This window comes from Bufo bufo, chromosome 2 (assembly GCF_905171765.1).
Source record: "Bufo bufo chromosome 2, aBufBuf1.1, whole genome shotgun sequence".
Classification (NCBI taxonomy): Eukaryota; Metazoa; Chordata; class Amphibia; order Anura; family Bufonidae; genus Bufo; species Bufo bufo.
Window position 1 is genome coordinate 416,127,629 of NC_053390.1, and position 72,089 is coordinate 416,199,717.

Consider the following 72,089-nt stretch of genomic DNA (forward strand, 5'->3'; position numbering starts at 1 on the left):
AAACGAGTTAGACTACAAAGAACAGTCCTCTTATTTGGAAGAAAGGAATAGTTTATGCTGAATGATTGTCAGACTTCACACTGTGAATGTGTATGAAGACAGAACATACCATATTATGCTACGTAGGGCATATAGCTTGATCTATCTTTTTTATTCAATCTGGATTGTTCTATGCCACATTCAGACCTTGCAGACTCTATGGTATAAGAAAAGAATAATAAATAAAATAACCGCAGAATTGTTTATACTAGAAAAAGAAAAATGAAGAAAAATAAACGGAGAAAAATAAACAAGAATCATAGAATAGACATGAAGTAAGTACAGAGGTGGATAATATTCTGACAGTTCATGTCTATTCTATCATTCTTGTTTATTTTTCTCTGTTTATTTTTCTTCATTTTTCTTTTTCTAGTATAAACAATTCTCTGGTTATTTTATTTATTATTCTTTTCTTATACCATAGAGTCCGCAAGGTCTGAATGTGGCATAGAACAATCTAGATTGAATAAATAAGATAGATCAAGCTATATTCCCTACGTAGCATAATATGGTATATAAATCGGCAATAGGACATATTTTATTATATGAAGAGGTCTCTTATATTTATTGCCCATATTAAGGTTGAAGCCACAAAAAAGTTTAAAAAAAAGTAGATAATTATACAACAAAATTAATATGGGAGAAATCTCTATATAAATCACAAGGTCTGAATAAGATATAGACCACTGCAATTAAGCGGACTAAAATTCCAGAGTGTAAAATAATATAATATTATATACCCTAATTTTTTAAATAAGATATAGTTTACTTTGAATTAGTCAACATAACATATGTGATACGATAACTCGATAGCACGTGGATCTACGATATGTGAGACTGTGAAACAAAGTATGTGTATAGGAGTCGCAATGTTTGAATATTGCTTAAAAAGTAACAAATATTCTATAGTCCGGTCCAGAATTTGATAATAACATCGGCCTGATTCAGTTCGGCTCAGGTGTTAGAGATCATATTATCCCCATATAAGTTACAATTTTGTTCCCTGTTCGTACTAACCTTTTGACCACTGAGGAAGAAACCTATGAGGGTTTCGTAACGCGTCTGTGAAAAAGAAAACGCAGCAAAAACTAAAGAATGCAAGGTCTTATATTAAGAAGTAATTCTGTGGCTACGGAGCACGAATAGCTTCTCAAACCCGCATGTGCCAGGTATTAGGTGCCGGCACCAACGCGCATACAGAGTGCGGACACAAGCGGCCTGAGCAGCAGAACGATCCATATAAACAAAGTCACGTATGTATTAACTGTTACTGAAACCCTAACAACTTCGGAATCCTGGTAAGCGGGTAACATCATTATTTACCAGACTACTACGTATAATTGCTTGAACTGAGCCACTAAGTAACAATCCCAGGAACTTACAACAATAACTGCGTGGTCTATATGGAAACTAGCTAGTAAGCAGTAACTCCAGGATTAGACAAATCGTGACTATACAAGATACGAAACGGCCACAATAGGAACATGGTCAATTAACTGTGAATGCTACTTTGAACAGGCAAATACAAATAAGATACCTTGCTAACAATTTTGGTACTGCTGCGAAACATAAACATTTTCTGTGAGTGCGTGAGCTTCGCACTGACAATAAATGGGGGGACCAGTCTATATTATTATTTTAAGATTTTTTAGTTGATTGTGTTCTATAGGGATTTTTTTCTTGAGGTATATGTATGGTATATGATTGTATGTATATTGTTTTTAAAGGGATTAAATTATATATTGTTGGCAAAGAAAATCTCAATACAGAACTGCCCTACAATTTATGAATGGTACAGTGACAAACCCATATTCCTTGAATAACATAATTAATCCAGTCATTGTGCCTCTGCATGAACAACACAGGCCTAATTTCATCTTCATGGAAGACAATGCGCCAGCTCATCGAGGTCGCATCATTAGAGGACGGCTGCTGGAGACTGGAGAGTTTTTACTCTTGGCCTTCTCATCAATAACTCACTAAGCAGGGGGTGGGGCCAGCCCATCTCCAGGCAACTGTCTGCCAAGTTAACTATTTCCTGTCTATGCCCAACGATTATTTTGTTACTTAGAGCATGACAAAATACATTAACCGTTTTATAGCTTTAGCAGTAAACCAATGGGTCACTGCAATTGTCACTTTGAGGCTGGGTTCACACGGGCGAGATTTCCGCGCGGGTGCAATGCGTGAGGTGAACGCATTGCACCCGCACTGAATCCTGACCCATTTATTTCTATGGGGCTGTGCACATGAGCGGTGATTTTCACGCATCACTTGTGCGTTGCGTGAAAATCGCAGCATTCTCTATATTGTGCGTTTTTCACGCAACGCAGGCCCCATAAAAGTAAATGGGGCTGCGGGAAAATTGTAAGCATCCGCAAGCAAGTGCGGATGCGGTGCGATTTTTACGCATGGTTGCTAAGATGAAAGTCTATTCACTGTATTGGTTATAAGGGAAAATAATAGCATTCTTTAATACAGAATGCTTAGTAGAAGTTCAATTGAGGGTGAAAAAAAAAAATTATTAACTCACCTCCTCCTCTTGATCGCGTAGTTGCCAATCTCTTCTTACTTCTTTAATCATGAGCTGCCGGCTAAAGGACCTGTAGTGACGTCATATCACATGGTCCAATCACATGATCCATCACCGTGGTGATGGACCATGTGATTGGACCATGTGATGAGCTCAGTGACGTCACCACAGATCCTTTGACAGGTCCCGAGGAAAGAACAGGAGACCGGCAGCTACGTGATCAATTGGAGGTGGTGAGTTAATAATTTTTTTTAACCCTCAATTGAACTTCTACTAAGCATTCTGTATTAAAGAATGCTATTATTTTCCCTTATAACCATGTTATAAGGGAAAATAATAAAATCTACACTACAACTAACCCAAACCCAAACTTCATTGAAGAAGTTCGGGTCTGGGTACCACATTCAGTTTTTTCTCACGCGCGTGCAAAACGCTTTGCACTTGCGCGGAAAAAACTGAACAACGGAACGCAATCGCAGTCAAAACTGACTGAAATTGCGTACCTACTCGCGCGGGTTTGCCGCAATGCACCCGGGACGCATCCTGAGCCAAAACGTGACGCCCGTGTGAACCCAGCCTGAATTGTAGGTGGTGTCTACTTCCCTATTTCTTAGAACCCTTTCACACGAGCGTGATAGATTGGCTCCGGATGCGTTCAGGGTGCGTTCAGTGAAACTCGCACCATTTTGCAAGCAAGTTTAGTAAGTTTTGTCTGCGATTGCGTTCAGTTGTTCAGTTTTTTCCGCGCGGGTGCAATGCGCTTTGATGCGTTTTTCACGCGCGTGATAAAAAACTGAAGGTTTACAAACAACATCTCTTAGCAACCATCAGTGAAAAACGCATTGCATCCGCACCTCATTGTAGATGCAATGTGTTTTTCACTGTAGCCCCATTCATTTTTATGGAGCCAGGGCTGCGTGAAAGCGCATAATATAGAACATGCAACGCAGAACTGATGCGTGTACACAGACCCATTGAAATAAATGGGTCAGGATTCAGTGCGTGTGCTATGCGTTTACGCCATTTTTTTTTTTTTTTTTTTTTTACAATGGAACTCTGTGATGAACAGATGCCACTGTATGTTTAACATATATGTTTTTTGTGTACATTAAATAGATGGTAAAAACTCTTACTGTATTCATTTGCACATACATATAAAGTGACAAGAACAGCACAAACTGTGCCACTTGGAGATGGGTTCCAGCAGCTCTGACACGTAAGGAGGCTTGCCTGAAGGAGGAGGTGAGAAGACGAGGAGAAAATCTAATGGTTGGCAGGGTTGTATCAGGTGACAATGGTGGGCTTTTTCAAATGTGGGTTTATTTATCTTTTAAAAGGGGGCCTGGTGTATGTCCCTAAAATGTTGGCCCATCCTTGATTTTTAGTACACTTTAAAGAGCACTTTCAGCATAATCAACCCTATTAAAGCAGGTATACTCCCTAGGAGGATTATTTATGCTGATTAAAATGATATGTCTTGTAAAATGTGGTGTTGCTGAGGAAAACGACTTTTATTCCTTATGCAAATGAGGGCTTCAGTACACTGAGGAACATGGCAAACACTCCCAAGCTGAGGAGCCGATGTGCACCACCCCTCCAAGTGGAGGTTGGCAACCCTGGTACCTATATGTCTCTTTTGGATGTGGCACTATTGTACAGTTTCTACTTTCTAGATATCCTATTTTGTTTATCTTCTGTATCTTTCTATCTTTGTACTTTTCCCTTGCGATACCTTTTTTGTATATCCCATGTATTCAAGATGTTCTTTTATATGTACAGTCTACAAAAAATGTGTATGCCGCGCCCCTGGAAAATCTAATTTTGCTTGTTACCAGTGTTGGAATGGGGCTCATGGGGCCCACCAGAGGAAATTAATCTTGAGGCCAAACCCCTATACCATCTATAAAGTTTAATAGGTTTTGGGTCAAAGTCGTGGACCCTAATGATAAATGACTGGCTCCAAAGGGAGCCACAATTTTTTTTATCTACTGGATCTTTTAGGTTGATTATGGTATCAGAGCCAGGGCCCACCGGAGGATTCTCTGGTACTCTGGTGGAGCAGTCCGACCCTGCTTGTTACTCAGCATGCATTATTGGCATTTGAATGATTAGTCAATGGTGGCAGTAGAAAACTGGAATGACTACATAGGGAAATTTCAATTAGAACAAAGTACATGGTACGAATAATGGTACAGTCATGTCAGATGTTAACAGTAACTACAAACCGGATTCCAAAAAAGTTGGGACACTATACAAATCGTGAATAAAAACTGAATTCAATGATGTGGAGGTGCCAACTTCTAATATTTTATTCAGAATAGAACATAAATCATGGAACAAAAGTTTAAACTGAGAAAATGTACCATTTTAAGGGAAAAATATGTTGAATCAGAATTTCATGGTGTCAACAAATCCCCAAAAAGTTGGGACAAGGCCATTTTCACCACTGTGTGGCATCTCCCCTTCTTCTTACAACACTCAACAGACGTTGGGGACCGAGGAGACCAGTTTCTCAAGTTTAGAAATAGGAATGCTCTCCCATTCTTGTCTAATACAGGCCTCTAACTGTTCAATCGTCTTGGGCCTTCTTTGTTGCACCTTCCTCTTTATGATGCGCCAAATGTTCTCTATAGGTGAAAGATCTGGACTGCAGACTGGCCATTTCAGTACCCGGATCCTTCTCCTACGCAGCCATGATGTTGTGATTGATGCAGAATGTGGTCTGGCATTATTTTGTTGAAAAATGCAGGGTCTTCCCTGAAAGAGATGACGTCTGGATGGGAGCATATGTTGTTCTAGAACCTGAATATATTTTTCTGCATTGATGGTGCCTTTCCAGACATGCAAGCTGCCCATGCCACACGCACTCATGCAACCCCATACCATCAGAGATGCAGGCTTCTGAACTGAGCGTTGATAACAACTTGGGTTGTCCTTGTCCTCTTTGGTCCGGATGACATGGCGTCCCAGATTTCCAAAAAGAACTTCGAATCGTGACTCGTCTGACTACAGAACAGTCTTCCATTTTGCCACACTCCATTTTAAATGATCCCTGGCCCAGTGAAAACGCCTGAGCTTGTGGATCTTGCTTAGAAATGGCTTCTTCTTTGCACTGTAGAGTTTCAGCTGGCAACGGCGGATGGCACGGTGGATTGTGTTCACTGACAATGGTTTCTGGAAGTATTCCTGAGCCCATTCTGTGATTTCCTTTACAGTAGCATTCCTGTTTGTGGTGCAGTGTCGTTTAAGGGCCCGGAGATCACGGGCATCCAGTATGGTTTTACGGCCTTGACCCTTAGGCACAGAGATTGTTCCAGATTCTCTGAATCTTCGGATGATGTTATGCACAGTTGATGATGATAGATGCAAAATCCTCTACCCATCTTGGCTTCTGAGAGACACTGCCACTCTGAGAAGCTCTTTTTATACCCAATCATGTTGCCAATTGACCTAATTAGTGTTAATTGGTCTTCCAGCTCTTCGTTATGCTCAAATTTACTTTTTCCAGCCTCTTATTGCTACTTGTTCCCAGGGGCGGGCTGGGCCGGGGAGCAGGGAGGCAATTGCCCCCCAGGCCGCCCTAAATAAACGGCCGCAGGGCCGCCCGTCTTTAAAAAAAATTATTTTTATTTTTTATTCTTCAGGGACGCACCGCCGATCACCACAGGCGTGCTGTGTGCTGTGGGGCAGGGGAGGGAGAGGCGTGTCCCTCCCCTGTTCTTCTGATAGGCCGCAGGCACTAATGCCTGCAGCCTATCAGAGGCCGGCTCAGGCAGCGCGATGACGTCATTATCATCGCGACGCTTGAGCCGGGCAGCACACAGCAGGGACACAGGCCGGAAGAGGCTTGCATCGCTGCTGATGGAGGTAAGTATTAGCGTTTTGTTTTTTTTCTTCTTTGCGGGGGGCTGGCACTATGGGGGGGGATCTGGCACTATGGGGGGGTTCTGGCACTATGGGGGGCTGGCACTATGGGGGGGATCTGGCACTATGGGGGAGCTAGCACTATGGGGGCACTATAGGGGGGGCTGGCACTATGGGGGAGCTGGCACTATGGGGGGGCTGGCACTATGGGGGAGCTGGCACTATAGAGGGGGCTGGCACTATAGGGGGGGCTGGCACTATAGGGGGGGCTGGCACTATAAGGGGCACTATGGGGGGGCTTGCACTATAGGGGAGCTGGCACTATGGGGGGACTGGCACTAGGAAAGCTGGCACTGAGGGGGAGGCTGGCACTATAGGGGGGCTGGCACTATGGGGGAGCTGGCACTATAGGGGGGGCTGGCACTATGGGGGAGCTGGCACTATAGGTGGAGCTGGCACTATGGGGGGCACTATAGGGGGGCTGGCACTATAGGGGGCTGGCACTATGGGGGAGCTGGCACTATGGGGGGGCTGGCACTATGGGGGGAGCTGGCACTATAGGGGGGGCTGGCACTATAGGGGGGGCTTGCACTATAGGGGGAGCTGGCACTATGGTGGAGCTGGCACTATGGGGGGGCTGGCACTATGGGGGGAGCTGGCACTATGGGGGGGAGCTGGCACTATGGGGGGGCTGACACTATTGGAGGAGATGGCACTATGGAGGTATTTCTTACTGGCACATTATGGGGGGGCACCATGGGGAGAGGAGCACTATGGGGGTATCTGGGGGCTCTAAAGGGGCTTTTTTAAATTATTGGCACATTCTGGGGGGCACTATAGGGGAGAGCAGCACTATGGGGCATCTGGTGTTACTATAGGGGCATTATTTGGGGGCACTATGGGGAAGTGGGGGCTCTAAAGGGGCCTTTTGTATTGGAACATTATGGGGGGCACTATCGCATTTGGTGGCACTAAGGGGGCATTTTTTACTGGCACATTATGGGAGGCACTATAGGGGAGAGCGGCACTATGGGGCATTATTTGGGGGCACTGTGGAGGAGTGGAGCACTATTGGGGCATATGGTGACACTAAGAAGGGGCATTTACTGCCACATTGTGGGGGAGAGGAGCACTATAGGGGCATCTGCTGGGGGCACTAAGGGGCAATTTTTTACTGGCATATTATGGGGGACACTATGGGGAAGGGGGAGAGGAGCAGTATGAGGGCATTTACTGGGGCACTATATAGGGGTATTTTATACTGACATACATTATGGGGACATTAGCTCAACTGCGGGCACTACGCGGGGGTATTTCATGTACTGTCATATTATAGGGAAAATTAGTACTACTAGGGGGTATTATGGGGAGCTTTACTACTACTGGGGGGCTATGAGGAATATGATTACTAGGGCACTATAGGGGCATTATTACTACTAAGTGTGCTCTGGCAGAGAATTATTTCTATTGGTGGGATTTTGGGGAGCACTGTTACTTTGGGGGCACCCTGGCATAGTATCAGCTTAGCACAATTATTTTTGGGGGACATTATCCCTATACTATTAGTGTCTGGGCGCAGTTATTTTTTAGAGCACTGTGTGCCAATAATTGTTTAAGGGGGCACTATCTGTGTGGTAGTAGTATTCCCAGGGGTACTGTTTCTGCAGTATAGTATTGGGGCATAGCGGGTACAGTATTGGGGGCACTATCTGTGTGGTAGTAGTATTTCCAGGGGGACTGTTTCTGCAGTATAGTATTGGGGGTGGCAGGAAACTAATGTCTGTTTCTCAATCTCTGCAGAGACGGGAGATGGCATCATGGCGGTCTGGTCAGAATGGAGAAGATGAGGAAAGAGAACGTCTACAACAAAGGTGACATCACTGGATGTAAGAGGTAGGGGGCGCTATGTAGGAGAGGAGATGCTCCGGCTCCTCCCCCTGCCGTTTGCAGAAGGAGGATTCAGAGCTGGGTGAGGACGGCCAATGGGGGCAGCAGGCCACGGGCGGGTGGCAGATGGTGGGGGGAACCACAGGCCTTGAGCAGGATCTGGGGAGGGAGGAGAGCGGAGGAGCTTCCTGGCTGTAGCTTGTTATATAAGCAGGCAGTGCAGCCAGGACAGACCTCCCCCTCTCTCCGTATGATGTGTAGACAGGCCTCAACTATAGAATGTCAGCTGTACAGTGTGTGTTGGGAGTGGCCTATTATATGTAGGAGGGGCTTTTAATAATGGGCGGGGCTAAAAATGGGCCACTTGACTGGATTTTCCCCCCAGGACTAAGGCTGCCAGCCCTCCCCTGTGGTCCCAACTTTTTGGGAATTTGTTGACACCGTGAAAATTGGAATCAACGTATTTTTCCTTTAAAATGATACATTTACTCGGATTAAACGTTTGATCTGTCATCTACGTTCTATTACAAATAAAATATTGACATTTGCCATCTCCACATCATTGCATTCAGTTTTTATTCACAATTTGTTTAGTGTCCCAACTTTTTTGGAATCCGGTTTGTATATTACATTGGCAGTTACCATATTTACTAATAAATGATATAGTAAACTGCTGTCATTAGATCAGTTTTATGTTGTTAGGTGAGGATCAAGTCATTTAGTATAGGGCTTGTTTGTATTGCCTGATCATAGTTTTGAGTAGTTTAAGGCCTAGTTCACACGAACGTATGGCTTTTATAGTTTTTTGCGGTCCGTTTTTCACGGATCCGTTGTTCCATTTTTGAGTTCCGTTGTGTTTCCGTTTCCTTTCCGTTTTTCCGTTCCGTTTTTTCGTATGGCATATACAGTATACAGTAATTACATAGAAAAAATTGGGCTGGGCATAACATTTTCAATAGATGGTTCAGAAAAAACGGAACGGATACGGAAGACATACGGATGAATTTCCGTATGTGTTCCGTTTTTTTTGCGGACCCATTGACTTTAATGGAGCCACGGAACGTGATTTGCGGCCAAATATAGGACATGTTCTATCTTTCAACGGAACGGAAAAACGGAAATACGGAAACGGAATGCATACGGAACACATTCAGTTTTTTTTGCGCAACCATTGAAATGAATAGTTTCGTATACGGACCGTATACGGAACACAAAAAAACGGCCCGTACACCCGCAAAAAAAACGTTTGTGTGAACTAGGCCTAACAGTTACAAATGTTAATAAAAACCTTTTCCATATACTTATATGGATAAATACCTACTGTATATAGGGAAAAACTGCTGAATAGGATATTCAATACTATATTAATTTCTATTTACATCCATTGATAACTTCAAAGCAATTGCTGCATTATTTGCATGTGAATTGCATCTTTTTTATAACCTTATTTCTTGCTATTTTATGAGAATTGGATGCGTATGTAATTTGTATGTGTAGCCCTGCTCCTAAAGGCTCATTGTCATACATTGCAACATCATTTTTCTCAGCAATGCAGGCACTTATGAACAGATACACAGATGCCTTCAGCTGCCAAGTGCAAATGCAACAGGTCAGTAGAGATGGCCTTGCGGTTCGCCCGGCGGTCGGTTTGCGGCGAACTTTGCTTGATCGCGATTCGCCGAACATGCGAACATATGGCGATATTCGCGCCCGCCATATTCTTTTACATTGTGAAGAACTTTTACCCACGACACATCCATCAGGTGGTACAGGCCAATTAAAAAGTTTCAGCACACGGACATACTGTACCCCGTACCTTATAAATAGACCTGATCTGGCCACCATTTAACATTCTGTCTTTTGCCAGTGTAGGGAGAGGTTGCTGTGTGGAGCAGGGACAGACTGTTAGGGACACAAATCGCTAGCTAATAGGTCCACAAAAGTCCTTTTAAGGACTGGTATAGGTGTACTATTGATAGGTGTGCAGTACAGAGGGGTGTAATACGCTTATAATATACTTTCTGCAGAGAAGTGAAGAAAAAGTCGGACCATTCTCGGTGGCGCTGGTGCAGTAAGGACTCGGTGCTCAGAAGGTACCAATGAAGGTAATCTTTTTATTAATAATAAAGTAAGTCTACGTGTTTCGGGGGCAAAACATCCCCCTTCCTCAGGACAATAAAACTTATTACATTAAAAACACAATGTTTCCAGTTGTTTTTATCTACTTAGTTTGGGCGTAATGTGTGAAAATCACATGGGTGGAGAGAGGGGGCTGGGGGCGTGAGTGTTTTTCCTGTTGCTAGGATACCAGACACTCCCCCAGTGTTCAGTGGCCAATCATATTGTTTTTCAGGTTGGCTTGTGACGTCCTGTGGGCGTGGTATGGGCGGTGATTATGCTAGTTTGTGCAGTGTCTGTATGGCCTTATTCTGGGGGCGGCATCTGGGTGACGCGGCAAGGAACGCCCCTCTATGATGTCAGTGGGCCGGTATTGCAGTGCGGCATATATATCACATGCGGGGAGGAGTGATGCTCGGCTGACGTGTTTGTCTCCAGCCTATCGCTGGTGTAAGTGGGCCGGTCGTTGGATGATGTCGTGGCTCCTAGGTTGATCTTTATTGGATCATGCTACAGCAGGCCAAGCCCATTTGATGACCTCAGTGGGCTGGTCTTTCAATGTGGTATCTGGATGCTATCGGGGGCGGTGTTTGCGTGCGGTCATGTGATTCTTTGTCCGCCCACATAGTCAGGTGACTGCTGTGTGCTCCTACATCCACTGTCATCAGATCTTTATTGGATCGTGCTGTAGCAGGCCAAGCCCATTTGTGACCTCAGTGGGCTGGTCTTTTCAATGTGGTATCTGGATGCTATCGGGGGCGGTGTTTGCGTGCGGTCATGTGATTTTTTGTGTCCGCCCACATAGTCAGGTGACTGCTGTGTGCTCCTGCATCCACTGTCATCGGAGGTAAACAGAGAATTTTGTATACACATGAATATATATATATATATATAGATAAATAGATAAATCAATAATTAAATACATAGAAAAGGGTAAAAAGGATTAAATTACTAGACAATTAGCTAAAAAAGGCTGATATAAAAAGACTTAAAAGGCTGATATATGCATACTTATACCCACAGAAAACAACCTGAGTGTATGTGGGAAAGCGCAAACATTTACACTCAGCAGCTTTGTAAAAAGGTTTTTTCTAAAAGCATACATATGGATCGGTTAGGGTCCGTATGTGTATAGATACATACACACCCATACGCATGGTATACATATATATCTATACACATACACACACATACACACACATATAAGGATGGGAGCCTAGTGTGATGGTGTTTCCTCCCTGTATAGTCATCTCCATCTCCTTAATATGATAATGTTACTGTTAATGTTACCGCCACAACACCAGAAAAAAGCAAACATACATTTAAAATCACACCCATAGACTTCATCCCAGATAACCCTTACAATAGGTTCAGCAGCCTTCAGAGGAGAGAGATCTACTGGATCTACCAGTTAGATACACTGACCCTATACGGTCTTAATGAGATAAGCGAGACTATTCTATAATCCCCAAAACATTTTGTGACTAAAAAGAAAGTACCAAGTATTTACACGCTGTTAAAAAACCACAATAACAGTAACATTATCATATTAAGGAGATGACTATACAGGGAGGAAACACCATCACACTAGGCTCCCATCCTTATATGTGTGTGTGTGTGTGTGTGTGTATAGATATATATGTATACCATGCGTATGGGTGTGTATGTATCTATACACATACGGACCCTAACCGATCCATATGTATGCTTTTAGAAAAAACCTTTTTACAAAGCTGCTGAGTGTAAATGTTTGCGCTTTCCCACATACACTCAGGTTGTTTTCTGTGGGTATAAGTATGCATATATCAGCCTTTTAAGTCTTTTTATATCAGCCTTTTTTAGCTAATTGTCTAGTAATTTAATCCTTTTTACTCTTTTCTATGTATTTAATTATTGATTTATCTATTTATCTATATATATATATATATATATATATATATATTCATGTGTATACAAAATTCTCTGTTTACCTCCGATGACAGTGGATGCAGGAGCACACAGCAGTCACCGACTATGTGGGCGGACACAAAAAATCACATGACCACACGCAAACACCGCCCCCGATAGCATCCAGATACCACATTGAAAGACCAGCCCACTGAGGTCATCAAATGGGCTTGGCCTGCTATAGCATGATCCAATAAAGATCAACCTAGGAGCCACGACATCATCCAACGACCGGCCCACTTACACCAGCGATAGGCTGGAGACAAACACGTCAGCCGAGCATCACTCCTCCCCGCATGTGATATATATGCCGCACTGCAATACTGGCCTACTGACATCATAGAGGGGCGTTCCTTGCCGCGTCACCCAGATGCCGCCCCCAGAATAAGGCCATACAGACACTGCACAAACTAGCATAATCACCGCCCATACCACGCCCACAGGACGTCACAAGCCAACCTGAAAAACAATATGATTGGCCACTGAACACTGGGGGAGTGTCTGGTATCCTAGCAACAGGAAAAACACTCACGCCCCCAGCCCTCTCTCTCCACCCATGTGATTTTCACACATTGCGCCCAAACTAAGTAGATAAAAACAACTGGAAACATTGTGTTTTTAATGTAATAAGTTTTATTGTCCTGAGGAAGGGGGATGTTTTGCCCCCGAAACGCGTAGACTTACTTTATTATTAATAAAAAGATTACCTTCATTGGTACCTTCTGAGCACCAAGTCCTTACTGCACCAGCGCCACCGAGAATGGTCCGACTTTTTCTTCACTTCTCTGCATACAACTTATCCTGACAACCGCAACCACGGCAAGGGATACAGACCAGGGGCAGCAGACGCAGTCTTCTCTTCTCCGTAAACTGGACGGATAAATCCAGACAAGCATTTCAGAGGCGTTGTGACCTTTCACAACCCCTTCTGGTCAGCATAATCAGTTGCTTTTTTGTGCCTATATACTGTGCTGTAAGGTTCCACACACGAGGCGCTGCCTCCTCTCTTTCTTTTTTCCTTCTATAATATACTTTCTAACATAGAAACCATATTATAGTGGATTTGTATTGTGCAGCAGTGGTGGTGACTGGTGAGCGGTTCTGCAGCGATACTGCAGCTACACAGAGTGACAAACGCAATTACAAAAAATAATCATAACTGGTGTGTTATACCAGTCGCCCCCCAAAACGACAGATTGAAGCGGGGTGTTATATACCAATATACTTTCTTTATAGTGTATCTGGGTACTGCAGCATTTGTTTGCTGTTTTGCTGCGTTCCCTCTGCTACACACAGTGACAAACGGTACTGGAAAAAATAATTATAACTGGTGTGATATACCAGTCGCCCCCCAAAACAGCTGATAGAAGAGGGGTTCTATATACCAATATACTTTCTTCATAGTGTATTTGGGTACTGAAGCATTTGTTTGCTGTTTTGCTGCGTTCCCTCTGCTACACACAGTGACAAACGGTACTGGCAAAAGGCAGGCTTCCGTGGCCCAAATGTTCGAGCGTAAAAAGATGATGACACCAGATAACCCTTTTGGCCAATGGTTGACCGCTGGCTTGTCGGAACTGCTAGCCCACCAACTACTGCCATATAAATTGGTGGACTCGGAGGCCTTTAGAAAATTTGTGGCCATTGGAACACCACAATGGAAGGTCCCAGGAAGGAAATATTTATCCCAGAAGGGCATCCCAGAGCTATATAGCCACGTTCAGCGGCAAGTGAATGTATCTCTGGCACACAATGTCGGTGCCAAGATACATCTGACCACAGACACGTGGTCTAGCAAACACGGGCAGGGAAGTTACATAACTTTTACTGCCCACTAGGTGAACCTTCTGATGTGTAGATTTGGTGTTACTGCCACGGATTGCATGCAGGCCTGCCTCTTATTCTCCTCCTCCTACTCCATCATCCCTCTCCTCCTCGTCTGACTCCTCCTTTTCCGCTACTACCATCTCTTCCGTTGCACCCCCAAGATCCCAGAACCTATTCGACGTGCCAGATGAGACGTTGCCATGCTGTGCTGCGTCTCATTCACAGCATGTTTGTATGTAAGTCCGTCTAATGCCATACTATATATGTACCCAGCTTTTGAATCAAGCTATATGTGTACTCAGCTATATACAGTACAGACCAAAAGTTTGGACACACCTTCTCATTCAAAGAGTTTTCTTTATTTTCATGACTATGAAAATTGTAGATTCACACTGAAGGCATCAAAACTATGAATTAACACATGTGGAATTATATACATAACAAACAAGTGTGAAACAACTGAAAATATGTTATATTCTAGGTTCTTCAAAGTATCCACCTTTTGCTTTGATTATTGCTTTGCACACTCTTGGCATTCTCTTGATGAGCTTCAAGAGGTAGTCCCCTGAAATGGTTTTCACTTCACAGGTGTGCCCTGTCAGGTTTAATAAGTGGGATTTCTTGCCTTATAAATGGGGTTGGGACCATCAGTTGCGTTGAGGAGAAGTCAGGTGGATACTCAGCTGATAGTCCTACTGAATAGACTGTTAGAATTTGTATTATGGCAAGAAAAAAGCAGCTAAGTAAAGAAAAACGAGTGGCCATCATTACTTTAAGAAATGAAGGTCAGTCAGTCAGCCGAAAAATTGGGAAAACTTTGAAAGTAAGGGCTATTTGACCATGAAGGAGAGTGATGGGGTGCTACACCAGATGACCTGGCCTCCACAGTCACCGGACCTGAACCCAATCGAGATGGTTTGGGGTGAGCTGGACCGCAGAGTGAAGGCAAAAGGGCCAACAAGTGCTAAGCATCTCTGGGAACTCCTTCAAGACTATTGGAAGACCATTTCAGGGGACTACCTCTTGAAGCTCATCAAGAGAATGCCAAGAGTGTGCAAAGCAGTAATCAAAGCAAAAGGTGGCTACTTTGAAGAACCCAGAATATGACATATTTTCAGTTGTTTCACACTTGTTTGTTATGTATATAATTCCACATGTGTTAATTCATAGTTTTGATGCCTTCATAGTCATGAAAATAAAGAAAACTCTTTGAATGAGAAGGTGTGTCCAAACTTTTGGTCTGTACTGTACATGTACCCAACGTTCTGATGTATTCAGCTATTGATGTATTCAGCTTCTGATGTATTCAGCTACAACCTCTCATGTATTCAGCTTTTGATGTACCCAGCGATCCACCTGAGGATTAAAAAGACCTGTTGCACTGATTGGTGAGTGCTGCCTGAACATTTTCTTTTCATTTTCTGCTTCTGTTGTGCCTGGAAGCCAAGAGCCACACGGGTCCTGCACTCCTTTCAGCTTTGCGTTCACAGGCCAATCAGTGGCTAACACTGCTCAATTTGACAGTTGGTAAAGTGGTGTGCGACAACGGTGCCAATCTGCTGAGCGCATTGAAACAGGGCAAAATGACACACGTGCATGGCACATGTCCTGAACTTAGTCGTGCAGCGATTTGTTGCCAAATACCCCGGGGTCCAGGATGTCTTGCGGCAGGGCAGGCCAGGACAATCTCTGGCCATTTCAGAAGATCTTACACGGCCATGACTCACCTTGCTGACATTCAGCGGTGACACAACCTGCCCGTCAGACATCTGATTTGTGACTGCCCGACGTGATGGAACTCCACCTTGTATATGCTTGATAGGCTGCTCCAGCAGAAACATGCAGTTAATGACTACCTGTACGAACTCTGCAGCAGGACAGGTTCTGGGGAGCTTGTTTTTTTCACAGCGCCAGTGACTGCTTATGCGCGACGCATGCAGACTTCTGCGGCCTTTTGATGAAATCACCAAACTGGTCAGTCGCAGCCAGGGCGCCATCAGTGACATCGTACCTTACGCCTTCTTTCTGGAGAATGCATTGCATCGTGTCATTGATCAAGCCGTCGAGGAGCAGGAGCAGGAAGATGAGGAAGTCGCAATGCTGGATGAATTCCCAGGGGGAGCTACTCCATCTGAGACAAGTCAACAACAGGAGTCTGAAGAGGAGTCAGAGGAGAATGGTGCCGGGCGGAGGAGGAGCAAAAAGAGCATACTTTAAACGTTTCTGGGATCCCTGGTGTTGTCCATGGATGGGGGGAGGAGAACGAGGACGACATTATCCTGCATGATGAGCAGGAGCCAGGCCACTACACCACTTCCAGTTTAGTACAGATAAGGGCCTTCATGCTCCAGTGTTTTAAGAGGGACCCCCCTATAAAAAGCATAAAGGGCAAGGACCAGTACTGGGTCGCAACGTACTTAGACCTCCGGTACAAACAAAAAATGGCGGAAATGTTACCACCATCACAGAGGGCTGTCAGAATGCAGCACTTCCAGGCCTTGCTTCGAGAAATGCTGCATTCTGCTTTTGCGGGGGCGCTGGCAGAGAAATTTCCACTCACAGAGAAACAGTTGCAAGTACCAATCCAAAAGCGCCTGCAAGAAGAGGGCAGTTTGAAAATGTGTTGGTCACTTCGGATATAAGATCATTCTTGCAGCCAACCCATCGACAGCTGTCCTCTGGATCCAGCCTCAGGGAACGCCTAGACCGACAGGTGTCCGACTACATCGGGTTAACGGCCGATGTGGACGCTCTGAGAAGCGATGAACCCCTGGACTACTCAGTGGGCAGGCTTGACCTGTGGCCAGAGCTGGCACAATTTGCCATGGAACTGTTGGCTTGCCCCTCCTCCAGTGTCCTGTCCGAAAGGACGTTCAGCGCAGCAGGGGGGATCGTCACCGATAAACCCACTCGCCTAGCTGACGACAGTGTGGACTACCTCACATTTCTAAAAATGAATGAGGCATGGATCTCGGAGGAATTCAACACATGTTTCGAGTAGACCATGTTTAATTGAAATTCCTCATGACAGCCCACAAATATCCACCACCACCCAGAACAAATCATGGTCCCTGTCTTAGGTAAATACAGCGGCATAAAAGGCCTTTTATGTCCGTTGAATGCCTAATTTTTGGGGCCGGTACTGGCCGACACTTACATATTTATCCTGTGAACGTCTAATGTACCTCCAGCAACAAAATACAAAGTTCTTTGTTGTCAGGTGAACGCCTATTGGCTAATTTTTGGGGCCTGTGCTAGCCAACACTTACATATTTATCCTGTGAACGCCTAATTTTGCTGACTGGAATTGAAAATCAATGGGTCTGCAACCGTTCCGCTAAATAGCAAAATGGATGGACTTAGGGTCCATTCACACGTCCGTAAAAGTAGTCCGCATCCATTCAGCAATTTTAAAGTGAATGGGTCTGCACCGTGAATCCAGTAAAAAATAGAACATTTACTAACCATACGCATTTATATTATGGTTGTGGCCATGTCCGGTCCTCAAAATGCAGAACGCACATGGCCGTTGTCTGTGTTTTTCGGATCAAAAATTTGCGGATCCGAAAAACCATAACGGATGTGTGAAAGGACCATTAAACATATGTATTTGACATGTATTTACCGGCTGCTCTCAGTTCTGGCTGATTTAGGCCAAGCTATGTGTAGGACTTATACTACCCCGTTACACTAAAACAGAGCAATATTGCAAAAACCAAAATATATATTATTATATTATACATTATAACTCTATAAACTATTTATATAACATATTAGAAAAAAAAAATTTAAGGCAACTTTTCCAATAGCAGGAGCATCTCCTGCACCCCCTTCAAGGCCTGGCGGTGCCTCTCCTCCATGGCTTTCATCCGCTCCTGAATGGCCCGCATATCCTGAAGGTGCTTCTTCAGCATTTTTGCCACAGTGGCCTTCAATGTCTTCATTACTGTTGTTAAAAAAAATATAAATGAACATTATTTGCAATTCTACTTTATTACACAGGTGCTTCTACCTCTCAACAACTGACGCTGCGGTACCGCTGCTATACAAATAAATGACACGTATATTATATACTATGGTACCCCGAGATGCACTCCCTACCTACCTTCACTGTTGTCAGTGCCTAGAAAACACAATATACAATGGCGTTAAACTCCCAGATTAGTATTTACCTGTTTCTGAGTTCTGCTTTTCCAACTGTATGTTCGCATTTTTTCTTCTTATAGAAACATAGAAACATAGAATGTGTCGGCAGATAAGAACCATTTGGCCCATCTAGTCTGCCCAATATACTAAATACTATGGATAGCCCCTGGCCCTATCTTATATGAAGGATGGCCTTATGCCTATCCCATGCATGCTCTCGCATCGACATGAGGGGGATTTGGGAGGCTATGCCCTATTAGTGTTGCTGTTGTTATTGTTTTCACTGAGCTGGCCCCGGCCGGTGGCACAGCTCACGTTCACACAGAGTTCTGTGTGACGTCACAGTTTGAGCTACGGATAGTCGGGAGGACCAAAAATACTCCAACGCGTTTCGAATAAAATGTTATTCTTCGTCAGGGATACCGATTCCGTCATCTAATCCTGCTTATATAGGTTTTTTTCTCCTCCCTCATTTAACCCCCTCATATCTTGTGCTTACTTTCCTTCATTCATTCAAATGCAAAAAATTATATTTCTGAGTTCAGTCCTAGTGGTATTAATGTATTCAGATTGAAGATCTAACTGGTCTCTGCTCGGGACATTTTTTTATGAAATCCCCCCTCTTTTGTCTTTTTTAACCATCTCTATTCCACTGAATGTGGTTCCGTTACTACTTCCCCCATGTTTTTCTTTATAGTGTCTCGAAAGGGGATGACTTTCATATTTTCTACGGATGTTGTAAATATGTTCCCCTATCCTCTTACTCAATGTTCTTTTTGTGCATCCTATGTATACTTTTTTGCATGGACATGTTGTTGCATATATGACCCCCTGGCTTTTGCAGGTGATATAGTCTCGTATGTTATATGTAACCAGATTTCCTGTCTTTTCATTTTTTATTTGCATAATTGTATGTTGTTTCCTAGTGATTTTTAATTTTTTACACACCCCGCATGTTCCACACGGAAAAAAGCCTGCTTGCAATGTCACTTTTTTTCCTCTTTCAATCTGACTCTCGCTTTTTTTACTGACACATTTGTTTGTCGGTGCCACTAAACTACCCACATTTCTTGCCTTCCTGTATATGAATTTTGGATTATTTGGAATGTATTCCCCTATTATTTTATCTTCTTTCAAAGTCTACCAGTGTTTTTTGACGATCTTCCTCAATATTCCGGTCTGACAGTTGTATTGTGTAATGATCGGCGGCATCTCAAAAAGTTATTTTTCCTTATTGTCATTCTCCTGTTTTTTAATGTGTTTCCTCATTAAATCTTGTCTGTTTACTTTCCCTACTGATTCTTTTTGTTGTATTAATTTTTCCCTATTATAACCTCTCTGTTCAATTCTTTGTTGTAGTTTATCTGCCTCTATTTGATATTCCTCCTTTTTGGTGCAATTCCTTGTAATCCTCATAAATTGGCTTTTTGGAATATTTTCCAGCCATTGAGGAAGATGGCAGCTATCCCATGAGATGAAGCTATTTACGTCTGTAGGCTTATTGTATGTTTTTGTAATTTTCCTTCTTCAATGTAGATTGTAAAATCTAAAAAATTGATTTCCTTGTTATTAAATGTTGGTGTGAATTCTAAATAAAATTCATTTTTATTTATTTCCTAAAAAAATATTTTTAATTCATCTTCCCCTCCCTCATCCCCAGATAAATATCACGTAATCTATAAATCTCTTCCACAGGACGATATTCGCCCGGAGCTCGCCATTGTGGTGGATGACCTCATGTTCCCACTGACCCACATATATATATTAGTGAACCCCAGTGCGAATCTCGTCCCCATCGCGGTACCCCATTGCTGTAGATAAAATTTATCCTCAAATAAAAAGTATTTTTTCTTTAAAATGAACATTATACAATCTCCAATAAAATCAATCTGATTTTGTATTAACTCTCCCTGATTCTGCAAACACAATTTTACCGCTTCACATCCTTTTTTGTTCTCTCATCTAGTGTCCTCAATATGTAATGCGGTTCCCATTTTGTTTGATTTAGGATGTTCAAAATATGTTGGGTATCTTTCAGGTATGTTGGTAGTGTTTTCACACAGGGTTGCAGAAAGCAATCTACGTATCTAGACAGATTACTATTCAAGCATTCAACTCCCGATACTATCGTCTTCCTGGTGGTTCTGTTGCATGCTTGTGTACTTTCGATTATGATAAAATGCAGCAATTCTTGGTTGTTTTATTTCCACGAATTCCGCCTTTTTTTTGTTTAGAATTGCTTGTTCGTTACCCTTCTTTACTAGTTCACTGAGTTCTTTCTTATATAGTTCTGTAGGGTCATTTCTCATTATTTTATACGTTTTTTTTTGTATGTTACCCATATATTGTATTCTAGGTTTTTTAGGGCTCCTAATCTTTCGTATGTCTTTTGTTACTGAATTCATGAAGCTATTAAAGGCCTGGGAGTATTCCTTAACTGGGTGATATCTCGATTTTATTTTTAGATCAGTGTGTTTGTTTGTATTCACCATTTTTACACTCATCATTTTTACATTTTTCTATTTCTAAGTTCCCTTTGTTCTCTTTTACCATTTTTTTTTTTTGCCATTATTATCCTTTATTTCTTCTCTCTTATTCCCGGTCTTTTGTTATTTTTTCATAAAATATTTTTTTAGGGCCAGTTTTCTCATAAATTTTCGAACCCCTATGAACGCTTCAAATTTATTGAACAGTGTGCTTGGTGCGAATTTGTTGTTCCCCTTTCGTCAATGTGTATTTACTCAGATTAAAGATCTTCTGTCCTGTCCTGTTTTTGTCTTGGCTTCCTTTTGTTTCAATTTTTTCTTTTGGGCGAGTTTCCCTCCCCTACTTCCCCTCAGGCATTTCCTGTTCTTAGGAAAAAATCCTGTTTCACAGTTTTCTTTATCACTGTCTTTTTCTTGTTTCTCTGTTCATTCTTTCTTCCCTCCCGTTCTTTATATTTATCTCTCTCTACATTGTCTCTTCCTTTCCTTTCATTTGATGTTCTTGGTGTGTCTTTATCAATGTTGCTACTATTATTGCTATTTGTATCCTTTCCTCTCTCTCTCTCTCTCTCTCTCTCTCTCTCTCTCTCTCTCTCTCTCTCTCTCTCTCTCTCTCTCTCTCTCTCTCTCTCTCTCTCTCTCTCTCTCTCTCTCTCTCTCTCTCTATATATATATATATATATATATATATATATATATATATAATATCTCTCTCATCCTCTTCTCCATCTTTTTGTGGACTTTTTCCTTGTTCCTCTTTATTTTGTGTTCTTTTTTGTTGTTGTAATTCAGGAGGTCTCTCTTCCTTAATTTATATCTCATATTCTGTTAGTACCTCAAAACGATTATTTGTTTGTATATTATTTTTGTTGACAACAGTGAAGGTGGGTAGGGAGTGCATCGTGCGGTACCATAGTATATAATATACGTGTCATTTTTTTGGATAGCAGCGGCAGCGACAATGCTGCGGTACCGCAGCGTCAGTTGTTGAGAGGTAGAAGTGCCTGTGTAATAAAGTAGAATATGGAGTGTTTCAAGAAGTAATAATATTGTGGTACACAAAGGCATCTATACACTGGTTAATATAAACTATATAGAAAGGAACTGTACAAAAAAGATGGTTTGCATCTTTCTCTCAAAGGAACAAATGTACTTAGTGAACAACTCCAAGAATTTGCGGAAGAGTATTTAAACTAGGAAGGGGGGGCAAAAGAGTGAAAATAAAAGAGTCCAATTGCCCCCCAATGCCAGAACAGGTCAGAAGCACAGAGGTTAAGAAATGATAAGCTCAGAGTCCTGTCTACAAATGCTCGCAGTTTAGGTAAAAAAATCAATGAACTTGGGTCAATAATGGCATCTGAGAATGTAGATTTAGTGGCTGTTACGGAGACATGGTTTAATGAAAGAAATGACTGGGACATACTGTAACCATACCAGGGTACTCTTTATACAGAAGAGACAGAGAAGACAAGAAAGGAGGAGGAGTGGCCCTGTATGTGAAAGATAGCATTAAATCTAACCTAATACAAGTTGGTGAGGCCAACATAGAGTCAGTTTGGGTTACGTTGCAGTTTGCTAACCATGCAGTAACTTGTGTAGGTGTGATATATAGACCACCTGGTCAAGTTAAAGAACTAGATGATCTACTAGTTGAAGAAATAGCTAAAATGACAAAAGTTTTAGATTTTAGAAAAACAGACTTTTCAAAAATGAAATTAGTCATAAATGAGTCCTTATCAGACTGGAACGGATTACATGGAGTCCAGGAGAAATGGGACTACCTAAAAGGTGTATTATTGAAGGCAACAGAAAATTGCATTAGACTTGTCAGTAAAAGCAAAAAAGGGAAGAGACCACTGTGGTACTCAGCAGAAGTGGCCCAAATCATTAAAAATAAAAAGCTAGCATTTTGTAATTATAAAAAAAACCAGAGCAATGAAGATAAGGAAATCTACAAGATTAGGCAGAGAGAGGCCAAGCAAGTTATAAGAACTTCTAAAGCGCAGGCAGAAGAAAAACTAGCTCAGTCTATGAAAAAAGGGGATAAGACATTCTTCAGATATATAGATGAAAAAAGGAAATTAAAACAAGGAATAACTAAATTAAAAACAAAGGACGGAAGGTATGTAGAAGAGAATAAAGGGCTAGCCGACTGCCTTAATGAATACTTCTGTTCAGTTTTTACAAAAGAAAAAGGAGAAGGACCTCCACTAGAAAGGATGACTAATAAATCCTTTGATGCATGTATCTTTACAGAGGAAGATGTTCTAAGTTTGCTGTCTAAGGTGAAGACAAATAAGTCACAGGGGCCTGATGAGATACACCCAAAATTATTAAAAGAGCTTAGTGGTGAGCTGGCAAAACCGCTAACAGATTTATTTAACCAATCATTAGTAACAGGAGTCGTCCCGGAAGATTGGAAATTGGCAAATGTTGTGCCCATTCACAAGAAAGGTAGTAGGGAGGAATCGAGCAACTATAGACCAGTGAGTCTGACATCAATAGTAGGCAAATTAATGGAAACCCTATTAAAGGATAGGATTGTGGAACATCTAAAATCCCATGGATTGCAAGATGAAAAACAACATGGGTTTACTTCAGGGAGATCATGTTAAACAAATCTTATAGATTTTTTTGACTGGGTGACTAAAATAATAGACGGTGGAGGTGCAGTAGACATCGCATATCTAGATTTTAGTAAGGCTTTTGACACTGTCCCACATAGAAGACTTATCAATAAACTGCAGTCATTGAGCATGGACTCCCATATTGTTGAGTGGATTAGGCAGTGGCTGAGTGACAGACAACAGAGGGTTGTAGTCAATGGAGAACATTCAAAACAAGGTCATGTTACCAGTGGGGTTCCACAGGGATCTGTACTGGGACCAATTTTGTTTAATATCTTCATAAGTGATATTGCAAAAGGCCTCGATGGGAAGGTTTGTCTTTTTGCTGATGACACAAAGATATGTAACAGGGTTGATGTTCCTGGAGGGAAACGCCAAATGGAAAAGGATTTAGGAAAACTAGAAGAATGGTCAGAACTCTGGCAACTGAAATTTAATGTGGATAAGTGCAAGATAATGCACCTGGGGTGTAAAAACCCAAGGGCAGAATATAGAATATTTGACACAGTCCTGACCTCAGTATCTGAGGAAAGGGATTTAGGAGTAATTATTTCAGAAGACTTAAAGGTGGGAAGACAATGTAATAGGGCAGCACGAAATGCCAGCAGAATGCTTGGATGTATAGGGAGAGGTATAAGCAGTAGAAAGAGTGAAGTGCTTATGCCGCTGTACAGAACACTGGTGAGACCTCACTTGGAGTATTGTGCGCAGTACTGGAGGCCATATCTCTAGAAGGATATAGATACTCTAGAGAGAGTTCAGAGAAGAGCTACTAAACTAGTACATGGATTGCAGGATAAAACTTACCAGGAAAGGTTAAAGGACCTTAACATGTATAGCTTGGAAGAAAGAAGAGACAGAGGGGATATGATAGAAACTTTTAAATACATAAAGGGAATCAACTCGGTAAAGGAGGAGAGCATATTTAAAAGAAGAAAAACTACCACAAGAGGACACAGTTTTAAATTAGAGGGGCAAAGGTTTAAAAGTAATATAAGGAAGTATTACTTTACTGAGAGAGTAGTGGATGCATGGAATAGCCTTCCTGCAGAAGTGGTAGCTGCAAATACAGTGAAGGGGTTTAAGCATGCATGGGATAGGCATAAGGCCATCCTTCATATAAGATAGGGCCAGGGGCTATCCATAGTATTCAGATATATTGGGCAGACTAGATGGGCCAAATGGTTCTTATCTGCCGACACATTCTATGTTTCTATGTTTCTATATCAGGGTATAACTACTGTGAGGAGGGCACATATCAGGGCATAACTACTGTGAAGAGGGCACATATCTGGGCATAACTACTGTGAGGGGGAATGTGTGAGCATTACGTCTGTGAAGAGGGCACATATCTTGGCATTATTACTGTGAGGGGGCACATATCTGGGCATAACTACTGTGAGGGGGCATGTGTGAGCATTACGTCTGTGAAGAGGGCACATATCTTGGCATTATTACTGTGAAGGGGCACATATCTGGGCATAACTACTGTGAGGGGGCATGTGTGAGCATTACGTCTGTCATCCACAGATATCCCCCCACAGTGTCGTCCACAGATATCCCCCTCAGTGTCCTCCACAGATATCCCCCCTCAGTGTCGTCCACAGATATCCCCTCAGTATCCTCCACAGATATCCCCCCTCAGTGTCCTCCACAGATATCCCCCCTCAGTGTCCTCCACAGATATCCCCCTCAGTGTCCTCCACAGATTTCCCCCCTCAGTGTCCTCCACAGATATCCCCCCTCAGTGTCGTCCACATATATCCCCCTCAGTGTCCTCCACAGATATCCCCCCTCAGTGTCCTCCACAGATATCCCCCCTCAGTGTCCTCCACAGATATCCCCCTCGGTGTCATCCACAGATCTCCCCCCCCACCCAGAGCCACTTCCTAGCTAATTTATTCACTGCACTTGCCTCTGTGAAATTGAAGAGATGCCCAACCTAGGCCAGTGCGCCTGTGCGAGATTACGGCGCTTCTCTTCAATTTCATAGAGGCAAGTGCAGTGAATAAATTAGCTAGGAGGCGGCGCTGGGCGGGGAGATTGCAGGCACAGGCAGCATCGCTTAGGTGCCTGTGCCGTTCACAGCGCGCCCTGCGCTAGTGCGCTGATAAAGTCCTGTCACTGCGCGGGCCGCATGACACGGCTTCGTGGGCCGCATTTGGCCCGCGGGCCGTAGGTTGGGCATCACTGGCCTAAACATTTTATAATAATAGTATTCATTGAAGTTCCGATCCCCAGCCCCATCTGTACACTTACTAAATGTCCTGTAGCAGGCAGAGCAGGGCGGGAGGCCGGCCTTAACTCACTGACGTCACGTGCCTGCGCCGCCTACTTTATGACTGAAGCTGATACATCGCAGTCTGCGAAGTAAAATGGCAGCATTCGCCCCATAAGACTTCTGGGGGGAAAAAAGTGTGTCTTATGGGGCGAACAATACGGTAGTAACGGAACCACATTCAGTGGAATAGAGATAGTTAAAAAAGACAAAAGAGGGGGGGATTTCATTAAAAAAAATGTCCTGAGCAGAGACCCGCTGGATCTTCAATCTGAACACAATAATACCACTAGGACTGAACTCAGAAATTGAACTGTTTGCGTTTGAATGAAGGAAAGTGAGCATAAGATATGGGGGGGTTAAATGAAGGAGGAGAAACTAACCTAAATAAGCAGGATTAGGAGACTGAATCGGTATCCCTGGCGAAGAATAACGTTTTATTCGAAACGCGTTGGGTTATTTTTGGTCCTCCCGAATATCCGTAGCTCAAACTGTGACGTCACACAGGAAAGTGTTTGAACGAGAGCTCTGCCACCGGCCGGGGCCAGCTCAGTGAAAACAATAACAACAGCAACACTAATAGGGCATAGCCTCCCGAATCCCCCTCATGTCGATGTGAGTGCAAGAAGAAAAAACGCAAACATACAGTTGGAAAAGCAGAACTCAGAAACAGGTAAATATTAATCTGGGAGTTTAAAGCCATTGTATATTGTGTTTTCTAGGCACTGATAACAGTGAAGGTGGGTAGGAAGTGCATCGCGCGGTACCATAGTATATAATATACGTGTCATTATTTGCAATTCCTATTAAACCTTTAAAGATCGGGCAATTTTTCTCCTTTGTGCCAAGGCCATTCTTTGCTAATCAGAGATGTGTCACTTTATGTGGTAATAACTTTAAAACACTTATACTTATCCAGGCCATTCTGACATTGTTTTCTCGTCACATATTGTGCTTCATGACAATGGTAAAATTGAGTCAAAATCTTTCATTTATATTTATAAAAAAAATACCAAATGTACCAAAAATTTTGAAAAATGTGCAAATTTCAATGTCTCTACTTTTATAATAGATATTAATACCTCCTACATGTATGGAGCTGGGCGTTTAGTCACGTCCAGTTGCGCTGGGAATGTACGGCGCTGAGCGATAAGGGGTTAAGGGTGATAACATACACTATTGCACTGCTTGATAAAGACTTCCTTAAGTCGAAACGTCGCTAAGGTTAGATGATGGGCTATTTTTATAGAGCAGGTTGTTACGGAGGTGACAATAAAAAATATGTCTACTTTTTAGGTTGTTTGGTTCAGTTTTACATAAACAAGCATTTTCAAACAAAAGGTTTTTTGTGTATCTATACTCTGAAAGCCTTTTTTTATTTTTTTTGGGCCACTGTCTTATGTAGGGGCTCATTTTCGGTCTGGATGAGATGACATTTTGATTTGCGGTATTTTGTGGTGCATATGAACTTTTGATCGCTTGCTATTACACCTTTTTGTGATAGAAGTTGTCAAAAAAATGCCTTTTTTGAGAGTTTTTATTTTTTGTTCTAAAAGGTGTCCACCTGAGGGGTTACTTCGTGTGATATTTTTATACAGCTGGTTGTTACAGATGCTGCAAGATCTAATATGTTTCCTTATTTTTTTGTTATTTCCGTTTTAAACAATAAAAGCATTGTTGAAACAAAAACAATTCATGTTTTAGTGTCTCCATAGTTTGAGAGACATATTATTTTTTTTTATTCAGCGATTGTCTAATGATAGGGGCTCATTTTTGGCCGAATGAAATGACAGATTGGTACTATTTTGGGGGTATATGCCTTTTTTGATAGCTTGGTGTTGCACTTTTAGTGTTGTAAGGTGACAAAATTATATATATATTTTTTTAAATATTTTTTAAGTGTTCACCTGAGGGGTAAGGTCATATGATATTTTTAAAGAGACGGTCGTTATGGACACGGTGGTACCAAATATGTCTGTTTTTCTATTTTTTACCTTTTTTTTTATTTTAAGTGTTTATACACATTGACGTTTTAAATCTCAATATGTTAGTTAATGATATTTATGATGATTATATACACTGCTCAAAAAAATAAAGGGAACACAAAAATAACACATCCTAGATCTGAATTAATTAAATATTCTGCTGAAATACTTTGTTCTTTACATAGTTGATTGTGCTGACAACAAAATCACACAAAAATTTAAAAATGGAAATCAAATTTTTCAACCCATGGAGGTCTGGATTTGGAGTCACACTCAAAATTAAAGTGGAAAAACACACTACAGGCTGATCCAACTTTGATGTAATGTCCTTAAAACAAGTCAAAATGAGGCTCAGTAGTGTGTGTGGCCTCCATGTGCCTGTATGACCTCCCTACAACGCCTGTGCATGCTCCTGATGAGGTGGCGGACGGTCTCCTGAGGGATCTCCTCCCAGACCTGGACTAAAGCATCTGCCAACTCCTGGACAGTCTGTGGTGCAACGTGACGTTGGTGGATAGAGCGAGACATGATGTCCCAGATGTGCTCAATTGGATTCAGGTCTGGGGAACGGGCGGGCCAGTCCATAGCATCAATGCCTTCGTCTTGCAGGAACTGCTGACACACTCCAGCCACATGAGGTCTAGCATTGTCTTGCATTAGGAGGAACCCAGGGCCAACTGCACCAGCATATGGTCTCACAAGGGGTCTGAGGATATCATCTCGGTACCTAATGGCAGTCAGGCTACCTCTGGCGAGCACATGGAGGGCTGTGCGGCCCTCCAAAGAAATGCCACCCCACACCATTACTGACCCAATGCCAAACCGGTCATGCTGGAGGATGTTGCAGGCAGCAGAACGTTCTCCACGGCGTCTCCAGACTCTGTCACGTCTGTCACATGAGACTCTGTCACGTCTGTCACATGTGCTCAGTGTGAACCTGCTTTCATCTGTGAAGAGCACAGGGCGCAAGTGGCAAATTTGCCAATCTTGGTGTTCTCTGGCAAATGCCAAACGTCCTGCACGGTGTTGGGCTGTAATCACAACCCCCACCTGTGGACGTCGGGCCCTCATATCACCCTCATGGAGTCTGTTTCTGACTGTTTGAGCAGACACATGCACATTTGTGGCCTGCTGGAGGTCATTTTGCAGGGCTCTGGCAGTGTTCCTCCTGTTCCTCCTTGCACAAAGGCGGAGGTAGCGGTCCTGCTGCTGGGTTGTTGCCCTCCTACGGCCTCCTCCACATCTCCTGATGTACTTGCCTGTCTCCTGGTAGCGCCTCCATGCTCTGGACACTACGCTGACAGACACAGCAAACCTTCTTGCCACAGCTCGCATTGATGTGCCATCCTGGATAAGCTGCACTACCTGAGCCACTTGTGTGGGTTGTAGACTCCGTCTCTTGCTACCACTAGAGTGAAAGCACCGCCAGCATTCAAAAGTGACCAAAACATCAGCCAGGAAGCATAGGATTTGAGAAGTGATCTGTGGTCACCACCTGCAGAACCACTCCTTTATTGGGGGTGTCTTGCTAATTGCCTATAATTTCCACCTGCTGTCTATCCCATTTGCACAACAGCATGTGAAATTGATTGTCACTCAGTGTTCCTTCCTAAGTGGACAGTTTGATTTCACAGAAGTGTGATTGACTTGGAGTTACATTGTGTTGTTTAAGTGTTCCCTTTATTCTTTTGAGCAGTGTAGTTTATTAGTTTGTGATATTTCACTAGAGTATAATTTTATTTTGTTTGTTAGTGATAGTTCAATAGAATTTTTAATATTATTTATTTGTTAAGTTAATGGTTTTTATGTAGATTAAAGAGTTATTTTCCAGTGTTCTTTTTTTGTATTACTGTAGTGTATGTTGTCCCCTCATTGTTGGCCCTTTTAATGTTTATGTACATGTTATGGATACATAATCATATTGCTATGTGCACATATTTACCCTTCTGGCGGGGGCTGGTGATCTCGTCCTCTTCCTCCTCCTGAGATGGGGCGGTGCTGGAGGGTCCAGCACTTTCCACCTCCACCTCTTTAACTTCTCCCACATCTGGTGGGGGTGGCTCAATAGGCTGGGAGGGTCCGGCCTCCTCCTTCTCTTCCTCCTCTTCCTCCTCAACCTCCACCACCTCCACGCCCTCCGCCGATGGCCTTTTCCGAATGGAGGGAATAGGAACTTCTGTAATCACAGAATGTTCAGATTTTAGAGAAACAACTCTGAAATCCTAACAACTTTAAATATCAAGAAATTCCAATATGGAGGGATCTATATATAATTGCAGTGGCTGCCAGCGTTATGCTGCATAACTCAATCAAAAATGAACAGCATGCAAACAGACATGCCCTCCACAGTGTCTTGATGAAACAATGGGGAGAGAGGAGACCCATGTGATGGGATTATCTCCTGAGTGCATCATAGGATGATCTACTTCTCTACACCAGAGTCAGCTACTTCTTAATCCCATCACTAACACAATAGAACAAAGGGACAAATAAACTAACACATTCATTGGGAGTCTTAGTGCAGAGTTAACCCTTATTGCGTTTATGGATTCACACCATGCAACTTTAATGGGGAATAGGAAAGATGTGGCCTATAAACGCAACAAAAAAATCATGGTTTATAGTTCCCTCTAACCCAAATAGGTCAGAGTGGGGGTCTCCATAGTCTTGGGTCTATAGTCCGTAGGAAGGAGGCTAACCCTCAGGCTTCTACTGCAGACCCAGTGATGGTTCAGTCCGTCACTTATATGAAATCAGCTGGTTACATCCGAAATCTCTATCGCGCTGTGTGTTTAAATACACTGCTCAAAAAAATAAAGGGAACACTTAAACAACACAATGTAACTCCAAGTCAATCACACTTCTGTGAAATCAAACTGTCCACTTAGGAAGCAACACTGAGTGACAATCAATTTCACATGCTGTTGTGCAAATGGGATAGACAACAGGTGGAAATTATAGGCAATTAGCAAGACACCCCCAATAAAGGAGTAGTTCTGCAGGTGGTGACCACAGACCACTTCTCAGTTCCTATGCTTCCTGGCTGATGTTTTGGTCACTTTTGAATGCTGGCGGTGCTTTCACTCTAGTGGTAGCAAGAGACGGAGTCTACAACCCACACAAGTGGCTCAGGTAGTGCAGCTTATCCAGGATGGCACATCAATGCGAGCTGTGGCAAGAAGGTTTGCTGTGTCTGTCAGCGTAGTGTCCAGAGCATGGAGGCGCTACCAGGAGACAGGCCAGTACATCAGGAGACGTGGAGGAGGCCATAGGAGGGCAACAACCCAGCAGCAGGACCGCTACCTCCGCCTTTGTGCAAGGAGGAACAGGAGGAGCACTGCCAGAGCCCTGCAAAATGACCTCCAGCAGGCCACAAATGTGCATGTGTCTGCTCAAACAGTCAGAAACAGACTCCATGAGGGTGCTTACAGCCCAACACCTTGCAGGACGTTTGGCATTTGCCAGAGAACATCAAGATTGGCAAATTCGCCACTGGCGCCCTGTGCTCTTCACAGATGAAAGCAGGTTCACACTGAGCACATGTGACAGACGTGACAGAGTCTGGAGACGCAGTGGAGAACGTTCTGCTGCCTGCAACATCCTCCAGCATGACCAGTTTGGCATTAGGTCAGTAATGGTGTGGGGTGGCATTTCTTTGGAGGGTCGCACAGCCCTCCATGTGCTCGCCAGAGGTAGCTTGACTGCCATTAGGTACCGAGATGAGATCCTCAGACCCCTTGTGAGACCATATGCTGGTGCAGTTGGCCCTGGGTTCCTCCTAATGCAAGACAATGCTAGACCTCATGTGGCTGGAGTGTGTCAGCAGTTCCTGCAAGACGAAGGCATTGATGCTATGGACTGGCCCGCCCGTTCCCCAGACCTGAATCCAATTGAGCACATCTGGGACATCATGTCTCGCTCTATCCACCAACGTCACATTGCACCACAGACTGTCCAGGAGTTGGCAGATGCTTTAGTCCAGGTCTGGGAGGAGATCCCTCAGGAGAGCGTCCGTCACCTCATCAGGAGCATGCACAGGCGTTGTAGGGAGGTCATACAGGCACGTGGAGGCCACACACACTACTGAGCTTCATTTTGACTTGTTTTAAGGGCATTACATCAAAGTTGGATCAGCCTGTAGTGTGTTTTTCCACTTTAATTTTGAGTGTGACTCCAAATCCAGACCTCCATGGTTTTTTTTTGTGTGATTTTGTTGTCAGCACATTCAACTATGTAAAGAACAAAGTATTTCAGAAGAATATTTAATTAACTCAGATCTAGGATGTGTTATTTTTGTGTTCCCTTTACTTTTTTTGAGCAGTGTATATTTATACAATACAACCACAGCTAGGTTGTGATGTTTGATGTAATTTGGTTAATTTGGGGCGTGTCCCACCAGGTACTAATTATTCAGTTGTAAAGGGATGAAATACTTATTTGCATTACTGTATATACAGTACCTTCCAAAAGTACCCCCCCCCCCCTTGACTTTTTGCTTATTTTGGTACATTACAGCCTCCTGGTCAATGTTTTGTTAATCTGAATTTTATGTGATGGATCAGAACACAATAGTCTAAGTTGGTGAAGTGAAATGAGAAAAATATATAAATAAAATTATTATTTAGAAATAGAAAACCGAAAATTGGCATGTGCGTATTAGTGATGAGCGGCAGGGGTCATATTCGAATTCGCGATATTTCGCAAATATTTTGTAGAATATTCAGCGAATATTCTCAAATTCGCGATTTTTTTTTTTTTACTCAAAAAATCGGCAAGGTAATGATTGTGTAATATGCGAATTTTCGTAGTTCGAATTTTCGGATTCAAGATTATAGCACTATATTAGCTAAATTTCTCTATATTAGATTTTTTTCGAATATTTTCTATATTGCTATAACTTCGTTTTTTCGAATATTCGTAATATTCTAAAACAAATATATATAGTAATATAGCTGTAAAGGGGGAATATTAATCACCAATATTTATGCAAATATCGATAATTAATATTCATAAATGGGAGGAGCCATCTAGTGATAACTCCGCCTATTTATGCCTTTATATAATAACACAATACCTTTGCTATACTTTACACTAATCACTATGCTAGCTGCATGCGCCTTACTAACTAACTATAGCTAATAACTACACGTTACACAGATAGTTACAAATATAACGGTATTTATTAACAATACACTACGCAATACACTAACAATACAGCACTAAATATACAATCCTAAACTACACTACACATTCCCAATTCCACCCATCAACTAACTATACAGTTCACACATACAATATTAACAGCCCACCCATCTAGTTCTATACTATCCCTATGGGGTACGCCGAGGGTTAATGGTGGCCTTACAGGGGTGTAAGCCGACCACAAACACAAAGGGTTAACAATGGGGATAATATCCGAACTGTACAGCAATGCAGGGGCTAAATACCCTGCAAGTGTACAGTGAGGGGGGGGGGGGGGTGTGGCAGGGTTTAAGCAGGGGTTACCACCAGGGGTTAATCAGGGTAGGGAAAGGGTATATCAGGGGTTTCAGGGGCAAGGGTGGCCAGGGTGCACAGTAGGCAGGGACCAGGGTCCATCAGGGGTTACCAGCACACAGGGACCAGGGTAACTACCAGGGGTAATGCCTGGCAGGGAAAGGGTTAATCGTTGGTTGGCTAGGGCTTCAATCAGGGCCCAAGGTGCACATCAGGGAAATATATGGCGGTTACAGGGCCAGGGGTGATATGTGAGGGGTAGGTAGGGGCTACACAGGTATACTTAGGCCTTTTCCAGGTGGTCATCATGGAGCTGCTATCTCCCATGCGTCTCTGATACTAGTCTGGTTGCAAGAGGCCGCACCTCTGCTCTGTTTCGGGCTTTATAGCCCAAAACCAGCCCCCCTCCTCCTTCCTCAGGGATGTGACATCATAGTGTCACTGTGACGTATGCCTGCCTACAATCCCCAGAGTCCTCCCCCCCCCTCCTAGTCCCAAAAATGCTGGGAGTAGGGGCATGGAGTTTTAGCCATGGGCAGAGGTGTGGAAAAACAGGTTCTTGATGTCTCTGGTTAGAAAGTCCCCTCACAAACGGTGCCAAAGAGTCTGATTGCTTTGGGCCTGAACAAAAGGGGACTAGATGCTAATCAGCTGTTATCCTACAGGCTATCAGCACAAGTTTTTCTCTAAACAACTCTGTTGATAAGAGTTGGAATTGCATATATCACATCTATAAACACATACACATACAAAACCGGGGGTATGAATGGGCAGCAATAAGCCCACATACATACTGTCATGCTGACATAAGTGTATATACATAGACACGTGTGCAAATACATACACACATATCTATATATACACACACCCTCGCATATATCTGGGGCATCACATACAGGGGACATGCATATGTCCCCACTTGCCATACAGGGCCAATATATACACGGTCATACAGGAAATATATACTAACTATAAGGGGACACATATAAGGGGGCACATATATATACTAATATAAGGGGGATTATAAGGGGGCACAGCTTCCAGGGACCACATATTTCCCACAGGGGCTACCATGAGCCCCTGGGGATCACCATGGACAGACGTGCGCAGATGCTGGGCACATCTGCGCACATCACCCCATGATGCGGTGGTTAATGTATGCATATAATATATACCATACATGCCCGCACGTGTTTGCAGGCATGCATGGATATATATGCATACGTCTTAACCCTTCCTGAACAATCCCCCTGTTGTTGGACTATAATACGACAATATATTGGGGGAACGGGTTGAGATATATTTGCCCCCCCCTCAACCCCATCCTGGTGGAAGTTCAGGAAGAACTGTAGTGCACACTGATCTTTAGGTACTTAGACATCCCTAATCCAGCTTCCTCCGACCTGCCCTTCACCGTAACCTACTCCTCCGTCCACAGGATACACCGTCTTCTTAGGATACCACACACCCACAGTCTCTCGGTTAACTGGTAGTGTCGGCCACCCCCACTTTGGAGTGACCACACCCCCACAGTCTCTCGGTAGTTCTGCCGATCTTCAGGTATGGCCTGCCTCCAAGGCATCTGGAGCGGGTTCACCCTCACAACCTCAGTCCCAACTTTCTTCTATCCAACGTCTGTTTCCATCTTGATGGGTGCGGTTCTCCCGTGGACAGATTAATAGATCTTTACAAGGCAGGTCAAACTCTTAAGCGGTGATGTCATAGTACCTAAATTCTACTGCGGAGAACACCTCCGCCACACTACACCTCCAGCCCTTCCCTTAAGAACCTCACCGTTCCAGGGTTCAAGGTGGCAAATGGCAAACAAAGGATGCCTGTCCCTATTGTGACCTAACCTTATCCCCATTCACACAAAATACATGTCACATCCCTCCCAACAACACCAAATTCCATTTAATGTGTGTATCCATAGAGACTCCTGCAACCTGGCATATCTCTACACCTCCAAAGACACAGGTAGGTCGCAGACCCCTGTGTCAATGGGAAACGACTATAGGATGCAAATGTGTACAGCCAAATATAGGCTGTCACACATTTGCACCTAGAGTGTCTATGGGTACGCAATCAACCGACAAACACAATCAATAAATGTACAATACAATTTGCTATGGGGTTTCAGGGTAGTACAAGTTATACGTCCCGAACCCTCATAGGAAACAAAGTGTGTCCATACAATATTTGGCTACAGGAACAATGTTTGAGTTATGTCCTGAGCCTCCCCCTCCGGATAGTTCTGTAAAGTTCTGTCTGGTTCTGGTGTATTTGGTCAATAAGTCCCTTGACCCTCCGATGACGATGACCAGAACCAGAAGAAGTTTCACTGGGTGAAACAAGTGATAGTAGGTTCTTCCACCCGAACGTCTCCCAAGTCTTCCTCCAGAGCCTTAAATAATGCTCCCGCTGGATTGTGGCAGTCTTCCATCTCTAGAACACCTCTAGACAGAGGTCGCTTAGTTGCCAAAATCCAGTGGGATCCTCTGGAGCTTCACAACAGTGTCAGGGGGAATAGCTGGCCTCTTCTGTGGCATCTCCTGGGTTTTTCTTCCGCTTCATATAAAATCACACCTATGGCAGAAGAAAACACCAGGCGCTCCCGGGGGAATTTCTCCCCTAACAGTGCAATTAAATGTGAAAATTTCCAGCACCAATACCTTTGACCCATGGGTAGAGAAAGGTATTGGGCTGCCCTTTGTCTCACAGGGCTCCTCATTATCCCAACACTGGTGTCTGAACACCCTACCTTCAGAGGATTGCGTCCTCTGCTGCACATCCCTCTGCACCAACAGATAAGGATGGCCACCCTACTAGGTTAGGATAACTAGAGTACTGTGGACAAAGCACCATCTTGTCATTGATGGCACCGCATCCCTGTCCACTCATGTGTATCCAGGCTGATTTCCCTCTGTGATCCCATCTTGTGGAGGCCCGCAGAACCAATGGCATAGTCATGCCCTGGCTCCCCAGGACCCCACAACACAAGAACACAGTCCACACTCTGCTGCCAAACACTCTGCGTCCAATCCCTATCAGAGCTGTGCTGCCTGCTCGGACTACAATCAAGTGCGCAGCACAACATTACACCAATGTTGTCTGTCCGCCCCAGTCCCCAGCGCAACACAGCCCTACCGGAAACCTTGAGCAAAACAGTGTTACCCGTATCGATCTGAGACCCTGGTTGCCCAGAATAATATCACATCATCCTTTGTGTGCTGCATGGAGAAGGTCCTTATGCCTTCTCCCGACCAGCAGGATTTCCTGTGTGATATTATCTGCTCGCGAACCTATACGTTCTCGATCCACAGTATAACACTGTTCCACTCCAAGGGGACACAGAATGAAACAAAAACAGCAGACGGGACTTACAACACTACATAAATCAGCGTGGTAGAACACATCCGTAGACAAGGACTACCACCATCAACATCAAGAAAAACTTACAAACAGATAACAAAAACACACAACATGGACATACATAGGGAACAAACGGTGTAACAAATAGTACAGGGGTGTCAAATGTTGCCTAGCCTAGCTTGGCCACTCTGACCCCTCAGCAGCTGGTGATGCTGCCGAGAGGTAACCCCGTTATGGCCAGGCTGACTAGACCCCACTGCACAATTTGTTACCTGGCTGATACTGTTGGACACATTGCAATTCCTTGCACAAGGGCAATTCCTTGCAATGTGTCCTTTGTTCCCACACCTGAAACACGTGACTTGGTTTCCTGTCCTGTGTGTTATGTTCCTATCTGTTTTGCAGTGTCTCGCTATGTGACCTAGGCCACCACATGCAAAACATCTGATGTTTGCTCTGCATGGCCCAGGTCCATCTACACTGCAGCCGTGCTCCCTTCTCCTGAATTGTCCCATCCTCAGGGACGCACTCTTCACCACAGTTCTTTTTCCCAAAGTCAGGGAAAAATCTCTGTTAGTCTGGACCGGCTTGACCTGATGATTAGACCGGTCACAGACTACTCTCCCCCCTTGTGGCCCTGCACAGGGCAACATTTTGGGAGATTCCGACCCTGGCTTTACGGAAAAAGAAAGGGCCGGCACCAACTTGGTGATAACCTGTTGCATGCCAGACATTAGCTGGGACCTTACAGCAACCTCAGCCTTCAATTTGGCTACCGTCACGTCAGTAGAGGCAGTTCGCTCCTTGAAGGCCTTGACCTCAGTATAAGACTGAGTCAACTTAGCCTCAATTTCCTCCTTCTGCCTCTGCAGCTCTACTAACTGTGACTCTATATTAGCCACCTGCGCATCTCGGTCAACAGTAGACTGCACATTCTCTGCCAGCTGCGCCTGCAATGCCGAAACCTGGTCCGAATTACTGGTACAGCATTGGCAGTGAATGTTCGGAGGAATTGTCTCCGTTGACTGAGACACCAGCGCCACTTCCTTTGGCTTACAGATGTTAGCCTCAAACGTATGAACGAGTTTGGCCAGGATCTGAAGCCGTTTGTGGCCTTGTTCAACACCATCCGTTTGTTCACACAAATCTTGTCATAACTGCAAGCCTGTGCCAACAAATCGGACCACAGCATTTCTGCTGACTTGTATGTGGTTGGGAGGATGGGGTTAAATGTGCTGTGTCTGCTCAAGTGTTGCAGTGTGGGGAAGTCCATACTCACCGTTTGCTGAGCGTCCATCTTCTCCCTCGCAATCACTTGAGCGATGCAGTGACCGTGCAAAGCAAATAGCAAAATATTAATTCACAGAACTGATTATAGATTCTCTGCTAAAGATTTCGATCTGCGCTTGGTGCCGTAAGGAAGAGTCGCGTTACCTGTCCGAATTATCAGGTCCTAGACGCTCAGACCGCTGACCACGTCTCTCTTGCCTGACAATTCACAGGATGACCGACCTCTAACCCCAAAACCAAACACAGATTTCAAAATCTAAGCAGTGGGCCTGACTCGCCAATGTAAAGGGGGAATATTAATCACCAATATTTATGCAAATATCGATAATTAATATTCATAAATGGGAGGAGCCGTCTATTGATGACTCCGCCTATTTATGCCTTTATATAATAACACAATACCTTTGCTATACTTTACACTAATGACTATGCTAGCTGCATGCGCCTTACTAACTAACTATCGCCAATAACTACACGTTACACAGATAGTTACAAATATAACGGTATTTATTAACAATACACTACGCAATACACTAACAATACAGCACTAAATATACAATCTTAAACTACACTACACATTCCCAATTCCACCCATCAACTAACTATACAGTTCACACATACAATATTCATAAATGGGAGGAGCCGTCTATTGATAACTCCGCCTATTTATGCCTTTATATAACAACAATACTTTCGCTATGCTTTACACTGATCGCTACACTAGCTGCATCCGCCTTACTAGACTAACTATCGCCAATAACTACACGCCACACAGATAGTTATAAACCAAACACAGTATTTATTAATACTGAACAATACACTACGCACTAACAATACAGCACTAAATATACAATCCTAAACTACACTACACATTCCCAATTCCACCCATCAACTAACTATACAGTTCACACATACAATATTAACAGCCCACCCATCTAGTTCTATACTATCCCTATGGGGTACGCCGAGGGTTAACGGTGGCCTTACAGGGGTGTAAGCCGACCACAAACACAAAGGGTTAACAATGGGGATAATATCAGAACTGTACAGCAATGCAGGGGCTAAATACCCTGCAAGTGTACAGTGAGGGGGGGGGGGGGGGGTGTGGCAGGGTTTAAGCAGGGGTTACCACCAGGGGTTAATCAGGGTAGGGAAAGGGTATATCAGGGGTTTCAGGGGCAAGGGTAGCCAGGGTGCACAGTAGGCAGGGACCAGGGTCCATCAGGGGTTACCAGCACACAGGGACCAGGGTAACTACCAGGGATAATGCCTGGCAGGGAAAGGGTTAATCTTTGGTGGGATAGGGGTTGAATCAGGGCCCAAGGTGCACATCAGGGACACAAATATAGGGGTTACAGGACCAGGGGTGATATGTGAGGGGTAGGTAGGGGCTACACAGGTATACTTAGGCCTTTCAGCGTTCCCGGTGGTCATCATGGATCAGGGAACCAGTGGCACAGGATCAGGGGTGCAAACAAGGATACAATAAGGCAACGGTTTGGGGGATCAGGGTGTCCAGTAACACGGCAAGGGTAGGGGTTACAGGACCAGGGGTGTGGGTTAACCAGGGGAGAGATATAGCGGTCGGGGGTCAGGGGATATACTTAATCCTTCCAGCGTTAGTAGGCCTTTTCCAGGCGGTCATTCTCTGATTCTAGTCTGGTTGCAAGAGAGGGCACCTCTGTCCAGTTTGGGTTATTATAGCCCCAAAACAGCCCCCTCCTACTTCCTCAGGCATGTGACATCATAGTGTGCCTTCGTTTAGCCATGGGGCAGAAAACTGGTTTTTGATGTCTCTGGTTAGAAGGTCCCCTCACAAACGGTGCCAAAGAGTCTGATTGCTTTGGGCCTGAACAAAAGGGGACTAGATGCTAATCAGCTGTTATCCTACAGGCTATCAGCACAAGTTTTTCTCTAAACAACTCTGTTGATAACAGTTGGAATTGCATATATACATATATATATCCACAGATGCTTGGCACATCTATAAACACATACACATTCAAAACCGGGGGTATGAATGGGCAGCAATAAGCAATAAGCCCACATACATACTGTCATGCTGACATAAGTGTATATACATAGACACGTGTGCAAATACATACACACAAATATTCGAAAAAATCTAATATAGAGCAAAATTAGCAAACACTATTACTCCTAAAGTCAAGTATATTGCAGCCTTCTTATTGGCCCACAAGCTAGAAGCAGGGAGGGATCATGTGTACTGATTAAATAAAAAAGGGAAATTATTTTTTTGGAATATTCGAAATTACGAATATATATAACTATATTCGAAATATTCGCGAATTTTCGAAGTATCTATATTCACGATAAAAATTCGAAATTCTAATATTCGTGATCAACACTAGTGCGTATGTATTCAACCCCTTTGTTCGGAAGCCCATACAAAGCTCTGTGCTACCTATACCTATTACTTTCAGAAGTCACATAATTAGTGAAATGATGTCCACCTGTGTGCAATCTAAGTGTCACATGATCTGTCATTATATATACACACCTATTTTGAAAGGCCCCAGAGGGACAATGTTGTTGAGAAGTACAACTCAGGGTTAGGTTATAAAAAAATATCCAAATCTTTGATGATCCCCAGGAGCACCATCAAATCTATCATAACCAAATGGAAAGAACATGGCACAACAGCAAACCTGCCAAGAGACGGCCGCCCACCGAAACAGGGCAAGGAGGGCATTAATCAGAGAGGCAGCACAGAGATCTAAGGTAACCCTGGAGGAGCAGCAGAGTTCCAGAGCAGAGACTTGAGTATCTGTACATAGGACGACAATAAGCCGTACGCTCCATAGAGTTGGGTTTTATGGCAGAGTGGCCAGAAGAAAGCCATTACTTTCAGCTAAAAACAAAAAGGCACATTGTGAGTTTGCGAAAACACCAAAATGTATGGAGGAAGGTGCTCTGGTCTGATGAGACTAAAATTGAACTTTCGACAATCAATGATAACCCTATGTCTGGCGCAAACCCAACACATCACATCACCCAAAGAACACCATCCCCACAATGAAACATGGTGGTGGCAGCATCATGCTGTGGGGATGTTTTTCAGCAGCCGGGACTGGGAAACTGGTCAGAGTTGAGGGAAAGATGGATGGTGCTAAATACAGGGATTCTTTGCCAAAACCTGTACCATTCTGTGCGTGATTTGAGGCTAGGACGGAGGTTCACCTTCCAGTAGGACAATGACCTCAAACACACTGCTAAAGCAACACCTTGACTGGTTTAAGGGGAAACATGTAAATGTGTTGGAATGGCCTAGTCAAAGCCCAGATCTCAATCCAATAAAAAAAAAATCTGTGGTCAGACTTAAAGATTGCTGTTCACAAGCTCAAAACATCCAACTTGTAGGAGCTGGAGCAGTTTTGCAAGGAGGAATGGGCAAGAATCCCAGTGGTAAGATGTGGCAAACTCATAGAGACTTATCCAAAGCAACTTGGAGCTGTGATTACTGCAAAAGGTGGCTTTACAAAGTATTGACTTTAGGGGGGTGAATAGTTATGCACATTGACCTTTTCTGTTATTTTATCCTATTTGTGGTATGATTTACAATTAACAAATTTAAAAAAAAGTTGTAAGTTGTGGGCATGTTCTACAAATTAAATAATGCAAATCCTCAAACAATCCATGTTAATTCCAGGTGGTGAGGCCAAAAAAAGGGTACAAAATAAGAACGAAGTCAAGGGGGGTGTTTTTTCACAACTACGGAGCTTAAAAACCCATCCTGCTGTCCTGCAGAGTGGACGAGCGCACGGCGTCATTGGTTGCTCTGACGCCATGCGCTTCCGGCCACCGCCGCTGGACTGTGATACACTTGTATGATCTATACAAATGTATTACTGTACAGCGGTGGCGGCAAGAAATGCACGGCGTCATAGAAACCAATGACACCGTGCGCTCGTCCACTCTGCAGGAAAGCAGCCCGGGTTTTTACGGTCCGTAGTTGTGAAAAAACACGCGCGTGTGCATGCGGCCTTACTGTTACGGTTAGAAGATGGGATTGTATTACGACTGTATGCGGGTGGGGTCTAAGCTCACAGATATTGTCCAGCCAAGCAGAGATGTACCTGTCTAGTGAAGTGACGGTATGGTATGGGGTGTACAGCTGGTTCGCCTCCCCGTGGTGCACCCTGGGTAACTCTAAATGAACCAGCAAATACTGGCGGTCTGACAAAGAAAGCTTCTCCTGAGTCCTGACTAATAGGACACAAATTATAATCTATAAACTGTATGTGTGTGCGGTATATAGTGTGTGTCTGTGTGTGTGCGGTATATAGTGTGTGTGTGTGTGGTATATAGTGTGCGACATGACAATGGATGTGCAATGTGCATGTGAAAGATATTTCTCTGCTTTCCATACACATATGTTACTAACATAGTGGGTGTGATGTCACAGGAATACTTACTTCAACAATCACTAATATCTAGTGAAACCTTATAAAATGTGAAGTTGTGTGCACTAGCGAAAATAAAATCGCAGAAGGTCGCACTGGCGATTTTTTTATAACACTCTTTATGCATATAAAGCGATTGTGCAGACATGCAGGTGAAATGTAATCAAATACACTACTTTAATGTAAGATTACTTACAGTCACCAGGAGTTCTTCCTCTTCGTCGCTGAACTTGTTTCCAACCATCGCATCCATGTAAAATCTTGTTGGTGCAAATCAGTTGCTGTAGGCCACGCCTTCCTAGCGCATGTGCTCTTGCGATTAATACTTTGCCGAAATTTTGCATATAAAAAATAATGCTTGTAGATCGCAGATTCGCTTAATACTTCTGGTATGTTAGTGTCCATGTTTTGGGACTATGTGTGCACATCTAGTAAGTATTTTGTGGCTGCAAATATGACCTGGAGGTTTTTCGCGAACATTTGCTTGCGAACGTGAATTCATGCGCGTGAACGGTCCCGCCTGATGTTCGTCCATCACTACAGGTCAGCCAGTTTCCTAGGTACAAATGCACACGTCCTTTGTTGCTTTGCGGTCCGTTTTTCACTGATCCGTTGTTCCGTATCTGAGTTTTATTTTTCCCTGTTTTGTCTCCGCATCCATTCCGATATGCAACAAAACATATCTGTATGGATTCCGTGTTTGATCCGTTATTTGCGGATCGTACACGGACAAAAGAATTAGGCAATAAAGAGTTAAAAATGTTAGCCACTGACAGTTTTTCACACCCCCTATATAAGATGGTCATGTGATTGCCTTCACAGCTTTTTATTCAGCTTGGTTTAGCATTGAGACCTTTGTTGGAATACTGTGCTTGGCTGGCATTGTTTCCTGGCTACTGCTATCTTCTGGATCCTGTGTGACGATGAGGAGGAAGGGGTTCTCCTGCGCTGGCTTATTTCTTGGAATTTCGGATGGCAGCCAACCATGAGGACTGAGGAACTGAGGAGGAGGCATTGGGTTCACCCAATTGTCTCTCAGCGGCACAGGAAGGGCCACTTCCACACGCTGTACATGGATCTGCGACAGCATCCAGAGAAATTTCATGGGTTTTTCGTGTCTGTGAGCAGCTTTGACATTTTGTTAGCGGCTCTGCGTCCTTGCATCACTTACCAGGACACAAATATGAGGCGCTTCATTTCCCCAGAGGAACGGCTCATCGTGACGTTGAGGTAGGTTTCCTACAAGAGTTTGTGTATAAAATTTCTGTTACCTTTTATAGTGTTAAATTCAATATATTTCCTGATGTCTATGATATAGTGAAAAGTAATTGAGAATTTATATATTTTTCTTTTACACTTTAGATTCCTGCCAACCAGCGATTAATTTGCTTCACTGCATTTTGAGTTCGTGCTGGGCGTCTCAACCATTTCCCAGATTGTTCGTCAAACGTGTCAAGTCATTTGGCAGCAACTCCAGGACACATTGATGCCAGAACCCAAGGTAGATGATTGGCTGAGAATCGCTGAGGGCTTTGAACGTGATGCGCAGATCCCAAACTGCATTGGGGCAATGGATGGCAAACACATCCGTGTGAAGAAGCCACCTCACTATAAACAATATTTTTCCGTAGTGCTTTTAGCTGTGGCTGACAGTACCTACAGGTTTATTCTTGTTGATATCGGGGCCTATGGGAGCACCGCAGATGCCCGCATTTTCGGGCCTTCTAGAATGGGTGATCGGCTTCAAGCCAACCAACTTGCCCTCCCAGAGCCCAGATCTGCCAGGATCTGCAGGACCACCGGCTCCATTTGTAATAGTGGCTGATGAAGGCTTTGCTTTGACACCCCATGTCATGCGACCCTTCCCCAGATGCGACATGGATGACAGCAGACGTATATACAACTATCAGCTGACAAGAGCCCATCGGTATGTTGAGTGTGCGTTCGGAATACTTACCAAAAAATGGAGAGTATTCCTGTCATCCTTACAGATGTCACCGGACAATGCCACCCTGGTTATTCAAGCATGTGTGATCCTGCACAACTTCGTCAGGATTCATGATGCTCCTTGAGATCCTGGAGAGGGCCAAAATCTGACAGCTACATCTGTTGGATATGATTTTAGCCGACATAGACGACCTGGAAAAGCTGGAATGGCTGTTCGGGAAATGTATGCCGACGATTTCTCCAGCCCTGAGGGGGCATTGCCATGGCAAATGTATGCAGTTCGTAGCAGATTTTAAAACCTAAATCTGCCCCCTGACATTTTTCGCCAGTGACCTGGCTTCCTCAGGTGGGAAATGTATGCCGACGATTTCTCCAGCCCTGAGGGGGCATTGCCATGGCAAATGTATGCAGTTCGTAGCAGATTTTAAAACCTAAATCTGCCCCCTGACATGTTTCGCCAGTGACCTGGCTTCCTCAGGGGTAACAGGCAGAGTAACTGAGGAAGCCAGGTCACTGGTGAAACATGTCGGGGGGCAGATTTAGGTTTTAAAATCTGTTCAACTTTTGCAGCTGCAGTAGACAGTTAGCCGGATTGCAATTATAGCAAGCATTAGTGAGTCAGTTTTCCTGCTGCTATCTCATGGTTCAGTCAGATAGCCTAATAACAGTGAGCAATTCTTAGTGTGTGTCAATCACCCAATCTCATCAGACAGCTAGCTTACAGTACAGTCAGTATTCTGAGGTGATAGTTTATCATCTAGGTAGCTAACCTGTATGTTAGACAGAACCAGCGGGCAAAGCTTTAGCTCTATGTGTGTCAGTGCAGTAACTGACCGAGAGGGCAGGATTGTGACCACTGCTGCTGTGTATAGGAGAGGGTGCACATCTCCACCACAAACAAGCAGCACATGTTCATCAGATGCTGTTCGCAGTGAACAGGACGTTTTAAACACTTTTCTAGGCTCCGAGCCTTTTTTTTTAAAATCTATCAATAAAAATTACATTTTAGTGTTTCACATTGATCTGGGTCAAGTGTGGTAATGAGCCCTTGAGGCTTATAGTAGTTCCTTCCTTTTCTACCAAACAATATATAACAATATACAACACTAATGAAAATAAATTATAAATCAAACAGCTCCCTTGTAAAAAGGCCTTGTCCATGCCTTGGAGGCGCAACCATTTGCCCTGGTGGGCCAAAAGAAGGAGGGTGGGCCGAAACAACAGGACGACCATAATAAGGCCTTTCTTCACTGAACAAACAAAGGCTGGGAAAAAGCAGCCTGACTTGGCCCTCAAGTAGCTGAACTGGGACCTGGTTGAGGGTGCATCTCTTCAGCCAGTGCCCGATGTTTAAGTTGGTCCACAAATTTCACCAATTCTCGAGGATCCATCTTGGTGTCCATGATACTGATGACCGAAGTCATCACATTCGCAAATATATTCTGCTTATCAGGGAAATAATTTGTTATATATGGAGCAAAGGCTTTTAAAAGTCGTTCCTCCTTGGATTCATCTTTTCTTTTCTGGAGATAGTCGAGCACATGTGCCCGAGTATCTCCAGACTCTGTGGCCCATTGCCTCCCACACCTTCTCGCCCGTTGCCTCGGCTGGAGTGGGGCCCTGGCTCATCTGGGTTGGAGGAGGACTTGCCAGCAGCCTCTGGATGAAGGTTGTCCACAGTGCTGAAAGGAGAATGACAAAGGTTAAAAATAGCGTAAAAAAACACACAAATAGGGAATTACATTATGTGCATATACAAATATGTTCCAAATTACATTGCATAATACAATAATAAAAACGCAAGGTAACTTACCTCCTTAGCTCCAGAACTGGAGCAAGAAACTGAAACTGGGCAGTGTATATGTATGTTTTTTTTTAAGCCCACTGTCCCCAATGTGGCCCTGTAAGAGCATTTGCTCCCTGCGGTACTGGTCCCGGTAGGATTGCCAACGAGTTTTCACTTTGTTGACTGTAAAATAAAAAACACATACAGTACATTATTAACTTAATGGTCGCTTATTCAAGTACACAAATTGCACACTTAGCACTGTTACTTTAATCCACATTATGGCACATAACTAGTTATTAATAGTGTTTACTTATAATGACAAGAACAGTTTCAAAATTTTTATATGCTTACAGAGGGACAAGAGGCACGTCATAACCAGAAACATGCATCCAGAAATAATGCAGCCATCACTTAGTACATGAGAGAACATGCAATGAATACAAAGCACATGGCTGCTATTAGACTGTAAATGCTGCAATACCTGCAAACACAGTGTACAGATGGGTCACTCTATGGTGGCACATAAAAAAATAATTTAGGACATTATATGACAGTTGCTGGCTGAAACATACTCATAAATACATGCTGATATTAACACTATGTTAGTGGCCATGATATAGATATAGAATGCCGCTGATTGCTAAATAATTATAAAACATCACTTATACATTCTGCTTTATATGCAAACATTAAAGATCTGCAAGGGTTGGCTTACCAAGGCCTGCGTGCTTGCTTTTTGGGCATCCTTCCCACTCGGAGCCGAAGATGGTGCGCGTCACCTCCACCCATGACCGGTCTTTCTATACCCGTTCATGGTACTGATCCGACTGGGTATCCCAAAGCTTAGCCCATTCTTGTATCAAAGAAATCAGCTCCTCTACATCTAATCTAGGCATCTTGGAATCTCTGCTGTGGCCTACTAACCACTCCACCTGTCTTCAAAACTTTATTTACAAACTGAAAACACATGGCTATTGTGGGCCTGGCCTAAGAATCCACAGCACAGATCCGGATGAAATACGGTGGCATTCTATATTTTTTGCGGACCCATTGACTTGAAAAGAGCTACGGACCGTGCTTTGCGGACAATAATTGGACATGCACTACTTGTTTGTGGAATGGCCAAGTGGACATACAGAAACGAAATGCACACGGAGTGATTTCCGTTTTTTTTAACGGACCCATTGAAGTGAATGGTTCTGCATACGGTCCACAAAAAAAAAAGGAACGGATACGGAAAGAAAATACGTTTCTGTGCATGAGCCCTTAATAACACAAGAGTGCAGGCATGTTGCTTGATAAAATATCAACTCTGACATATTTCACTTATGTCATTATCTTGAACTGTGTCAATATGTACAGTTTATATTGTGAATATTGTTAATATGTCTCAACAGGAAAGGTTATGAGATTTATGGGAAATGTGAAATAAGGCTACTTCACATCTGCGTTTTTGCTGGATCCGTCATGGGCTCAGCAAAAATGCATCCGGTATATAATATAACCGTATGCATTTGTTCAGAATGGATATCCAGTTGTATTATATCCCAAATGAACAATACAGATCCGTCACTAAATACATTGTAAGTCAGTGGTCGCCGGATCTGTTTTTTTTTTTGTGTCTGAAAAAATGGATCCATCACCATTGTGGTTCATGGCGGATCTGTCTTGATCAGTATCTCATGACGCACTCAAAAACACTGCTTGCAGCGCTTTTGTGTGCGTAATCGGAACGCAACTAAATGGAACAGAATGCATCCTGGGGCACTCTTTTCAGTTTAGTTTTGTCCCCATTGACAATGAATGGGGACAAAACTAAAGCAGAAAGGAAAACGCTGATACGAAAGTAGCCTTAATCAATCAAAGATAATAAACTTCAGTTTCTATAAGTTTGTCCCTCAAAATACTCCCATCCTGTTAGACATCAGCTGATGTCTGGTTTGTCACATTTCTTTAAAAGTAAATTATTGTATTTCCAAAGAGAAATTTTGGTAATCTTGCTTAGAAATTACAGTTTGATTCCAGGTTCGAGGAGGACATCCTGTTGAGTGACTTAAATCACTGCAGTAGCTATTCAGATGAAATGTACTGTCATTATTATTTCCTAAGATTGGATCAAAGCAGGAAGAAATAGGACATTTCCTCTGAAAGCAAAATCGACTTTTTCTCATGTGGAATTCAAAATAATTTTTGTTGAAAATATACGAATGTGTTTAGATGTTATTAACAAGATGTCCGGGATGGATACAAAGCAGAGGTCGCTAGTGCAGAAAGGGCATATGGGTCCTCAATCTCTAAAAGAATATCATGAGGCACCCCTCCAACAATCTGTAAAAAATGTGATAAAATATAAAACTTTTGGTTATCCTCTCTAAATATAGTGTATGCGTTATTTGGAGTAAGGAACATCAGGAGGACTCATTCACCAGGATTCAACAAGATTTGTATAAAACAATTATAATGTGATTTGTGGTCGGATCGGCTATCAGAAAGGTGAACCTAACCTATCTAACCCTATCTACAACGAGCAGTAGAATTATGCCATAACTGCTGTGGAAGGGCAGCCTAAAGTGGGCCACCCTAATGTGAAGTGACTGTAAGATGGTGTGGGTGGGTGGGTGAAATCAGCTGAATCGGCGTCAGCCTGGACCCACAGGTGCCTATAAATAGCCTAGTAATCAGCCAGCTTGGCCCACAGGTACGTATGAATAGCCTTGTAATCAGCCTCCCCTCCCACAAATGCAGCAATATCCTGCTTATACTTGTGGTCGGATCGGCTATCAGAAAGGTGAACCTAACCTATCTAACCCTATCTACAACGAGCAGTAGAATTATGGCATAACTGCTGTGGAAGGGCAGCCTAAAGTGGCCAAAAAGAGCAGACCTTAGTTTAGAGTAAATATATACATACCGTTATGACACCCACTTTGAACGAAAAGACCTTTCACGATGAAGGTGCGGAATAGACCGTATAAAACAGTGACTACCATCTACCTTACCTCTTTGTCTTGTGCATCGGCACATCGTTCTTGGAGATGGTTAATGCTGATGTGATTGAACGTGTGGTCGGTAACCAGAAATGATTTACTCCTACGTACACTAACACGTGACCATACAACGAGAAGGACTGAATCCTGAAAGCTGCAGACTGAAACAAACAATGGTGAATCTGTTGGAAGGGCCTAAATTAACTCCAACATTCGCCAAGGGCCCTGATAGGACACCAACTGTTCCTGGTGGCAAAATACTTCACCGCTACTTATTCCCCAGGCCACACTTTTATTCTTATTTTATTATTTTTTATAAACTCACTTTTAAACTCACCAGGCCTGGGGAACCACAAACAGGAATACATGCCTATTTCGATTAACGAGCTAATGTTGCCTGTAATAAGGACAGACGTACACCATACCTGCGGTTGTAACAGAAAATAAGCTTAAGGTCGTGATAAACTATGTATACTGTGCCTGTAGTCGTGATATGCTTTGTCGTGTCTGTAGACGTGGTAGACTTCGTAATTTGCGCCTTATTACTGTACCTCCTACTGGAACACAGACCGATACCCAGGACTTAGGCCGGACACCAACACCCTCAGCCCGAGTTTGTAGATGAAGTAAGTCTGCCTAGGAGAAGGTGATGTCCGCAAAGGCAAGCTCGGGATGACGGCTTATAAAGAAAACAACGATTTCCTTTTATACCCAACAACCTAGAAATTAAAAGTTAGAGAAAACAATAATGTGAGTGAGGCTCTAATGACACGAGCCACCACAAGAAATTGTATTGCGAGCCACAGATGACAGAGCCATGCGAGCGGGTCTGAAGGCAGAAAAGACATGGAACCTACTTGTGGTGGGACCACGCAGCCGGCCTCGAATGGAGGAGTTTGTGTGTGTAAAATCTAAACGGAGAAGCCATGCGCGGCAGACTCTAATGGCTGAGCCATGCGTGAGGGACTCTAATGGCGGAGACATAGGTGTTACCTAAAACGGAGAAGCCATGCGTGAGAGACTCTAATGGCGGAGCCATGCGTGAGAGAGTCTAATGGCGGAGTCGTATGCGTAAACCTAGACGGAGAAGCCATGCGTGAGAGACTCTAATGGCGGAGCCATGCGTGAGAGACTAATGGCGGAGCCATATGCGTAACCTAAACAGAGAATCCATGCGCGAGAGGCTCTAATGGCGAAGCCACATGTGTAAACTAAAACTGAGAAGCCATCCGTGAGAGACTAATGGCGGAGTCGTCCGTGAGAGACTAATGGTGGAGTCATGCGTGTAACTAAAACGGAGAAGCCATGCGCGAGAGACTAATGGCGGAGTCATCCATGAGAGACTAATGGCGGAGTCATCCGTGAGAGACTAATGGCGGAGTCATCCGTGAGAGACTAATGGCGGAGTCATCCGTGAGAGACTAATGGCGGAGTCATCCGTGAGAGACTAATGGCGGAGTCATCCGTGAGAGACTAATGGCGGAGTCATACGTGTAACTAAACCAGAGAAGCCATGCGTGAGAGACTAATGGCGGAGCCATGCGTGAGAGCCTCTAATGGCGGAGTCATACGTGTAACTAAAACGGAGAAGCCATGCGTGAGAGACTCTAATGGCGGAGTCATATGTGCAAACTAAAACTGAGAGGCCATATGTGAGAGACTAATGGCGGAGTCATGCGTGAGAGACTAATGGCGGAGTCATGCGTGAGAGACTAATGGCGGAGTCATGCGTGAGAGACTAATGGCGGAGTCATGCGTGAGAGACTAATGGCGGAGTCATGCGTGAGAGACTAATGGCGGAGTCATGCGTGTAAAAAAAACGGAGAAGCCATACATGAGAGACTAATGGCGGAGCCATGCGTGAGAGACTAATGGTGGAGCCATGCGCGAGAGACTAATGGCGAAGTCATATGCGTAACATAAACGGAGAAGTCATGCGCGAGAGACTAATGGCGGAGTCATCCGTGAGAGACTAATGGCGGAGTCAACCGTGAGAGACTAATGGCGGAGTCATGCGTGTAAACCTAAAACGGAGAAGCCATGCGTGAGAGACTAATGGCGGAGCCATGCGTGAGAGACTAATGGTGGAGCCATGCGCGAGAGACTAATGGCAGAGTCATATGCGTAACCTAAACGGAGAAGTCATGCGCGAGAGACTAATGGCGGAGTCCTCCGTGAGAGACTAATGGTGGAGTCAACCGTGAGAGACTAATGGCGGAGTCATCTGTGTAACTAAAGCGGAGAAGCCATGCGTGAGAGACTAATGGAGTCATCCGTGAGAGACTAATGGCGGAGTCATCCGTAAGAGACTAATGGCGGAGTCATACGTGTAACTAAACCAGAGAAGCCATGCGTGAGAGACTCTAATGGCGGAGCCATGCGTGAGAGACTCTAATGGCGGAGACATGTGTGTAAACCTAAAACGGAGAAGCCATGCGTGAGAGACTAATGGCGGAGTCATACGTGAGAGACTAATGGCGGAGTCATCCGTGAGAGACTAATGGCGGAGTCATGCGTGCAAACCTAAAACGGAGAAGCCATGCGTGAGAGACTAATGGCGGAGTCATGCGTGAGAGACTAATGGCGGAGTCATGCGTGAGAGACTAATGGTGGAGCCATGCGCGAGAGACTAATGGTGGAGCCATGCGTGTAATAAAAACGGAGAAGCCATACGTGAGAGACTAATGGCGGAGCCATGCGTGAGAGACTAATGGCGGAGCCATGCGTGAGAGACTAATGGCGGAGTCATATGCGTAACCTAAACGGAGAAGTCATGCGTGAGAGACTAATGGCGGAGTCATCCGTGAGAGACTAATGGCGGAGAAGCCATGCATGAGAGACTAATGAAGTCATCCGTGAAAGACTAATGGCGGAGTCATACGTGTAACTAAACCAGAGAAGCCATGCGTGAGAGACTCTAATGGCGGAGCCATGCGTGAGAGACTCTAATGGCAGAGTCATACGTGTAACTAAAACGGAGAAGCCATGCGCGAGAGACTCTAATGGCGAAGCCATGCGCGAGAGACTCTAATGGCGAAGCCATGCGCGAGAGACTCTAATGGCGAAGCCATGCGCGAGAGACTCTAATGGCGAAGCCATGCGCGAGAGACTCTAATGGCGAAGCCATGCGCGAGAGACTCTAATGGCGAAGCCATGCGCGAGAGACTCTAATGGCGAAGCCATGCGCGAGAGACTCTAATGGCGAAGCCATGCGCGAGAGACTCTAATGGCGAAGCCATGCGCGAGAGACTCTAATGGCAGAGTCATACGTGTAACTAAAACGGAGAAGCCATGCGTGAGAGACTCTAATGGCGAAGCCATGCGCGAGAGACTCTAATGGCGAAGCCATGCGCGAGAGACTCTAATGGCGAAGCCATGCGCGAGTGACTCTAATGGCGAAGCCATGCGCGAGTGACTCTAATGGCGAAGCCATGCGCGAGTGACTCTAATGGCAGAGTCATACGTGTAACTAAAACGGAGAAGCCATGCGCGAGAGACTCTAATGGCGAAGCCATGCGCGAGAGACTCTAATGGCGAAGCCATGCGCGAGAGACTCTAATGGCAGAGTCATACGTGTAACTAAAACGGAGAAGCCATGCGTGAGAGACTCTAATGGCGAAGCCATGCGCGAGAGACTCTAATGGCGAAGCCATGCGCGAGAGACTCTAATGGCGAAGCCATGCGCGAGAGACTCTAATGGCGAAGCCATGCGCGAGAGACTCTAATGGCGAAGCCATGCGCGAGAGACTCTAATGGCGAAGCCATGCGCGAGAGACTCTAATGGCAGAGTCATACGTGTAACTAAAACGGAGAAGCCATGCGTGAGAGACTCTAATGGCGAAGCCATGCGCGAGAGACTCTAATGGCGAAGCCATGCGCGAGAGACTCTAATGGCGAAGCCATGCGCGAGAGACTCTAATGGCGAAGCCATGCGCGAGAGACTCTAATGGCGAAGCCATGCGCGAGAGACTCTAATGGCGAAGCCATGCGCGAGAGACTCTAATGGCGAAGCCATGCGCGAGAGACTCTAATGGCGAAGCCATATGTGTAAACTAAAACTGAGAAGCCATACGTGAGCGACTAATGGCGGAGTCATCCGTGAGAGACTAATGGCGGAGTCACCCGTGAGAGACTAATGGCGGAGTCACCCGTGAGAGACTAATGGCGGAGTCATACGTGTAAAACTAAAACGGAGAAGCCATACGTGAGAGACTCTAATGGCGGAGCCATGCGCGAGACTAAAAACGGAGAAGCCATGCGTGAGACTCTAATGGCGGATTCCCTTTTTTTTTTCTTTTTTTAAATAAAATATAAACCACTTATGCAGCACCAGTATGGCTTGTGGACTCACATAACCAATGACCCTCTCCGATAATAAACCTAGGACGCTCACCAGCCTACAACCATATTGTACACCTAACGAACATGAAGAACGGTCATCGGCCCCTGAGGCCATGAAGCCCCCTGAAGCCAAGAGACTGAACTGGATGACCTTACAGTGACAAGTAATTAAAACGTGACCCAGACCTAAAGAAAAATGCATAGACATTAGTGATCCGAACCACGCGTATAAACGAAACATTAAACCAACCGCAATACTGAAACAGATGGGAGAAAAACAAGAGCCAGAGGCATTGCAGTTCGCTAAGAGAAGACCCTTATCGTGACAAAATAAATGAACTACTGTGAAAATATAGTAGGGCCTTACTCCTATTGGCCCACTGACCGCTGGGGAGCCATTTGGTTAACTGGGGCAGGATACCAATCTGAGTGAATACGAACCAGAAGTCAAGGAGACCAGTCTTAGTGAATGCAAACCAGGACTAAAGAACACCACAAATTTTTTATTTTTTTTGAAGTGAACAGAAAAAGTAGACCTATGGAATGTAACAAACCACCAAGGAAAGAAACGTAAGCCTGAAAAGAAAGCAGCTATGTTTATCGGAAGAGTAGTATCAGAGCGGTGTGCTGTTTGCCCTAGTAAGAATAGTGAGTAACCAGTATGTAGAAATGAAAAGAAATGCAGCTTCAAGTGGAAGCAGAGTATAACACATAATGCAAGAACAAGTGGGTGAATGCAGCTCTGGATGTGAGTGGTGTCTGAAACATGGTATGGGCACAGCTCTGAGTACGAGCATGAAGAGCATGGTATAAAGCAGCCGTATGAAAGCAATCTGAAGTGAGCAGAGTATTAACATAACCCAACAGCGGACGTATGAACGCAGCTCTAGTAGTGAATGGTGTATAGGACAAAATGTAATGGAGACACACAGACGTAGTTTTAAAAGGTACCAACCCTAACCACAATCATTCGACCATTAGCGCAAAACCGCCTTCGTCCCAGAACACTGCAAATCGCGGACCGCAGTGCGAGTCCTGTGCAGCAAGGTCGATGCTACCGTGAGCGCCAGCAGTCACATGGCACCTATTGCTGTTACCCAGATGTGAATGAGCTGCCATACAATGCTGCAGGTTTTTTTTTTTAGTTTTTTTTGAATCGACCATTAATCCATATTTACCATTACTTAACACAGTGTGCATAGCTTGAGCCCACTGCAGACACGTGCCCTGCATGTAAACTAGGTATCGGAAAACATACCACCATGCCTACTCTAAGCACGTGCTACCCCAATAACTGTATGCAATGGCCCCACAAGGCCTCTGAATAGCCAGACAAAACAATACTAACAACCATGGTTCGACCATTAGCGCCCAAACTCTGCTTCATCCCAGAGTGCTACATGTCGCGGACCGCAGCGTGGGTCCCGTGCAAACAACTCCGATCCTACCATGAATACTAGCGCCCTCCTGAGACATTCTGCCGTCGCCCAGCCGTAAGGAGCCTCCAACCATGCTGCTGTATCCTAGAGCTGACTCAGAGGTAGTGAAATCAGCTGAATCGGCATCAGCCTGGACCCACAGGTGCCTATAAATAGCCTAGTAATCAGCCAGCCTGGCCCACAGGTACGTATGAATAGCCTTGTAATCAGCCTCCCCTCCCACAAATGCAGCAATATCCTGCTTATACTTATTTTCAGTCTTCAAAAAAGTTGATTAGTTGCAAGAATAATTTAGGAAAATCTTTCAGTCTATTGTCCATATGTGAATATGAAAATCCATAAAATATCATTGCTGAAGGGTAGAAACCTTCTTCTCAGGCTCCATGCAGCAACCCCCAACAGAGTGAAAGCAATAAGAAGACCCCCCTTGTCTGTCTTTGTCAGTAATTTATAGCATAGACATAGGTGTGTCTTACACATGTATCCGCTTTTACATGGTCATATATGGAAACTTCAATTATAGATCTTGACGTCCCCATACAGACCTTCTACCGCCCTTGTGTATTACTATAAATGATGTCAGTTTGTAGTGTAATACATCCTTCAAATTAAATACCAATTAATATTATCACATACTATTTAACACAATCCACCAGTAACTGTGCCATACAATTAGCTCAAAGCCTAATATGCATCCAATAGAAGGACAGAAACAGCTTTTAGGTGAGCCCCTGTTCAGCTGCACATGTTGCATATATGATTTACCCATCCCCGATCTGGTGAACCAGTGTTAAAAAGCAGTCATGTTGTCACAGTCGTTACCTCTGGCTGTGACCTTCTGTCTATGCTCTTGCTGCAGTTCCGTTCCTGTGTGTTATTTGTGGTTCTGTATGGGTTAACTCCCCTGTGTTCCTATTAGGAGTTAATCCTCTCTGTCTGCTCCATGGGTGTGGCCTCTCTGCTGCACCCATGGAACCTGTATATAAGGCTGATTTTTCCTCAGTTCTGGGTCAGCTCTCCTGGTATGTTTTGTCTTGTCCTGCTCGGGTTTGTACTCACTCTCCCATGCTGCTGACCCATGGGATCCGTGTCTGTCTGTGCTCTGTGGGTTTCCTACTTGTTCATTCCCGTCCTCTTTGATGTCCTCTTTCCTGTGTTTCTGTTATCTGTTTTGCCAGTTATGTTTTAGTTACCTTGTGTGTATTCATGTCTCTATTCAGCAAGTCCTTGCTGCACCTTTCTTTGCAGCAGAGTGCCATGCGCAAGGCCATGCAGTTTACTACTGGTGGAGCAAGTCCTTCTCTGCTCATTGTCACTCCTGTTTCCTTGCTATGTACTCCTGCTTGTGTTATCAGTTGCCCTGTTTGTATTTGCCTGTCTATGTTATGTATGCCTATGTGCCGTCTGTACCTTTTGGTACCTGTTGTCCATTTGTTCCTGCTGTCACTGTCTAGTTCACGCTCCAGAGAGGACCCTGGCAACGTCCTGCTGCAAAGCCTAACCCTACCATCTGGGGCCCTAGTGAATACCAGGAGTTGCTAAGTCACGCCCCTCTGGAGTATTACTAGACAGTGGCGCAGTGGGGGTTTTCTCCCACTGTGCTGACGGTACATAGAGCTCATGTTTTGTCTGTGCTGCCTTCCCTGGTTTTTGTTTGTGCAATAAACTCTTGTGTGTCTGTACCTGATTTCCGTTTGTTTATTGCTTGATGACGTGGTGGTCTCTCCTGGGACCTCCTATTCGTGACACATGTGACCTCCACTGTTTATTTAAAAAATAATTCTCTTTTTCTGTTTTTGCATCATCTTTGTGCTATATTGTGGTTAATCTACTACTGGCTTTGTCTTAAAAAATGCTGTGGCTCTACAATTATAGACTGAGCAGCAAGGGGCCTGTTGGGTGAATAGTCACAGGAGGTGCAACTGCTAAACAATTGTGGTGGTGATCGGCAGAAGAGTGTCCAGTCTATGTGCTGAAGAAGTCTGCAGCTGATTTGGTCTAAATGCCAGGATCTGCAGCTGGTGAAGTCTGAGGTCTGCAGGTTCTGGATTCTGAAGTATGTCTAAAGGTATTGATTAGAGATTAGCAAATTTCTCAAAAATTAGATTTGGCCGGTTTGCTGATTTTTATTTTTTTAAATTCAGTTCGATCGAATTTATTTGCAGCGAATCGTGTTAAAAAAATTGCTAATTCATGGCTGCAGAGAGCCCTTATAGTGTTGTCCAACACTGTGCCTTGCAGTGACACGCATAGTGAGTCTGCTGTGGTAGTCAAATAATACTGTGAGTCAGTATGACATGCAGATGACAGGAGTCGCTCTTAGAATCACTGCACACTTCACTTATTTGGGCAGTCACGGGGCCAAAACTGACCAAATAACTCATGTATGAACTCAGCCTTACAGGTCGATGTTAGCGCCAAGAAGAAGCGCACTCCTTTCACACCATCGTCAGCTGATTCCACATAGATGTTTACAGAACCTGTTCTATTAAACGCTTATACAAGTAGAGCCCCCCGACAGAGTGAAGAGAGTGTCAGCAGTTAGTTTGTGTTGACGCCACTGATTATTTTGCCCTTCCTCTGATCCGTCAGAACAATATCCCCCAAAAAACAGATCCTGTCTGTGGAGCATCCGCCTTCACTCGGTCAGCATTTGGTCAGTAATCCATCAGTATTGCTAAAGCCAAAAAAAACAGGAGTGGATCCAAAACAGAGATGACACATGAATGGAATATTTGCATGACTTCTGTGTTTTGTACCCACTCCTGCTTTTGGCTACCAAATCATAAGCCAATTCTGATGCGAATAGGGACCATGTCATGCAGGTCTTACAGCTGTTACATAGACAGGATCCGTTGTGCGTCTTATTTTTCCTTCCTTCTGACAGATCAGAAGAAGGGTCAAATAAATGATGATGTCTGCCAGGCCGAAAGGCAAAATAGTGGCCCAGTCATGAAGTGGTGAGGGTGGGAACAGCATGAGAAGTCCACAGAGTGTCCCTGTGACATAGTGGTGAGGTGGAAGCATCAGGAGGAGGCCACAGAGTGGCACAATGACAGTGTGGAGGTGGCATCAGCATCAGGAGGCCACAAAATGGCACAATGACAGTGTGGAGATGGCGACAGCAGCAGTATAAGGAGGAAGCCACAGGGTGGCACAATGACAGTGTGGAGGTGGCGGAAGCATCAGGAGGCCACAGAGTGGCACAATGACAGAGTGTGGAGGTGGCGGCAGCATCAGTAGGAGGCCACAGGGTGGCACAATAACAGTGTGGAGGTGGCAGCAGCACTATGAAGAGACCACAAAGTGGCACAATGACAGAATGTGGAGGTAGCAGCAGCATCAGGAGACCACAGAGTGGCAAGGTGACATAGTATGGAGGTGGCAGCAGCATCAGGAGACCACAGAGTGTCAAGGTGACATAGTGTGGAGGTTGCAGCAGCATCAGGAGACCACAGCGTGGCAAGTTGACATAGTGTGGAGGTGGCAGCAGCATTAGGAGACCACAGAGTGTCAAGGTGACATAGTGTGAAGGTGGCAGCAGCATCAGGAGACCACAGACTGGCAAGGTGACATAGTGTGGAGGTGGCAGCAGCATCAGGAGACCACAGACTGGCAAGCTGACATAGTGTGGAGGTGGCAGCAGCATCAGGAGACCACAGAGTGACCCGGTAACAGAGTGTGGAACATGGAGGGTGAAAGAAGGAGTACTTGGCATCAGGCGGGAGGCAGCATCAGAATAGTAGCTGAGGCAGGTAGCCAGAAGAAACCGGTCTCTTTTGTCAAAGTGTTGGTGTGGCATCATAGATGATCTAGTCTGATGCATCAAGCATTGGTGGGTGGAAATCCTGGCTGATCCATGCCTGATTCATCTTGACAAAGGTCAGTCTCTCCACATTTTGGGTGGACAGGCGAGTTCTTCTGATGCCACACTACTGGCCGGGCTTTTCCAGGGCAAACTCTGCCAGTTGCGGCCACAAATCCAGTTTGGCTGCCCAATAGTCTAGCGGATCTTCAATGTGGGGTGGCAGGGTGCTGTCCAAGTATGCCACCACCTGCTGGTTCAGGTCCTGCTCCAGGTCTAGCTGCTGCTGCTGCTAGTGAGTAGTTTCTTCACTAGGTGGGTGGAGAAAGCTGCTCATCAGCGACTCTAGACTCAAGTTGTTGCTGATGGAGCTGGAACTGCTCTTATCCCCCCACAGGAGCCATGGCAGAGGAACGTGAGCACAGAGGGCCCCCCGGTCAGACCTGCGAGAGGAAGGACGATGGCGCAGCGGCCAACTGACAACATAGGATGTCTCTATAGAAGTTCAGTTTGTCCTCCCTCTCAGCGGGTGTAAAAAAGGCCCCCATTTTGGACCGATAGTGAGGGTCCAACAAGGTGGAGACCCAGAAGTCATCCCTCTGCCGAATGGTGACAATTCGGCTGTCACTACGCAAGCAAGTGAGCATGCATCGGGCCATTTGTGCAAGTGACTCGGAGGTACTCCCTGCCTCCATCTCCACGGCATACTGCCATGGTGTGTCTGGGTCCTCTGCCTCATCTTCCTCATCACCTTGTAGCTCCTCTGGCTGCTCCTGCTCCTCCTCTGCTGTCACCTGTGTAGAAAAACCACCCATTTCGCTACACATTGCTTGTGCTCCAATGTCCTTCTCCTCCTCCAGTTCAGCCCCCACAGGGCTCATTTGGCCGTGAGATCTAGGCGCCACGTCTCCAGTCCACTGACCAGCCAGATTCACCAGCATCTGTTCCAGGACATGAAGCAGTAGAATGACTTGTTCATCCCGTAGTCCTGGCAACTGACAAATAACGTGGCCTCCTCAAAGGGCCTGAGCAAACGGCAGGTGTCACGCATGATCTGCCACTTGCCGACATCGAAATTACACAGTGGTTTACTCCTGTCCACATGGATCATCAAGAAATCATTTATGGCCTTTCTCTGTTCGTATAGTCGGTCCAACATAAGGAGGGTGGAATTCCAACGGGTGGAAACGTTGCATATCAGCCTATGTTGGTTGATGCCGTTCTGCCGGTACAGCTCAAGAAGGGTGTGCTTTGCGGTGTACAAGTGGCTGAAGTGCAAGCAAAGTTTTCTGGCCATTTTTAGGATGTCCTGCAGATGGGTGGAAGGACCTCTTGACAACCAGATTGAACACTTGTGCCAGGGAGGGCGCATGGCTCAGCCCTCCTTGACAGAGCACCGACAGGATTCGATTTCTTGATGAAGGACATGTAGCAGTTCCTCCCCTGTGTGACTCCTTTCACCCAGACAAACGAGGTGCAGAACAGTGTAACACCGCCGTGCCCTGCACATGTGGTATGCTGGAGGGGCACTGTGAATTGTCCCTGCAGAAGATGCTGAGGTCACAGTGGAGGATGAGGAGGCAGAGGCGGACATTGTCGCAGGACCAATGGCGTGAGAACATGGAGGCGGAAGCGGCGTCACCAGGCCAAGTTGGCCGTAAACGACATGTATTGTCCCTGACTGTAGTTACAGTTCCACATGTCGGCGCTGCCGTGCACTTTGGCAGTAGTGATGAGCGGCAGGGGTCATATTCGAATTCGCGATATTTCGCGAATATTTTGTAGAATATTCGTCGAATATTCGCAAATTCGAATATTTGTTATATTCTACGATTTTTTTACTCGAAAAATCGGCAAGGTAATGATCATGTAATATGCGAATTTTAGTAATGCGAATTTTAGACTTTTATCTTTGGGGTCATCTGAAGGCAATTGTCTATGCTGTGAAAATACGAGATGTGCAGCACCTGAAACTACGGATACTGGAAGCCTGTGCTAAAATTTCTCCTGCGGTGTTGCTATCAGTGTGTGAAGAGTGGGAGAAGAGGGTTGCATTGACAATCCAACACAATGGGCAGCACATTGAACACATTTTATAAGTGGTCAGAAACTTGTGAATAACTCATGAAAGAATAAAGTTACGTTAAAACGAAGCACACCATTATTTTTCTTGTGAAATTCCCAATAAGTTTGATGTGTCACATGACCCTCACATGAAAAAACAAAAGTTGGATTCAAAATGGCCGACTTCAAAATGGCCGCCATGGTCACCACCCATCTTGAAAAGTTTCCCCCCTCACATATACTAATGTGCCACAAACAGGAAGTTAATGTCACCAACCATTCCCATTTTATTAAGATGTATCCATATAAATGGCCCACCCTGTATATTAGCTAAATTGCTCTATATTATTATTTTTTCCGAATATTCGCTATATTGCTATAACTTCGTTTTTTCGAATATTCGTAATATTCTAAAACAAGAATATATAGCAATATAGCGAATATTCGAAAAAAAAAATAAACGAATATAGAGTAATTTAGCTAATATAGTGCTATAATCTTTTTTTTTATAGTTGTCATTTTTTTCCAATCTGAACTTCAGATGAGAATTTTTGTAATGCGAATTTTTATTCAACTTACAACTATTAGACAAAGAAGATTATAGCACTATATTAGCTAAATTGCTCTATATTCGTTTTTTTTTTCGAATATTCGCTATATTGCTATATATTCTTGTTTTAGAATTTTTTACGAATATTCAAAAAAACGAAGTTATAGCAATATAGCGAATATTCGAAAAAAAAAAACGAATATACAGTCGTGGCCAAAAGTTTTGAGAATTACATAAATATTTGAAATTGGAAAAGTTGCTGCTTAAGTTTTTATAATAGCAATTTGCATATACTCCAGAATGTTATGAAGAGTGATCAGATGAATTGCATAGTCCTTCTTTGCCATGAAAATTAACTTAATCCCAAAAAAAACTTTCCACGGCATTTCATTGCTGTCATTAAAGGACCTGCTGAGATCATTTCAGTAATCGTCTTGTTAACTCAGGTGAGAATGTTGACGAGCACAAGGCTGGAGATCATTATGTCAGGCTGATTGGGTTAAAATGGCAGACTTGACATGTTAAAAGGAGGGTGATGCTTGAAATCATTGTTCTTCCATTGTAAACCATGGTGACCTGCAAAGAAACGCGTGCAGCCATCATTGCGTTGCATAAAAATGGCTTCACAGGCAAGGATATTGTGGCTACTAAGATTGCACCTCAATCAACAATTTATAGGATCATCAAGAACTTCAAGGAAAGAGGTTCAATTCTTGTTAAGAAGGCTTCAGGGCGTCCAAGAAAGTCCAGCAAGCGCCAGGATCGTCTCCTAAAGAGGATTCAGCTGCGGGATCGGAGTGCCACCAGTGCAGAGCTTGCTCAGGAATGGCAGCAGGCAGGTGTGAGCGCATCTGCACGCACAGTGAGGCGAAGACTTTTGGAAGATGGCCTGGTGTCAAGAAGGGCAGCAAAGAAGCCACTTCTCTCCAAAAAAAACATCAGGGACAGATTGATCTTCTGCAGAAAGTATGGTGAATGGACTGCTGAGGACTGGGGCAAAGTCATATTCTCCGATGAAGCCTCTTTCCGATTGTTTGGGGCATCTGGAAAAAGGCTTGTCTGGAGAAGAAAAGGTGAGCGCTACCATCAGTCCTGTGTCATGCCAACAGTAAAGCATCCTGAGACCATTCATGTGTGGGGTTGCTTCTCATCCAAGGGAGTGGGCTCACTCACAATTTTGCCCAAAAACACAGCCATGAATAAAGAATGGTACCAAAACACCCTCCAACAGCAACTTCTTCCAACAATCCAACAACAGTTTGGTGAAGAACAATGCATTTTCCAGCACGATGGAGCACCGTGCCATAAGGCAAAAGTGATAACTAAGTGGCTCGGGGACCAAAACGTTGACATTTTGGGTCCATGGCCTGGAAACTCCCCAGATCTTAATCCCATTGAGAACTTGTGGTCAATCCTCAAGAGGCGGGTGGAAAAACAAAACCCCACTAATTCTGACAAACTCCAAGAAGTGATTATGAAAGAATGGGTTGTTATCAGTCAGGAATTGGCCCAGAAGTTGATTGAGAGCATGCCCAGTCGAATTGCAGAGGTCCTGAAAAAGAAGGGCCAACACTGCAAATACTGACTCTTTGCATAAATGTCATGTAATTGTCGATAAAAGCCTTTGAAACGTATGAAGTGCATGTAATTATATTTCACTACATCAAAGAAACAACTGAAACAAAGATCTAAAGCAGTTTAGCAGCAAACTTTGTGAAAACTAATATTTGTGCCATTCTCAAAACTTTTGGCCACGACTGTAGAGCAATTTAGCTAATATAGTGCTATAATCTTCTTTGTCTAATAGTTGTAAGTTGAATAAAAATTTGCATTACAAAAATTTGCATTACGAAAATTCGCAAACAACACTACTCCTAAAGTCAAATATACTGCAGCCTTCTCATTGGCCCACAAACTAGAAGCAGGGAGGGATCATGTGAACTGATTAAAAAAAAAAAATCTAATATTCGAAATTACGAATATATATCACTATATTCAAAATATTCGCAAATTTTCGAAGTACCTATATTCGCGATAAAAATTCGAAATTCGAATATTCGTGATCAACACTTATGGCAGACACCGACAGCATCAAGGACTAGCCCACCTTCTGTTTTACATACATATGCAGGGCTGGTACTGCCTTTTTGGCAAATAAATGACAGCTTGGGACTCTCCACTTCGGCTCGGCTCAAGCCATCAGTTCTCTCAAAGGTGCAGAGTCCACCACTTGGAAAGGGAGGGACTGCAGCACCAGCAACTTGGCCAGGAGCACATTCAGCTTCTGCGCCGTTAGATGAGTGCACGCATACTGTTGTCTCTTGGCAATCGCTTTGGTGATCGATTGCTGACGGAATAACTGTAGAGGAGTAGGAGGAGGGGCATCAGGACCAGCAGGTGATGGGAAGGACAGACAAGCCTTGACTGTCTGAAATAGAGTGCGTGCCACTGGGTGATATAGCGGTTGCTGCGGCAGGCTGGACCACCACATCGGAGCCACGGTTCTCCCAGGCCACTTTATGGTGATGCTGCAAATGTTGACACAGGGCTGTGGTTCCAACATTGGAACCCTGGCCATGCTTCACCTTCTGCCCACAGATTCTACAAATGGCCATGTTGACCTCCTCCGACGGCTTAACAAAAAACTGCCACACCGCCGAGTAGGTGATTTTACCCCCAACACTCTGCACTGACTGACTGTAACCGCCGCTGCTTCTGTAAATCCCTGCACTACTACTTTCCGGGCAGGTAGGCTCCTGCGAAGTGGGTGGTCTACACCAGGCACATTTCGCTCCCGACCTCCCACTGCTGCCACCCTGCTGACTCCCGGCCACGCTACCGACTTGCTGGCTCCGCCGCTGCCTCACGGGCAAGCTGCCACCCTCCTCTCCCGAAGATAATGAAGCCCCTAATTCACCCGGGTTCCAAGTGCAATCAGCTACATCATCATAATTGAGTACTATGTGTGCATCACTGATGTCTTCCTCAATGGTCTCTGGGTCAGGAGCCTGACCGCTCGCAACACCAGCTCCCACGCCACTCTCCTCATCACTACTTGCCCGCCTACCAGAGGAAGCGGTAGATGCCTCCTCCACATCTTGGCTGGCCAGTAGCTGCTGACTGTCCTCTAGTAGCTCGTCCTCGCTGTATAGTGGAGCTGAGCCCACAGCATATAATACTTCTCTGGCTGAGGAAACAGAAAAGGACAGAGGCAGGTTGAGGACAGGTGAGGACACAGGGCCTGCTCCAGGGCCATGCCAACTAAGGGTTGTGTCTGACGAACCCACCGACTCTTGGCTGGGGGTGTCTGATGTAATTTGGGATGAAGTGGATGACCGAGTCAACCATTCAAGCACCGCTGAGTTGCTGGTCAAGACATGACCACTAGAGGACATTGGGAGCTCAGGCCTCTCGTTGCGACCTGTGCCTGCACCAGAAACATTTAGGCCTCTGCCACTCCCCTGTGCAGGGCCTGGCACTTCTCTGTCTGACATACTGTTAGATCAAATAAATAAATAAAAAGGAAATTAAAACTCCCCAAAAAGTCTGTAATTTTCTCACTTCACCACACAACGGCTAATAAGCTCTTTTTTTCCCACTAATACACGCCAAAAAATGCTTTAGAACATATAACTGCACCGCTGAACAGAAAATAGGCCCTTATTTTTCCCCACTTACCATATTTTTCTTCCCATAAGACGCACCTAGGTTTTGGAGGAGGACAATAGGAAAAAAATATTTTTCATTAGACCTCAGATCAGATCTCAGCTAACAGCCCCAATTAGAACCCCAATGTTTATAAGAACCCAACAAGTCATGTGAATGACCCCAATCTGACCTCAGACAGCAATTAGACCTCATATCAGCCCCCAGCAGCCCCAACTGCCTCTCATATTGGCCACCACAGCAGCCCCTATTGCCTCATATCAGCCCTCTGTAGCCCCACATTGCCTCTTATGTTGCCCTCATTGACTCTCATATTGCCCTCATTGCCTCTCATATTTCCCCCATTGCCTCTAAAGTTGCCCCCATTGCTTCTCATGTTGCCCCCATTGCCCCTCATATTGTCCCCGTTGCCTCTGATGTTCCCCCCATTGCCTATTATATTGCCCCACTGCCTCTCATATTGACCACCAGCAGCCCCTATTGCCTCATATCAGCCCTCTGTAGCCCCACATTGCCTCTCATGTTGCCCCCATACTTCCCCCATTGCCTCTCATGTTGCCCCCATTTCCCCTCATATTGTCCCCATTGCCTCTGATGTTGCCCCCATTGCCTCTGATGTTGCCCCCATTGCCTCTCATATTGCCCCCATTGCCTCTGATGTTGCCCCCATTGCCTCTCATATTGTCCCCATTGCCTCTCATATTGTCCCCATTGCCTCTCATATTGTCCCCATTGCCTCTCATATTATCCCCATTGCCTCATGTTTAATAAAATAAAAAAACACTTACCTCTCCTGCTCCTAGACGTCGCCGCTCCTTTCCTCCAGTGGGCTCTGTCAGAGAGCGCAGTCACGCTGTGCGCAGCCTTCACAGCTGACAGCCGAGGACCAAGAAGTGGTGAGTACAAAGCCTTTACCGCTTCCCGATCCTCCAGTACTAATGAGTGCTCCATAATTGAAGCGTTCATTAGTATTCGTCCCATAAGATGCAGGGGCATTTCCCCCCACTTTTGGGGGAAAAATGCATCTTATGGGGCAAAAATATGGTATACACGCTACAAAAGGCTTTAGAACATATAACTGCACATCTGAAAGGCAAATATATATATTTTTTGCCACTAATACACGCCAAAAAAGGCTTTAGAACATTTAACTGCACCTCTGAATGGCAAATATATAGATTTTTTTGCCACTAATACCCGCCAAAAAGGGCTTTAGAACACATAACTGCACTGCTGAACGGCAAATGGGCCCTTATTTTTTTTCCACTTATACACACCACAAATGGCTTTAGAACATATAACTGAACCGCTGAATGGCACATAATATGTATTTTTTTGCCACTAATACACGCCAAAAAGAGCTGTAATTTTCTCTTTTCACCACATGACAAATACTTTTTTTGTGTCACTAATACATGCCAAAAAGGGCTTTAGAACATATAACTGTATCGCTGAACGGCAAATAATATATATTTTTTTGCCACTAATACACAGCAAAAAGGGTTTTAGAACATATAACTGCACCACTGAACGGCAAATTGGGCCTTATTTATGTCCACTTATACACGCCACAAAAGGCTTTAGAACATATAACTGCACGGCTGAACGGCAAATAATATATATTTTTTTGCCACTAATACACGACTAAAAATGCTTTAGAACATATAACTGCACTACACAAGGGCAAATAAGACATAGAAATATTTCCTTGTAATAAACCCTGTTAATGGCTGTATCAAACAGCACTTGCACCCCAATAATAAGAACGGTTTGCTGGAATTACAGAGCTGTATAATGGCAATTTGCATCCGCAGTCAGTGCAGCAAGTTGTAATAGGATTGTTCCTATTACCCAGGCTGTAACTTCCCCTACTGTTCTGCTTCAATACTGTGGAATGATTCCTCCCTATCCTTTCCCTGAACTTCTATACATAAAAATAAAAGTTTTAAAGTCTTTTCTACCACTCTCCCTAGCACCTGCTGACATATCTCCCTGCACTAAGTACACTGGAAAATGGCTGAATCCAAGATGACTGAGGCTATTTATAGGGCTGTGACATCACAGGGCTGGCTGGCTGCTGATTGGCTGCATGCATGGCATTGTGGGTGATCCCTCGTTCCCAGAGTTCCTTGCTCCATGTCCTAACACGTGCAGCAGCCATTTTAAGAAAAAATGTGATTTGTTACCATGAAGTGTGAGGAAATTCGGTTTCGGTGTGAATAGAATTTTTCCTGAAATTTGGATCGAATTCCACTTCGTCAACTTCAATTCGCTCATCTCTAGTATTGATGTCTGTTGAGGGGTCCTGGGATGTGTTGATGAGCTGCTGAAAAGCAGTAAGAAGTCCTAACTAATGTAATTTCGTAAGTAGACAAGTAAGATCATCAAAAGAAGGCAATTATGACATGCAAGCTCACATTGCCAACAAATGTTTTCTCACATGCTAGTAGGAAGTGTAATCTCTACAGAGGAGTGAATTGATCCTTAACTACCGTAAGGAGATTCAATAAATTTTAAGTTTTAACCATTCCCTTCAGAAGAATCATGCAAAACAGCAAACGCTATTTTACTTTTACAGGCAAACAGGACTGGTATGATGAAGATGAAAGATCATATGACTCTGGGAGGGGTCCTGGCTGACCGTCTTGCCCACAATGCTTAGCAGGCAGCCTGTCAGCCAATCAGAGGACAGGATATTGGTCGGTCTATTAGGCTGTGTGCTATGTGTCAAGTACAAACACCAGCCAGGGATGTGAGACAACATGTTTGCCATGTGTTTGGCAGACACCAATTACAGACTTATGGCAAAAGACAGCCATCTGAGGGTGTTGCAGGGATAGTTTTGGGATATATTTAGTTTAGACAGAGTGAATTAATAGGTAGAAAAGTGACGTTTTATCGGTAGGGATGCTTTACATTGAGGGTAGCTGCTGGAAAGTGGAGAGCTGTTGTCACTGGCTAAAGGATGTGCCCTGTTAGTAGGCAGCACTGCTGGTACTTCTGCCTGAGCTACTCAGGACCCAGCAGGTGTGCTCTCCTGGAGCTATGCCGCCAGCATCCTGTAGCCAGGTAATGGGTCTTTCTGGCTGCTGGTATCTCGGCCCCACTGTATTATGTCAGCAGGCATGCTCCATTTCGTGTTACGCTACTTGCCGACCAATCAGGGGGAGGTTGGAAAAACACCCTCCCAATTGATCTCTTCAATGGTACACGACAGGGCTGCCCCTTTCTCCGCTACTTTTTAACATCTCCATCGACCCACTACTTTGTCATATCATGCATTCCCTTCTGTATCAGGACATAGGAGTGGGAAATTGGGAATTAAAATTCCAGATATTTGTGGATGATGTCTTAATGATGCTTACCAATCCTAGGTACACCTTCCCTGCCATATTAAAGGGGTTTTCCCATCTGAGACAAAGGGGGCATATCACTAGGACCCTCCCAGGGACCCGCACCTATATTGAGAATGGAGCTGGGAAGGTGGTGGCTGAAGGACCCGGGGTTCAGCCACCGCCAATTGCTCTCCCATAGAAATGAATGGGAGTGCACCGCGCTTGCACAGCCACCGCTCCCATTCATTTTTATGGGGCCAACGGAAATACCCGAGCCAGCTCTGGGCTATTTTCAGGGCTCCGTTCTCTGTGTAGGTGCTGGTCCCAGAGGTGGGACCCGTACCTATCAGACAATGGGAGCATATCCTAGTGATATGCACCTATTGTCTGAGATGGGAAAACCTCTTTAATGAATCTTCAATATACATGGGCTATCTCAAGTTGTATGTTAAACATCATGCTTATGAGTACTTGCTGTCCTCAATCGAATGCACATCTAAGTGTTGGATAAATATTTGGCTCTAATGTTGAAAATCCTGTCAAAGCACCTCTGAGGATGAACTTTGCTGATTTGTTAGAAGCACTCTTCCTTGACAAACCAAAGTATGGAGGAAAATATTCGGTATTCCACAGGTCTATATTTGGCTAATATTTCATGCTTAGATCTCTAGAAAACTTGATAACCGCTTAGCAGAGGTTCCCCATGACCTTTTTGGGCATTGCTAATTTTCTCAAGATGGTGAAAGTTAAATTGCTATATCTTTAGCAGACATTATCACTTCACCCTTGTCCTAGAGATAACAGGAGAATCAATTTCTTTCCACAATTGTATTTCAGAAAATAAATGACCTAGGATTCCCTTTCATATACATAAACCAACAAAACCAAATGGTGGTCTGAATTTCCTTGATACAAGATTGCACATCTGGTGACCCACTTGAAGGAGTACAATATGACTGGGTACAATATACCTCATTTCATACTCATACAGCACTAGACCAAACCCTACTCTCAGACATTTCACTTCTCAATTTTTTACATACTGGCCATAAATACATTCTGCTAATGCCAAACGATTGTCCTCTTTTAATGCTATGGTGGAGGACCTGACGTAAAATTTGTCAAAAGAAAAGATTAAACCCCACAAACTACTTACAGATTACCCTCATAGGCAACTGGATTTTCCATGATGGCCGCCTGATCCCTACCTTTTATTCTTGGATTAGACATCATCTCTGTTCAATCATATAGTTTGTAGACTTGAATAAAAAATAAATACATACCCACCAGAAAGTACAGGAGACGTAACCCCACTCTTTCCTTTGTTTGCATATCTCTAAGCCAAAAGCTTAATTATTAAATACATTCACTTCCTGATGCCGAATGAGACAGACACAGGGTTCTGCGCTATTACACAAACTCTAAAAGGTTGCCTTATATACATATTTACACTGCATGTTCGATTAGCATACTTGGTCCACCGGATTGAAATTATGGAATACTCTCTCAAGTCTCAAAATCCTTCTGTCAGCCAGATACATGGAAATGGTCCTACAAACCTTCAATAGATCATACACTTGCCTGTTCAGGGCATATACTTATTAGACTCTTGCCTCTGTTCTGGTGATCACAAGCAAGATTTTTTTGGTCCAAGGTACATGACTTTACCCAAATGCACTTAACCAACTTTGAATCTTTTTAAAGGAGCTTTGTTGTGATTTGGGGACCAGAAAATTGCATCACATGATTTCTGCTTGGGCTTGGAAAGCAATGCTACAAAAATGCATAGATCACTCCAGAGATTGTTTTTAGAGAAGCTCATGTTTTTATTTAAGATAGACTGGGGTGAAACAAACATTCAAAAGGCACTCAAGGTGAAGACATTTTTTTCAGGTCTGGATATGTTTTATAGCCATCCTACCTGCCCATATGAATAATCTGAATAAAGTAAAAAAACACTACCAGGTACTTGCAACATGAAATTCAATTATTGTACCTCCAATAATGAAAAGGTCAACCTTGGTCTCTCCTTCCTTCCCTTTTTTTCATTTTTTTCTCCTCTTATGTTTGTAATTTAATTAGTTTTCATTATTATTGTTGCACAGTGATATTGTGTTATCTGATATGTTGGATCACTATGCCAGGTACTTTTCATGTCTCCGTTTACCCATGCCACTTTTGTTAGGTTTCATGGCCTTGTTGAGGCTTACTGTTACTTCTTATATCTTTAACTTGCCTTGCGAATCATGGCCTATGCTTGTTATAGCATTTCTGCTTTATTGATGGTAGATTGTTGAAAAATCCAAATAAACCCCTTCCTGCTTGGTAAGTTGGACACGAGCCACTAAATTATGGAACCAGCCAAGCTTATCTTACTATACTGTTTATGTAACTCCAATAGCAGTGTAGCTCCATTTTAGAGCTGGACCCAAACAACAGTGGAAAACAGCTGGCGCACAGCATCATCCAGGATCATTGTAGCCTATGGGGCTATTTACATAGCCTTTTTTTTTTTAACAGCCAGTAAATAGTGGCTGTCATAATATAGGACATGTCCTACTTTTGACCATTTTCATGGCCAGGCAGACTCTATTGAAATCAATACGCCCTTTTTAATGGCTATTTAGACAGAAGTGCATGGGTTCTTGAGGGGCTTGGAATACAGTGAGTTAAGAAAATGCTCACCTTACCTTTGTAAGAGCAGGAACACTTGATCCACTCTAGAGGGAGCAGGACCTTATGCTCTCTGTTTCAGGATGTCACATGATCACACTGGGAGCGTCAGGTCCTACTGCCTCCAGGGTGGAGCAAGTGTTCCCACTACTGCCTATATGAGGTATTTTCAGATTTTTTAAATGCTCAGCAGACTTACTTTGTGTGACTGTACCCTAATGCTGCATTTCCATGTTCAAGAAGTTTTGGTGCAGTCAAAACTAGTGTTGAGCAAAGCATTTGAAGCAGAATTTGGTCCAAAGTTTAGGACAACTTTGATTTGCAACGAATCCAAATTTTCTCAAGCTTTGTGAAAACAAAGTTTTCCTAAAATGGAGGCTGCACGTATTACAAAGCAAAACTAAGTGTAGAGGAAACAAGTCCGGAAACGCAAGATCACCTTTAATGCTGGGCAGCCAATCCAATCTGCAGCTAGCTATCCCCTGTGATGTCGCTGCCCTATAAAACCCTCATCTTGTACGGTCTCCACTATTGTCGTGTGAGCTGAGCTTAGGGAGAGAGGTGGCAAGTGCTCATGCGCTAGGGGCAGTGTTGCTGAAAATGATTAATAGAAGAATACTGGAGAGGGAGAGTGCAGGGAGAGCACAGGGAGACTTCAGGGAGAGTGCAGGGACACTTATGCTGCATCAGTTTTATTTATTTATTCCTACATTTACTTATTCCTACGTCAGCCATAAATCTAATTACGAATACCATAAATACCAATAAAATACCATCCAGCCTGCACTCCTTTGGGATGCCAGGTCTTAATGATGACTGTCCTCATCTTTTGCTGGCTTTACCTCTTCCAAGTCATCCTTCAAAGTCTCCATGTCCTAGAAAAGTCAGCAAGGTGCAGAGAGGGTAGGAGCTGGATGTTCCTGATGACATATTCTCATCAATATTAGATTTGGAAAAGGCCAAAAAACAGAAGGCAGAAGAAGGGCTCCCATCTGTAGGGCAAGAGAGCACTGGGGTACAAATTAATTTATGAAGTTATTACGCGAAGTCTCACGAGACTTCGCTAAGCAATAACTTTGGTTCATCGGAGCCAATACATTCTAATACTGTACGGAGCTCCTGCTCTGTACAGCATTGGAACAAAGTTTTATGCAAATCGACTTCTGATGTTTAT